The sequence below is a fragment of the Bubalus bubalis genome, chromosome 13 (assembly GCF_019923935.1).
Source record: "Bubalus bubalis isolate 160015118507 breed Murrah chromosome 13, NDDB_SH_1, whole genome shotgun sequence".
In the NCBI taxonomy this organism is placed as follows: Eukaryota; Metazoa; Chordata; class Mammalia; order Artiodactyla; family Bovidae; genus Bubalus; species Bubalus bubalis.
In genome coordinates this window covers 81,091,572-81,163,660 of record NC_059169.1, presented here as the reverse complement: position 1 = coordinate 81,163,660, position 72,089 = coordinate 81,091,572, and positions in this window count along the sequence as shown.

Below are 72,089 nucleotides of genomic sequence, written 5' to 3'. Positions count from 1 at the left end.
CAAATTTATAGAATCTTTTGTATTCTTACTAGTGCCTTAAATTGAGTAAATCCACTGAGGGAACCACCCTGATCCAAATTGATCTCAGTACCCTGAAGAGAGTCCACATGAAATGGAGTCCCCTAAGAGTTCACTCACAGTGGAAACACTTGAGAAATCCCAGTCCTTCTATTATCCACAGTCCGGGTTAAGATTTGTGTCCTGCTGTTGGTCCCCAAACTGGAGTGTTCAAGGTTGAAATTTGAAATTGGCCCCCGTATGTGGAAGGCAAGTAAAGACTGGATACAGAATCCAATCACTCCAGATTGACAGGCAACAGGTTTAAGAAGCAAAGGAACTTATACACAGGATGTGTCATGGGCACCACAAGATGAGTAGGTCTTCACACTGCCTGTGAAAATTTTAAAAGATTATACAGAGGACTAGATTTTGTCACATACGCAATTCAAATGGCTTCAACCTTCAGCTTTATCTTCTCCAATCTATGTCCCTGGAACAGCTCCTGGAGTGGGAATGGCGGGCAGAGTGCACTTTCCAAGGATGGGGGAGGGGCAAGGAACCTCCAACTGCCTGAGTCCAGTTCTTGGGTCAATCCAAGGTCACAGCCTTTTGATGACCTTCTCCAACACCTGCCAACCAATACTAAGATCAAGATCAAAGACCTCCGGGGTAACTTTTGAGGTCCTATGTATCCCTGGAGTAACAGAACACCCAAAATGTCAGTGTGATTTGCTCTTTCAGATTTTTCTCTCTACCTGATCTCTAGTCCATGGACTGACTGTCAACTTGCCTCATCTCAGTCTCTGTTCATGATTGCAGCTTCTTCCTGAATCTTCAATCCACACACACACACACATAAATAGATACTTTAGGACAGGATAGCTTTAATTATAACTTTTAAGAAGGGCTAGATCTGCTGTCCTTATTTTTCTCCCCATTCTACCCTACACATACTACTTGGGTTTCTAACATAAAATAACTGTTTTCTCAGAACCCCATTTCAGATCATTATGTCCCTGCCCTCTTCCCTTGTACTGTATATCTTTATATAGTTATACAGCACCTCTTTATATAGTTATACAGTACCAGGGCTTCCCTGGTGGCTCAGAGGTTAAAGCATCTGCCTGCAATGCGGGAGACCTGGGTTCAATCCCTGAGTCAGGAAGATCCCCTGCAGAAGGAAATGGCAACCCACTCCAGTATTCTTGCCTGGAGAATCCCACGGACAGAGGAGCCTGCTGGGCTATAGTCCACAGGGTCGCAAAGAGTCGGACACAACTGAACGACTTCACTTCACTTCACAGCACCTCTGGAGAGGCCTTTCTTACATTTGATTTTTGTTATTTGCACAATCATATTTAACATGATTTACTGAATGCTTTCTATATGCCAGGAATTTCTAAATACTTTATATTCATCATGTTTTTCCTCTAGTATATAGATAGAAAATAGGATAATATCTAACATATAGGTCCTATTAATATTTGTTGAATGATATTATGACATTATCCTAATTTACAGTAGTAAGGTTGACTTATAGAAACAGCAATTTGACCAAAATGCAGAATTCTAGTTCTTAGTTTTCTTTTCACAATTAGTTTTAAGCTGCAATTATTACCCTGGCTTTTTGTCAACTACCTTTGGGTTGTTTTTTTTACTGTTTCTTGTGTTTAAGTTCCCATCATGACAATAACTTTTCTTCTTCTCATATTTTGCAATTAAAACTAACAAGAACATAATAATTTAACTTCACAGAGTTCTTCTTTGTTCCTTATAATCCAAGATATTGTTTTAAAATATTATTTGGCATATTTTCCATCTCAGTAATTTTAGTTTAACTTCCATCATTAAAGCTAATCTAATTTATCCAACTGTAAACAAAAAAATTTATCAGAAATTCACTGTATAGAAATTATATGTCAATTAAAAAAAAAAAAAAAAAAACAGGCTGAGGGCCATTGCCCTGGAGAAGAGAGTATAAAATGAAGTCACAGCGAACTTTTGGCTTTGAGTTTCAAAAGAAGTTTCTAGAAGCTGATTAAAGAATAAAATATAAAAAAAAAATGATAAATGGAAGTATAACTTTTAAAATAAATGATTATCAAGCTCTTTCATATAGTTATTTACTATTTATTATAGATTTTTACTTATCACTACATAGAATATTATTATTTGAGCTCTTCAAGGATATGTATGTATGTGTGTATACACATTTCATTACATTTGCAACATTTTGTGCATACCTTGAGAGAAAACTTATTGACCCAAAATGAATTTTAATTACAAGATAAAGAGAAGTTTACCAATGAATTCTAGAAAAATCAATTGCTTATGTATTAATTGTTTCATTTATATAAATTACAATTTCACATAATTCTAATAGCCCAGGCACTTCATTTTCACTGTATTAATTATTCAGTGGTTGTATAGATTTCAAGTATACATAAGGACCTGAAAAAGTCTTATCAAAATGCATATTGCTAAGCCTCATTATCCAAATTCAAAGTCAGCATATCATTGAGGGCCTAGAAATCTGAAATCAACAAGCACCAAAGGTGTTTTGATGTATAAAATACAAGCATCACATCAGTGAAATAAGGACTAGTCAGAATGGCCTGGACAAGGAAAAAGAAAGCCAGACTTCTAAATCTCACTCTAACTTGATCAATCTTGTGATCATTAGAAAATAATTTAGCTATTTAATTTTGCTGTATTGTCCTTATCTCTAATATGAGCAAATTGAATTTGTATTTTCAACAAGGAAAATTTTATGTAACCCTTAAAATTTTCACAATTTTTAATCTATAATATATCAATTGTATTAAATCCAAAGTTAAAATGCAAGTTTTTCCTCTCTAATAATCTCATTTATGGTCAAGAATGAAAATTCAAATTGTATCCAATTTATAAGAAATAAGTTTCTGTATTTGAGCCTGAGACTATGAGATCTCTGCATTTATGGTTTTGTGATTTGAGGATATGCAAAGTAATTTAGAACCTTTTGGTACTATTAAATAGATATCTTCATTTTAAAAGTTCTAATTCATATACTACAGAAAATAATTTCTATATAACCCTAATTCCACTTAGCTAAAATGCAATTATATAACCCTCTCCCTCTCCCTGTTTTTTGTTTGTTTGTTTGTTTGTTTTTTAGTTTTTCAAGAAGGATAGCAAGCATAAGCAAACAAAAAAGCGATGTCTAAGCTAAAACACAAAGAAGCTCTTTAATTTCAAGGCCAGCTTGTCTTTGGCCACTATAACTTATAATATAAGGGAAGCACATTGATATTTGTAAAACATATCCAAGACACAAAAGCAAAAACAAAACATGGGCATGTCAACATTTAGTTTACCTGAAAAAAATCTGTGAACAGAATCTGGTAGCATAAATAATACTAGTAATATCAAACCTTTATTATGTGTTCTACAATATCAAAATATGTTTTAATATGTCAGTTTTACAATTAGAGAAGATATCAATTGGTATGACAGTTTTTATCTTCTTGCAGAGATATCCCAAAACTAATAAATATCAGATTCATCACTGGAATCCAGGGACTTCTTTCACTAAATCATGCTCTCAGATTACATCTCTCAGAGTAAATAAGGAATTTTTCATCACTCATGTAATGTAGCCTTCCCTTAACTACATCTGCTCCAATCACCTTCATTTCTACCATGTTACATGTCATCATCAACAATGGTTTTTGCTGATTTTTCTTTATGTATAACAAGAAAGTATACTCCATAAACATGGTACCATATCTACTCTGTTCTCTATGGTATTATCTTGAAGAATGCTTAGAATGGAATAGATGCTTGTTTACTGATTAAATAATAAATGAAAAGTATTTTTTTCTTTTACTTCCATTAATTTTCTTTTATTTCTTTTCTTCCCTTCATTTAAAAAAATGAACAGCACATTTCTATTTATAGCCTAGTTTTGCTTCTGAAAAAAGTCATGTATACCTGTGGCGGATTCATTTTGATATTTGGCAAAACTAATACAATTATGTAAAGTTTAAAAATAAAATTAAAAAAAAAGTCATGGCAAGATTTATTTTTGGTGCAGTAAAGGAGGTTCTTGAAACATATCCATTTATAGTTGTTGGGAACCGTGAAGGGTCTGAGACTTTACTCTACTCAGAAGCTAACAATTTAGCTGGCCAGTGTTTTATAGATATTGACAGAAACCACAAGACTTCTGAAGCAGAGACAAAGCAATGTATTACTCAAGGCACAGCAGGAAGCATAAGTTTCAGGTTCACATCAGTTTCCCTCACTACCCAAGACCTGTGGTCTAAGTACAGAGGTCTAAATGATTCTGTACACACAGCAGTTTGTGTAACAACAGAGGAAGCTTAACCTTAGGAAAACCCCAATCTTATAAGGGAGGCTATTGACAAACTTTGTAGACATTAGCTTTAGTTTCTTCTTCAGGAAGTAAATCCATTCTCTTCCCTGGAGGGACTAGCCATTTTCATTATCCAAGGCTGTTTATAATACAAATATCCTTGGGAACATAGTCTAGAACGTGGTTAACAAAACCATTCAGAAACCCAAAAGATACAAGGAAAATTATCTCCCCCAAATAGCCTGAATCAGATAAAATATAACAGATGTATATGCCTTTTATTTTGCTTGAGGTTCTTTTCCTTTCAATTATCATGAATTGGTCTGCATGTAAATTACAACAAAATGCTTCAGTTTGATAAAGATGCTCCTATAATGATGGGACTGCAAGGAGATACAACCAGCCCATCCTAAAGGAAATCAGTCCTGAATATTCATTGGAAGGACTGATGTTGAAGCTGAAACTCCAATACTTTGGCCACCTAATGTGAAGAAATGACTCATTGGAAAAGACCCTGATTCTGTGAAAGATTGAAGGCAGGAGAAGAAGGGGAAAACAGAGGATGAGATGGTTGGATGGCATCACCAACTTGATGGACATGAGTTTGAGTAAGCTCCAGAAGTTGGTGATGGGCAGGGAAGCCTGGCTTGATACAGTCCCTGGAGTCACAAAGAGTCAGACATGACTGAGCTACTGAACTGAACTGATAATGATGTGGTTCAGTTGGTAAAGAATCTACCTGCAATGCAGGGGACCTAGGTTCCATCCCTGGGTTGGGACGATCCCCTGGAGAAGGGAAAGGTTACCCATTACAGTATTTTGGCCTGGAGAATTCCATGGACTGTATAGTCCCTGGGATCGCAAAGAGTTGTGATGACTGAGTGACTTTCACTTTCATAATGATGTTAGACAGTGAAAAATGAACGATGTAATCATTTACATGTTTCAAAAACACTTATGTTTCCCTTATTTATATTTTTCTACCAGATGTGAAGAGTCAACTCTTTAGAAAACACTCTGATGCTGTGAAAGATTGAAGGCAGGAGGAGAAGGGGATGACAGAGGATGAGATGGTTGAATGGCATCACTGACTTAATGGACAGGAGTTTGAGCAAGCTCCAGGAGATGGTGAAGGACAGGGAAACCTGGTGTGCTGTAGTCCATGAGGTCGCAAACGGACATGACTGAGAGACTGAACAGCAACAACAATTTTGCTACTCTGATATTTTTATATTTTCAGACATAGTGTTTGGTCTTTCAGCAATTTTCCAATGTAGATTATGCCAGTTTAAGTTTTATATTTGGATATCGATGAATAAATAATCTTGGTAATACACACTTCCTAAGTCGATGTTGATAAAATGCTTTGTAGATGAAAAGCAATTGATTGTCACTGTGCAAAATGTTTAAAGTGTGCCTGACCCCTGTGGATGAGAAATCAGCTGCAACAAATTTTATTTGATCAAAGTGTGTGAGATTGCAAGTGAAGTTAGGGAATAAACTGACCACTTGTAAGTGAAAAGAATTATTTATAATGGTGGTGCTATACATTCAATAGGTTAAACAATAAAAAAATTATCAGTACCATATTTCTCATACAAACTACAATTAGGCTACAATTAAAGGGGTGACATTCATAATGAGAGGATTGATACAATTTGAGGTTCAGTAGTTATACACATAAATGGCATCAAACAGCATGGCATACACTTTGGAAACACTGTGTCAATGTATGTGCAAATACTTGTAAAAAGATTATACAGTTGAAACAGATGGCAAAGTAAGAGCATGTGGGACACACCTCCTCCAAGAGTGCATCAAAAATGCATGTACACGTGGAAAAAAATCTCACTGAAAATGAACTAGAAACTATTAGAAAAGCTCCTATACAAACAAACCTGTGGGAAAATGAGAAGGAGACTTGAGTAGGATGGGAAGAGAAGGGGTCACATTGGACCCTGTGACTCTGGGTGGGGACTCAGGGAGATCACAGTGGTGGAGGTCTCCCCCACGGAGTGTGTGACTCAAGCCTTTTAATGAGCTCACCAGTCCTGTGAAGACAAATCCCTCTGGCCAGTCAGAGGGCCATTGAGTCTGACAGGAGGGCTCTGGGAAGCCTCGACTCCACCCGCAGGAGTGCAAATGCTCCTAAAGAGGTGGGGAGGGCTGCTGGAGTGACTGCCTGGATCCCGGGACCAGCCTGGAATGTGGCCCAGCCCGAGTCAAGTGACTGCTCCAGCTCTGCTTACTTAACATCACGCCTTCACACTAGACAAAAGGCAGCCTTGACCAGAGAGAGAGAGAGCTCAGCTGGGGGACACAGAGATGACTTAGACCAGGGGTGGCTTCTGTGTGGGCTGGGGTGGCTGTCACTTAGGCAGCATGTCGGCGACAGTCCCAGTCTCTGAGTTTGCCCACCCATATGCATGCTGAGAACCCCCACAGCCCTTGTCCACAGAGGGAGGGCTGGTGGAGACTGGGCACTGCAGGTCGGCGGGGCCGGACGAGGGAGACTCAGGCCTGAGGCTGCGTTTGAGCAGTGTGGGGGCTGCCGTTGCTGCCACTTACATGGACAGAAGGTTGGAGGCAGACCGTACCTCTGTCTGTGGTCAGGCTGGCTCAGCCTGGGCCGTCACAGGATAACAGACCACGCCAGCCCCTCCTGGTTCACCACTGACCCCTGCCGGGTCAAGGGTCCCAGAGCTGGGAGAGGGGAGAGCACATACTTAAAGGGAGCTGACCCAGCTTGGATTCACACCTCAGACCCAGCTCAAGCTCTAGACCCTCTGTCTCAGTCCCCACATCCTACCCAAGAGATAGCTTGCCAGCACATTGAGGAAAAGAGGTTACTGTGTTCACACCGGTCCAGCTCTCCCACCAAGGCAGTGGGCACACACAGCTCATACAGGGACACTCCCTCATAAGGCCACAATTTCAAGACCACAATGGGTAAAAATAAAAAATCATCTATGTTCACAGAGACAGAGAAAGTTAAGCAAAAGACGACAGAGAACTAGTCAAATCCTGAAAAATATAATGACAGAAATAAACACTTTACCAGATAAAGAATTCAAAGCATTAGTAATAAGAATGGTAACTGAATTATGGAAATGAATAGATTAACACAGTGAGAATTTTAATAAGAAAGAAAAAAATATTTTTAAAAAGATGCAGGAAGAACTGGAGAATATAATATCTAAAGTGAAAAAAAAAAAAAAAACTAGAAGGACTAAATAGACAACATAAATTATCTGGAAGATAGAATAATGGAAATCACCCAATCAGACCAGCAAAGAGAAAAACAAAAGAAAAAAGTTAGAACAGTTTAAGAGATCTCTGAAATATCATAAAGCATATCAACATCCACATTATAGGGGGTCCTAGAAGGAGAAGAAAGAGAAAAGTGTGTAAAGAATGTATTTGATAAAACGATGGCAGAAAATTTTCCAAACCTGATGAAAGAAACAAATACCCAGGTACAGAAAGCACAGCGAGTCCCAAACAAGATGAACACAAAAAGATCCACACCAAGATACATCGTTATTAAGATGGTAAAAGTTAAAGACAGAATTCTAGAGGCTGCAAGAAGGAATTCCCTGGTGGTTCAGTGGTTGGGAGTCCACCTTTCCATGCAGGGGTTGTGGATTCAACCCCTGGTCCAGGATCTGGACCCTGCATGCCACAAGGTGGGTAGGCCTGTGTATCACAACTCCTGAGCTCCTGCTCTAGAGCTCACATGCCACAACTACTGAGCCCACACGCCCTAGAGCCTGTGTCTGCAACAAGAGAAGCTACCACAGTGAGAAGGTTGTGCACCACAACTAAAGAGCAGCCCCTGCTTGCCACAACTAGAGAAGAGACCACAAGCATCAGTGAAGACCCAGCACAGCCAAAAATAAATGTAATTAAATACATTAATTTAAAATATCAGTGACTCTGTAAAGGCTACACGATAAAAAGAGAGATATGCAAGGGAACAACCATAAGTGTATTGGCTGATTTTTCTGCAGAAACTTTGCAGACCAGAGCAAGTGGCATGATATATTCAAAGTGTTGAAAGGAAAAAAAAAAAAAAAAATACAGCCTAGGATACTCTGCTCAACAAGATTGCTATTTAGAATTGAAGGAGAAATAAATACCTTTCCTGAGAAGCAAAACTAAAAGAGCTTACCAATACTAAACCTATACTAAATTAAAAAAAAGTTAAATTAGTTTTATCTAAGTGGAAAAGAAAAGGCTATGACAAGAAGTAATAATCTTGTAGATCTTTTAAAATGTGTTTGAATCTAATGATTACAAGGTTTAAACTAGTAGATTTAACTGTAGGTCAACATATATGAACCTCAATTTAATAAAAAAATCAAAAACCTTCAATAGATACACAAATACTAAAAAGAAAGGAATACAACCATAGTACTGAATAAAATCATCAAAACACTAGGGAAGAGAAAAAAAGAAATGTACAGAGAAGAACTACAAAAATGTAAAAAGAGAAACAAGCAATGAAATGGCAATAAATACATAACTATCAGTAGTCAATTAAAAGGCTTCCCAGGTGGCACTAGAGGTAAAGAACCCACCTGCCACTGCTCCAGACATAAGAGGCGTGGGTTTGATCTCTGGGTCAGGAAGACCCCCTGGAGAAGGGAATGGTAACCCACTCCAGTCTTCTTGCCTGGAGAATCCCAAGAACAGAGGAGCCTGGTGAGCTACTGTCAATGGGGTTGCAAAGAGTCAGACATGACTGAGCAACTAAACGCACATACATACATGAGTTTATATTATATAATAACCTACTGTGGATCATATCATTGGAAATATTTTCCCCCTTTCAGTAACTTGTCTTTTCATTTTGTGAATTGTTTCCTTTACTGAGCAAGACCCTTTAAGCTTAACTAGGTCCCATTTGTTTATTTTTCATTTTTGTTTTTATTTCTTTTGCTTGAAGAGTTAGAAAAAATATATATATTTCTACAATTTATGTCAAAGAGTGTTCTCCCTATGCTCTCTTCCAGAAATTATATATATATATATACACACACACACACACACACACGTGTGTGTGTGTGTGTGTGTGTGTGTGTGTGTGTTCAGAGAAGGCAATGGCAACCCACTCCAGTGTTCCTGCCTGGAAAATCCCATGGACGGAGGAGCCTGGTAGGCTGCAGTCCATGGGGTCTCGAAGAGGCAGACAGGACTGAGCAACTTCACTTTCACTTTTCACTTTCATGCATTGGAGAAGGAAAGGCAACCGACTCCAGTGTTCTTGCTTGGAGAATCCCAGGGATGGGAGAGCCTGGTGGGCTACCATCTGTGGGGTCACACAGAGTCGGATACTACTGAAGCAAATTAGCAGCAGCAGCAGCAGCAGTATGTGTGTTTCTCACATAAATGAGAAAGGGCCTGTCTTACTTTATGTATTATTTTGTTAAGTAAAGTTTGTATATTGCATTAAAAAATCTATATATAGACAGCTCATGCAACTCAATAACAAAAAAACTAATAACCTGATTTTTTAAATGAGTGAAAGACCAGAATAGACATTCCCTCCCCTCCCAAAGGAAACATACAAATGACAAACAGGCACATGAAAAGATAGTCAACAGTGCTAATTATTAGAAAAATGCAAATCAAACTGAGATATCACCTTACACCCATCACAATAACTATCCTCCAAAAGATCACAAATGTTGGAAAGGATATTGGGAAAAGGGAACCCTTGTGCACTGTTGGAATATCAGATCAGATCAGATCAGATCAGCCGCTCAGTCCTGTCTGACTCTTTGCGACCCCATGAATCGCAGCACGCCAGGCCTCCCTGTCAATCACCAACTCCCGGAGTTCACTCAGACTCACAACCATCGAGTCAGTGATGCCATCCAGCCATCTCATCCTCTGTGCTCCCCTTCTCCTCCTGCCTCCAATCCCTCCCAGCATCAGAGACTTTTCCAATGAGTCAACTCATCGCATAAGGTAGCCAAAGTACTGGAGTTTCAGCTTTAGCATCATTCCTTCCAAAGAAATCCCAGGGCTGATCTTCAGAATGGACTGGTTGGATCTCCTTGCAGTCCAAGGGACTCTCAAGAGTCTTTTCCAACACCACGGTTCAAAAGCATCAATTCTTTGGCGCTCAGCCTTCTTCACAGTCCATACATGACCACATCCATACATGACCACAGGAAAAACCATAGCCTTGACTAGATGAACCTTTGTTGGCAAAGCAGTGTCTCTGCTTTTCAATATGCTATCTAGGTTGGTCATAACCTTCCTTCCAAGGAGTAAGCATCTTTTTTTTTCATGGCTGCAATCACCATCTGTGGTGATTTTGGAGCCCAGAAAAATAAAGGCTGACACTGTTTCCACTGTTTCCCCATCTATTTCCCATGAAGTGGTGGGACCAGATGCCATGATCTTCGTTTTCTGAATGTTGAGCTTTAAGCCAACTTTTTCACTCTCCACTTTCACTTTCATCAAGAGGCTTTTGAGTTCCTCTTCACTTTCTGCCATAAGGGTGGTGTCATCTGCATATCTGAGGTTATTGATATTTCTCTCGGCAGTCTTGATTCCAGCTTGTGTTTCTTCCGGTCCAGCGTTTCTCATGATGTACTCTGCATAGAAGTTAAATAAACAGGGTGACAATATACAGCCTTGATGTACTCCTTTTCCTATTTGGAACCAGTGTGTAGTTCCATGTCCAGTTCTAACTGTTGCTTCCTGACCTGCATACAAATTTCTCAAGAGGCAGGTCAGGTTATCTGGTATTCCCATCTCTTTCAGAATTTTCCACAGTTTATTGTGATCCACACAGTCAAAGGCTTTGGCATAGTCAATAAAGCAGAAATAGATGTTTTTCTGGAACTCTCTTGCTTTTTCTATGATCCAGCAGATGTTGGCAATTTGATCTCTGGGTTCTCTGCCTTTTCTAAAACCAGCTTGAACATTAGGAAGTTCATGGTTCACATATTGCTGAAGCTTGGCTTGGAGAATTTTAAGCATTACTTTACTAGAGTGTGAGACGAGTGCAATTGTGCGGTAGTTTGAGCATTCTTTGGCATTGCCTTTTTTTTGCGATTGGAATGAAAACTGACCTTTTGCAGTCCTGTGGCCACTGCTGTTTTCCAAATTTGCTGGCATATTGAGTGCAGCACTTTCACAGCATCATCTTTCAGGATTTGGAACGGCTCAACTGGAATTCCATCACCTCCACTAGCTTTGTTCATAGCGATGCTTTCTAAGGCCCACTTGACTTCACATTCCAGGATGTCTGGCTCTAGGTCAGTGATCACACCATCGTGATTACTGGGTCATGAAGATCTTTTTTGTACAGTTCTTCTGTGTATTCTTGCCATCTCTTCTTAATATCTTCTGCTTCTGTTAGGTCCATACCATTTCTGTCCTTTATCGAGGTCATCTTTGCATGAAATGTTCCTTTGGTATCTCTGATTTTCTTGAAGAGATCCCTTGTCTTTCCCATTCTGTTCTTTTCCTCTGTTTCTTTGCATTGATCACTGAAGAAGCCTTTCTTATCTCTTCTTGCTATTCTTTGGAACTCTGCATTCAGATGTTTATATCTTTCCTTTTCTCCTTTGTTTTCGCTTCTCTTCTTTTCACAGCTATTTGTAAGGCCTCCCCAGACAGCCATTTTGTTTTTTTGCATTTCTTTTCCATGGGAATGGTCTTGATCTCTGTCTCCTGTACAATGTCACAAACTTCATTCCATAGTTCATCAGGCACTCTATCTATCAGATCTAGGCCCATAAATCTATTTCTCACTTCCACTGTATAATCATAAGCAATTTGATTTAGGTCATACCTGAATGGTCTAGTTGTTTTCCCTATTTTCTTCCATTTAAGTCTGAATTTGGCAATAAGGAGTTCATGATCTGAGCCACAGTCAGCTCCTGGTCTTGTTTTTGCTGACTGTATAGAGCTTCTCCATCTTTGGCTGCAAAGAATATAATCAATCTGATTTCGGTGTTGACCATCTGGTGATGTCCATGTATAGAGTCTTCTCTTGTGTTGTTGGAAGAGGGTGTTTGTTATGACCAGTGCAGTTTCTTGGAAAAACTCTTCATTCCGTATTCCAAGGCCAAATTTGCCTGTTACTCCAGGTGTTTCTTGATTTCCTACTTTTGCATTCCAGTCCCCTATAATGAAAAGGACATCTTTTTTGGGTGTTAGTTCTAAAAGGTCTTGTAGGTCTTTATAGAACTGTTCAAGTTCAGCTTCTTCAGCGTTACTGGTTGGGGCATAGACTTGGATTACTGTGATATTGAATGGTTTGCCTTGGAAATGAACAGAGATCATTCTGTCATTCTTGAGATTGCATCCAAGTACTGCATTTCATACTCTTTTGTTGACCATGATGGCCACTCCATTTCTTCTGAGGGATTCCTTCCCGCAGTAGTAGATATAATGGTCATCTGAGTTAAATTCACCCATTCCAGTCCATTTCAGTTCGCTGATTCCTAGAATGTTGACATTCAGTCTTGCCATCTCTTGTTTGACCACTTCCAATTTGCCTTGATTCATGGACCTGACATTCCAGGTTCCTATGCAATTTTGCTCTTTACAGCACCAGACCTTGCTTCTATCACCAGTCACATCCACAGCGGGGTATTCTTTTTGCTTTGGCTTCATCCCTTCATTCTTTCTGGAGTTATTTCTCCACTGATCTCCAGTAGCATATTGGGCACCTACTGACCTGGGGAGTTCCTCTTTCAGTATCCTATCATTTTGCCTTTTCATACTGTTCATGGGGTTCTCAAGGCAAGAATACTGAAGTGGTTTGCCATTCCCTTCTCCAGTGGACCACATTCTGTCAAATCTCTCCTCCATGACCCTCCCATCTTGGGTTGCCCCACAGGCATGGCTTAGTTTCAATGAGTTAGACAAGGCTGTGGTCCTAGTGTGATTAGATTGACTAGTTTTCTGTGAGTATAGTTTCAATGTGTTTGCCCTCTGATGCCTTCTTGCAACACCTACCATCTTACTTGGGTTTCTCTTACCTTGGGCGTGGGGTATCTCTTCACAGCTGCTCCAGCAAAGTGGTGCAACTACTATGGAAAAGTTTATATAGGTCCCTCAAAATACTAAAAATAGAGCTAACATATTATCCATTAATTCTACTGCTGTGTATATGGCTGAAGAAAGCAAAACACTAACTCGAAAAGATACATGCACCCTAATATTTGTAACAGCATTATTCACAATAGGTAAAATATAGAAGTGACTGCAATGTCCATCAACAGATGAATTCCAAAAGAACATATGTATACGTTTATAATGGGTTATTACTCAAATGTAAAAAGAGTTAAATTTGCCATTCACAACAACATGGATGGACCTAGAGGTTATTATGCTTAGTGAAATAAGACAGAGAAAGACAAATGCTATATGTTATCACTTATATGTGAAATCTGGAAAAAAAAAATAGAAAACAAAAGAAAAAACTCCAAACAACATGAATGTTCATAAAATACAGGTAAATAATCACAGATACAGAAAACAAACAAATGGATACCAATGGGGAGAGAGAGGTGGGAGTAGTAGGATAAGGGCATTGGATTCAGGGATACAGACTACTATTTATAAAATAGATGAACAACAGTGATATATTATACAGCACAGGGAAATATAGACATTATTCCTTATAACTTTAGAGTATAATCTACAAAAAACACTGAACCATTATGCAGCATACTGCAAACTAACATAATATTGTATATCAACTGTATTTCAATAAAAAAGAAAGATTATGGCTTCCCTATATTGGAGAACATAATTAATGAAAAGAGAAAGTACCATAATTGACTTAAAAAAGGAACATACGATTATTGATGAATTAAACAAAAAAGCTTTAAACATAAGCAATGCAGCGTTAGGCACTTCTAACATAAATGAAATTAAAATAAAGAATGCATTTAAAGAATGTTCATGTGAAGCTCTTAAAATTAAACTGGAATAGCAAGCAACAAAGAAACAGAGGGTCTTAATGTATATTAAGATCCCAATTAGTCACAATATTAGGAAGGAAATCTTTGTTTAAAAAAGAGGAAATATCTTGACAAATGGAAGTGATTATATTTTGTATATTAATAAGAAATAAATAAAACAGCACAATTTATAGTTAGACCAGTAGTGGTAATTGATAGCAAGAGGTGAACAAGATATGGTAATACTTCAGAGAAAGAGCAGCATATATTTTATGGTTAGAAAATTAGACAAAAGTTTTTATATGCAGTACCCTCTAATTCTCCTTTTATAGGAGAATTTCAGGAAAATTGGAAATATCAAGGGAATATTTCACCCAAAGATGGGCACAATAAAGGACAGAAACAGTAGAGACCTAGTAGAAGCAGAAGAGATCAAGAAGAGTTGGAAAGAATACATAGAAGAACAGTACGGAAAAGATCTTGAACCAGATAACCACATGATGTGATCACTCACCCAGAGCCAGACCTTCTGTAGTGTGAGGTCAAGTGAGCCTTAGAAAGCATTGCTGTCGGTAAAGCTAGTGGATGAGATGGAACTCCAGTAGAGCTATTTATAACCCTAAAAGATGATGTATCAAAGCACTACACTCAATATGTCAGCAAATTTGGAAAACACAAGAGTGGCCGCAGGACTGATAAAGGTCAACCTCATTCCAATTCTGAAGAAGGGCAGTATGAAAGAATATTCAAACCATGGGAAAATTGAACTCCTGTCCCATGCTAGTACATGAAGTGAAGTTGCTCAATCATGTCCAACTCTTTGCGACCCCATGAACTGTAGCCTACTATGCTCCTCTGTCCATGGGATTTTCCAGGCAAGAATACTGGAGTAAGTTGCCATTAGTAAGGTCATGCTCAAAATCTTGCATGCTAGGCTTCAGTATTATATGAACCAAGAACTTCCAAATATCCAGACTGGGTTTATAAAAGGCAGAAGAACCAGAGATCAAATTGAAAACTTTTGCTGGATAATGGAGAAAGCAAGAAAATTCCAGAAAAATAGCTCCCTCTGTTTCATCGACTACACCAAAGTCTTTGACTGTATGGATCATAACAGACTGTGGAAAACTCTTAAAGAGATGAGAATACCAAACCATTTTGCCTGTCTCCTGAGAAACCTGCATGCAGGTCAAGAAACAACATTTAGAACCCCATACAGAACACCTGCCTGGTTCAGGATTGAGAAAGGAGTACAGCAAAGCTGTTAATTGTCACCCTGTTTATTTAACCTATATGCTGAGCACATCATGAGGAATGTCAGGCTGGATGAGTTACAAGCTTGTATCAAGATAGGTGGGACAAACATCAACAACCTCAGATACGTGGGTGATACACTCTAACGGAAGAAAGTGAAGAGGAACTAAAGCATCTTTTGATGAGGGTAAAGGAGAAGAGTGAAAAAGCCAGCTTAAAACTAAATATTAAAAAATCTAAAATTATGGCCTCTGGTCCCATCATTTCATGGCAAATAGAAGGGGAAAAGGTGGAAACAGTAACTAATTTCCTCTTCTTGGGCTCTAAAATCACTGGGATGGTGACTACAGGCATGGAATCAGAAGATGATTGCTTCTTGGCAGGAAAGCTATGACAAATATAGACAGTGTGTTGAAAAGCAAAGACATCACTTTGCGACAAAAGTCTGGATCGTCAAGAGTATGGTCTTTCCAGTGGTCACATACAGTTGTGAGAGCTCAATCTATATATATATATATATATATATATATATATATATATCAAAAAGAAGGCAGGACACCAAAGAATTGATGCTTTTGAATTGTGATGCTGTAGAAGACTCATGAGAGTCTGTTGGACTGAAAGGAAATTAAACCAGTCCATCCTAAAGGAAATCAACCCTGAATATTTATTGAAAGGACTGATGCTGAAGCTGAAGCTCCAGTATTTTGGCCATTTGGTGGGAAGAGCTGACTCACTGGAAAAGACCCTGATCCTGGGAAGACTGAGGGCAGAAGAAAAAGAGAGTGTCAGAGGATGAGGTGGCTGGATGGCATCACCCATGCAATGGACACGAACTTCGGCAAATTTCATGAGATGGTGAGGGACAGAGAGGCCTGGTGTGCTGCAGTCCATGGGGTAGAGAAGAGTCTGACACCACTGGGCAACTGAGAAACAAGAGAGTACATTGCTGCTGTTACTGCTAAGTCACTTCAGTCGTGTCCGACTCTGTGCGACCCCATAGACGGCAGCCCACCAGGCTCTCCCGTCCCTGGGATTCTCCAGGCAAGAACACTGGAGTGGGTTGCCATTTCCTTCTCCAATGCATGAAAGTGAAAAGTGAAAAGTGAAAGTGAAGTCGCTTAGTCGTGCCTGACTCTTAGCGACCCCATGGACTGCAGCCTACCAGGCTCCTCCGTTCATGGGATTTTCCAGGCAAGAGTGGGTTGCCATTGCCTTCTCCGAGAGGGAGTACATTACACATATAATAATGATCAACTTGCCATTTGGTCCATGTTTCAGTAACAGGAATGGACACAACTTCAGCACACAAATAAGAATCAGTTACTGCAGTACCGTGAGCTGTTTTCCTGGTTGTTCTTGTATCTTGTTTTCCTCTGATCAAGGACAGAAACACAGTCCTTGATCTAGGCTAGTAACTTGGAATTGTTGTTCATTATGTAATTAGCAATTGTTACAACTGACTATTGTAAGTGACTTCTTTTCAAGAATAAATTTACATTAAAATATTTCAATTGTCAAGGAAATTACTATGATTATGCTTTCAGAATGTGAATGAAAATAGTCATTATTTATCCTACTCACACATCACAGCATGGGTGAATGTACCCTAGAACCCCAGCAGAGTCCAGAACCATACTTTTTTTTATTTTTCTAAATTTTAAAATAGAAGGTTAGGTTAGGTAATCTCTAACTTTCATTCCAAGTAAAGGATGATGTACTATCCTGGGTAAGATCCTGGAACAAAGATATTAAGGAAAAAAACTAAGAAGATATAAAATGAGTATGAACTTAATTATAAGCTATTGATATTGGTTCATTTATTCTAGCAAATTTATCATAGTAAGATGTTAATAATGAGAGAAACTAGGTATAGTGTATATGGGAACTCTTTGGCCTATTGTTGCAATTATTCTGTGAAGTTCTCTTTACTGAGTCAAGTTTACTTAAAATTAGTTATTTCACAGAATATTTTAAATGGTTTTAATCAAGGTAATGAGCTTCTCCATTACCCCTCAAATTTTTGGTGTGTCCATTTTTGATTCCCTGAAGCCCCTTCCATTTTCAGGTAATCACTAATATGCTTTCTGCTTAAGTGGAATAAATTTTGAATTTTCTAGAGTTTTATATAAAAAAAAAAATCTTTCAAATGCACTGTTTTTGGTCTTTATTCAACCAGCATAATTAATTTGGACTTCTTCCACGAAGCATCATTACTTTGGTATCCAGTCATTTAGTTATGCATTTCAGTGCTTCAATTCATTCCTTAGTGCTTCTGGATAATATTATTCATATGAAAGTTTCAATACCACAATTTTCCTCTCCATGGATCTATGAATGGATCTCTGAAGTTTTGGGGTATTATATATAAAGCTATAAGAAACATCACTGTATATGTTTTTATATGCATTTATAATTTCATTTCCCATTGGAAAATACTTAGAACCAGCATGGCTACACTGCATGTTAATTGCAATTTTAAATCTTTAAAGAAAGTTCCAAGCAAAAAATTTGTAGTAATATTTTGCATTCCAACTAACAGTGTATGAGATTTCCAGTCACTCTATAACCGCTCCAGTACTTAGATTGGCAGTCTTTTTTTTAAATTATTATTTTGGCAATATAATAGATGTATAATACTATCTCATTATTGTGCTAATTTACATTTTGCAAGTGACTAATGATATTGGACATTTATGTGTTATTTGACCTCATGCATCCTCGAGCCAAATATTTGTTCAGATGTTTTGCCTATTTTTTAACTGGGTTGTTTTCTTATTTTTCAGTTTTGAATGCTTTTCTAATCTAGAAGTATAAATCCATTATCACATGTGCCTCTGCATAATTACTAAGTAGGAGTCTTTATGGTGACTATTCTCAGAAGACAAATATCTCTAAATTTTTGGCCTAAGAAGAGGTCTATTTATTTATACACTCATTTCTTTGTCACAAGTCCTTCCAAATTCTTTACCTCCTGGCCATTTGTCAGCTATAGTCCATGAATCAATGTACATTTTTACTTTGGATCATGTTTCCTGAATGAAGCATATATCATGAGAATTTCATCCAGTAAGAGGATTTTCTCTATCATTCTTCAGGATTACTCCTGGCTTGTGCCAGAATATTGTGCAGAACCCTTTGAAAAATAAATTCAGAATTATTAATCTAGAGAAAATGTAATATTAAGAATATAACAAACGACAAGTGATTTAGGTGGCAGTATAGCTGAAATCAACATACAGGAAGTATAAAACAACTTCTTGTGTTAATTGTGCATTAGAGATTTCCTAGCTAATCTAACATATGCCACTATCACTGAATAATGCAATGTTATTGGACTCTCCCAAATTTATAAATAACTAGAAGGCCAAAGGTCAAGTGGTTCTCCATTGTATTCAATAGTGATCCAAGAGATGTTTTTCAAAAGGTAACTATTTTCTAATGGCATTGAAACATGTAAAATATCATGTATGAAATGAGTTGCCAGTCCAGGTTCGATGCATGATACTGGATGCTTGGGGCTGGTGCACTGGGACGACCCAGAGGGATGGAATGGGGAGGGAGAAGGGAGGAGGGTTCAGGATGGGGAACACATGTATACCTGTGGCGGATTCATTTTGATATTTGGCAAAACTAATACAATTATGTAAAGTTTAAAAATAAAATAAAATTAAAAAAAATAAAACCATAAAAAAAAAATAAATAAAAAATAAAAAAGAAGGTAGGGATTGTTGTAAACCTTCAATTATTGATATAATCCTCTTAACTCAGCTTCCCACTATTCCACATATTTCAGACATGACTTTTAGAGTCTGGTGAAATATTTAAGTCTGTGTAACTATGACATAAAATACAACAGCTGGCCTAACTTCGCTACTTAGGTCTTCTTCACTGAATTGTAAAGTTCAGTAAGGCTATAACAAAAATTGCCACTCTCGCATTCACAGCTTTGATAGCAACAGCTCTCTGTAATTCTCCTGAGGCAGCTTTTGGGGCAGAGATAGAACATTCTAAAAGTTTCCCCCTTGCTTCTTGCACATGGGCTCAAATTCCCTTCATAGATCATGGACAAATTACAAGGATCGTGGCATTTGTGAAGCATAGCTAGTCAAAGAATATACACAGAAACTAAAGAAATAAATACATTTTGGAAACCCTATTGTATCTTACCTTGGGTAGAACTTACACTACAAATCCATTTATTATCTGCTGCCCATCAAACACTGCTCTGTTTGGTGAACTGTATTGGCACTGAAGATGCAAAGGAAGCAGTTTACAAAAACCTTCCTAAGGTCTGACTCTTTTTTTCTTTCCCTGTATTCAGACTTTCTCAGGAAAAGTAGTAGATGATTCAGTGCTTATGATCATAAGCTATGTTTATAGTGCTTAAGATCAATTTAGATGTCTTCCTCAAGGGTACTTGTCCTCCCATTTATTGAAAGGACTCTGAGTCTATGATCTGAAGTCTGGAAGTTGGCAAAGGACTGTGAATCTATTGTAGTGTGTCAAAAGTAAATTCAGCTTGCCAGACTTAGAATTATTAAATTTATGTAAATTAAGCTAGCTTTTTGTGAAATATGCAAATATTTCATTCTTCATATTCCATAAGTATTTTTGCTTCTAAAGGAGATATTTAAGAATCAAGCTATTTTGCCACTCTTGTTGCAGAAAATCCACCATTCTTCTTTATAGAATATTGATTACAATCATCTTTTTCTTTATTATTAATTCACAAGTGAAAATTCATGGTGGGTGTATTTGATTGATGGAGCCATCACTCTACCTGTAAGGAGGGTAGAAAACTAATGTTTTAATAAGAATGGAGAATAGCACTTGAGAACTGGTATTGAAATTCTTTACCACCCATAAGCTCTGTGAGTTGAGGGAGTCAGTTGCATACTGTACTTCATTTTCTTTATCCACAAACTAGGAATAATAGCAACTACCTATGAGGGCCACAGATAAGATTCAATTATTTAATTAATACAAAATTCTCTTAACATATGTTCAGTACATAAGACTCAATTAGTATTAGCTTCTTTCCAACAATATCATTTCTATTATCATTATTTGACATGTTCAACTTATTCATAGGATAAAATCCTCTGCTTTCTCCAATATTCATAAGCTCAGAAAGTTCCCACGTTTAGAAGTGCTATTGTGGTATCTTGAGTCAAAAAGAATAAGAGTGCTATATAAATTAAGCATTCAATTCACAATCTGTCAATCAAAGCTTTCTTTCATTCATTTCTTTCATTCATTTCATCCTACCTATCTAAAACATTTTGCCCATGTTATAATTTACAGCCATCTAAGTCAAGATTTTTGTATCTGGAGCTGTTGACCATCACCTGTCACTCACTGTGCCAATATAATTAAAAGTTTTAGGCACTGTCACTATATCATGTAAAACAAGCCTCATTAATTATGTTGCTTTATAATACCATCCTTGATTTTGTGAATATCACTACCCACATTGCAGTAGTGGTTTATAAAAGTAGTGTTAAAATCACTGAGGCACACATTGATTATCTACATCATAGCTTATAGAATTATGTTTTTGCAGCCTAGAAATAGATAAGATAACGGTGGGGGTGGAGGGGAATGAACCACAGCAGAACTAAGGAACTAACGTCTTTTATAAATTAGTCTGCTAATTGTATATAAAGTATTTGTATAACAGTGTTTCAGAGTAGGCATGACTTTGGAGAAGCAAGCTGATGAGAGTCTGGATTTATTATTGGCAGAAAAATATGAATAATAGCTTTGATTTTACAAAGAAAAATAATCAGTAGTGCTTTGTGATGGGATTGGGATGGGATTTAAATAGGATTGCAGCTTGATTAGGACTGTATCCAAGTGATTATTGATATAAATGGTTAAATAATAATAAAAAATCAACTTTGGATTACAGATGATAGGTTCATTATAGGAGTCATTGAGTTTGAGTTAGCATGAGTATATTCACAGGCTGCGATTGCACCTAGGTATGCAGTTTTGAAAGTTGTCAAAGATGCTGGATGAGGAGTTCACAAAAAATGTTTACGAGTCATCAATATTGCAATGATTGTTAAGGTCATGAAAGTGGTTGAAACTGTTAAGGTTGCAAGCAAATAAAAATAAAAATAATTTAGTAAAATGTCTTCAGAAACACCCTCATCTGGATGTGAGTTTAAGCAAAAGAGAAAATATGAGCCTTAGAGAGGTGATGAGAAAATGGCCACAGGGTATAATACAGCCCCAGACGGAAGACAGCATGAAACTTTAGTATTGTGTGATGCAGAAAAGTTATGGAAGCCACGAAAAATGACAATGTCCCTCCTTAGAAAAAAAAACTGCTATGAAATGCAGAAAATCAGTATTTTGAAGTTGAGTATAAATGTTTTCCAAAGCTAATGTCCATATGATTAATAGTTTATAAAAAAAAAAAAAAAAAGAGTTGAGAGAAGAAGGCAGTCATGGAAATACAATAACTACTCTGTACACAGAAGAAAACCTATACAAGACAAAATAAAGAAATGAAGCAAGAAAATTTGTTCATTCAAATACCTTTAACATACAAATAAGAATAGTCACCAAAATCAAAAGAAAAATATTCTCCCAGAGACCCTTGGTCAAATTTCCTAGTTAGAATCCTGACATCCTTTAGTATTCACCATTTAATTAGTATTATTGCTCCTCTTTCTAGATAATGAAAGATGAAAGTATCTAATTATCAACTCATTTTCAAATAAATTCCACTAATAAAAATACCTGAACCAAAAGGTAATTTTCTCATTATAATACTGAAAATGATAATAATTAATAATTTATTTTGCTAAATATCCTTTATAATTTATAGCTTCTATTGGAGCTTTCCCAATAAATCTCTTGTATGAAACAATAGATATAATTGGAAGTCATCAATCATAATTTTTATTTGAAAAATGTCATAAGCAGAGTAAGCCCTGTCAGCCCCATTTACCTACATTTTACTCATTGTTCAGTGGTGGTGAAAGTCACTCAGTTATGTCTGATGCTTTGTGATCCCAGGGACTACACAGTCCATGGGATTCTCCAGGCCAGAATACTGGAGTGGGTAGCCTTTCCCTTCTCCAGGGGATCTTCCCAACCAGGGATCAAACCCAGGTCTCCCACGTTGCAGGAGGATTCTTTGCCAGGTGAGCCACCGGGGAAGCCCTGAGTGCATAACTTATGACCATTGGCAAGAACTCATTGTTAATAGACTTTGATAATCAGAAAATATACTTTAAAATATATTGGGTATTATATGAAATCATAGATAAATGGGCCAATAAATAAGCATATTTTACATTATGAATGAATGAATACAGCATTTGAGGCCATGTGTATCCTCCAAATCAGAAATTTCTTTGATGACCCAACCAAGTCTTTCTTATAGAGACACAGGAGATAAAGACTGCATTTTATTAAGACAAAGGGTATGGATTTGAGTACACTGGAATCCACCCCCCCAACAAAATTGGTTGACTAATCTTCAATGTAATGATTATGCCAAAAACAATAATCAGTTTTATGTTTACCTGTTACACTGGTGTGGAGACTTATGATTATATATTAATTATATTTGAAATTCAAAGATATCATGTATTGATTATTAATTGATGGCTTCCCTGTGGTTCAGATGGTACAGAATCTGCCTGCAGTGTAGGAGTCCTGGGTTAGATTTCTGGATTGGAAAGATCTTCTGGAGAAGGAAACGACCCCCCACTCCAGTATTGCTGCCTGGAGAATCCCAGGGACAGAGGAGCCTGGAGGGCTACAATCCATGGGGCTGCAAAGAGTTGGACACAACTGAGTGACTAACGCTATTGATTATTAACACAAAGCCACAAAGGCATTGAGAAAAAAAAAATTACTTTGCTTTTTTGAAATTATTAAAAGCTAACTAGCTCAAAGCACTTTTATTAAAAAAAGATCTCAGATCATTCAGAACATTATTCATTTTTTATTTTAAATTAGATACACCACATGTACTCACACTTGAATGTAGTAACATAGCAAGTAACTTTTGTTTGTAATTAAACATTTGTGCTTTTTTAACGTTAGTAGGAATGCTACATTTTGCCCTCCCTTCAAACTTCTTCCTCCCATTCTTTAGCAGCAGGCAAGGTGTCTGCCTGTCTCTGTAATATGAATGGTTGAACATTTCTTGTAAAGAATGGAATACAGTATGCTGTAGGAATTGCATAAAAAAATCCTCCGTGAATGGAAAAAAAAAGGCTCTGGGACCTTGGATGTCACTTCCAGGAGAGACAAATTTATAAGCATAACAATCTGTCTTTTATAACTGACATCTAAGGTCCCAGAGGCCCTTTCCCTATCACTAAGGATATTTCATGCATTTCCTACAATATGAAAAACCTGTGAGTGTAACATTTAGCCATTTTTGCTGCACATAAAAGGAATTTTTTTTATTTTGTTGTAGATCCATACCCAAAATCAATTTTAATATTAAAGTTTCATCTTCAAAAGAAATGAGACTTCTACACCATTGCAATAAAGAAATGCTAAAAGATTAAGCTTACTCAGCAATTTACTATTTCACCAGGAACTAATAATAAAGAGGCCATCTACCCTTGTCGTATAACAGTCACCAAGTGAGGTATATTCTCTTTGGGACTCAAAGAGGTGTGGCTGTCACTCACAGAACAGTGGCAGAAACACAAATGACTGCTTTAGTGGCCTGAAGAGCTAAGTGAGCTTTTCAAAGTGACATTTGCCATGGAGTATCTAAGGCATTAAGAAAAACAATAACTGTGGCTCAAGGAAGTTAAATGATACAACACCACAAGGCTGCGGAAATTATCCTAAAACTGTTGGAAATCATGGAAATGTCTTGACCAATCAGTGGGGTCATGCAGACACAAAGGCTGATTCCACCTTCAGGGCAAAAATTTTTTTTCAAAGATTCATTTCTACTTATGACCAAAATTGCACTACTTGGTCAGAGTTAAGCAAGGAATATAGCAATATGGATTCCACTGACCTACGAGAATGGAAAAATCACTTCACTTAAGCTTACTTTTGCTTCTCTAAGCAATGTTTTGTAGTTTTCAGTACACAGGTCTTATACACATTTAACTATATTAGTCAACAAAATATTGCATATTTTGGGTGCTATTTAATCACATTTTTATTGCTAGTAAATAGAAGTTATAGGTTAACAGCTGTATTTGTTGCTCATTTATTCATGCTTTTAATAACATGGAGCTATCCATTTTAAAAGGGTGAGTTTTATGGTATGTGCTGCTGCTAAGTCACTTCAGTTGTGTCTGACTCTGCATGACCCCAGAGATGGCAGCCCACAAGGCTCCCCCATTCCTGGGATTCTCCAGGCAAGAACACTGGAGTGGGTTGCCATTTCCTTTTCCAATGTAAGAAAGTGAAAAGTGAAAGTGAAGTCGCTCAGACGTGTCCGACTCCTAGCAACCCCATGGACTGAAGCCTACCAAGCTCCTCAGTCCCTGGGATTTGCCAGGCAAGAGTACTGGAGTGGGTTGCCATTGCTTTATGGTATGCAAATTAGGTGAATAAAGTTGACTCAAGAAGAAATATGCAGTGTCCTTGCTGTATAAGTGTTAGTCACTCATTTGTGTCCGACTCTTTGCAACCCCATGGACTGTAGCCCTCCAGGCTCCTCTGTCCATAAGATTCTCCCAGCAAGAATACTGGAGTGGGTTGCCATTTTCTTCTCCAGGGGATCTTCCTGACCCAGGGATCACACCTGGGTCTCCTGTATTGCAGGCAGATTCTTTACGATCTTGAGCCACCAGGGGACCTCCATACTGTATAAGATTTTGTAGACAGAAAAATGAGATATTTCCTGTAACATGTTTATCACAGTCCTTAAAAAAAAAAAAAAAAAACAAAAACTGAGGCTTCCCTGATAGCTCAGTTGTAATTTTTGGTAAAGAATACACCTGCATTTCAGGAGACCCCGGTTCGATTCCTGGATCAGGAAAATCTGCTGGAGAAGGGATAGGCTACCTGCTCCAGTATTCTTGGGCTTCCCTTGTGGGTCAGCTGGTAAAGAATCTGCCTAATGCTTGACAAAAATTATTATAGCTCTTATCAATATTTTAATTCTGTATAGTTACATATTTTCTTTACTATATACCAAACATCCATTGCCACATATATACTTGAGAATTCATGTAGAATATTATCTACATATATAAACAGGATATATTACTGGAGATTTTCAAATATTTTAATATTATTTGCAAATATCCTTATGAATACAAAAATTATCATTGGTTTCAGTCTCCAAATGGAGTCCTTTGAAGTTATTCTCAGTTGCCTGCTTTTAATACTCCCACTCATACACTTGTCTTGCTTACCCAGAATTTCACTGTTTCACTTTGTTGACAGTTATGCTCAGAAAACTTTCATGTGAGTGCTTTGCTCACATTTTTCCTCAAAGTTATTTGTTGACACTGTTTGTCTTAATCTTTGAGAAGGATGCTGCTGCTGCTGCTGCTGCTGCTAAGTCGCTTCAGTTGTGTCCGACTCTGTGTGACCCCATAGACAGCAGCCCACCAGGCTCCCCCATCCCTGGGATTCTCCAGGCAAGAACACTGGAGTGGGTTGCCATTTCCTTCTCCAATGCATAAAAGTGAAAAGTGAAAGTGAAATCGCCGAGTCTTGTCCGACTCAGCGACCCCATGGACTGCGGCCCACCAGGCTCCTCTGTCCATGGGATTTTCCAGGCAAGAGTGCTGGAGTAGGGTGCCATTGCCTTCAGCGTAAGAAGGATGACTGTCTCTTATTGAACACTTTTGTTGTGCTCCTGTGCTTCACAGTTTATTATTGCAGGTATTGTCTCTTCACCTTCCAGCCACATTATTCTTGGCAATAGAAATTTGAATTCCTCTAGAGATGAATTTATTTATATGCAATATTAAATTAAAAAATAAACTAAGAGTAATAGTAATAATTATACATACATGTAGGGCTTCCCAGGTAGCTCAAACAGTAAAGAATCTGCCTGCAATGCATGAGACCTGGGTTCAATCCCTGAGTTGGGAAGATCCCCTGGAGAAGTGCATGGCAATCCACTCCACTATTCTTCCCTGGAGAAGTCCATGGACAGAGGAGCACGGTGGGCTTCAGTCCATGGGGTCACAAAGAGTTGGACACATCTGAGCAACACACACATATATATATATATATACACTTATATACAAAGTACCACATGACAGGGAGTCCAGTGGTACACATATATACAAGTATACAGTTCTATATACACATGCATATAGTTGAATCCACAAAACAAGTAGGGACTGGGTGCTAATTATACTTCTATACTGGGTGCTAATTATACTTCTATTTACAACTAAATTTGTAGAACAGAGTAATTAAATGGCTTCTCTAAATTATGACCATGTTTAAGCAGCCTCATACTGAGGCAGTCTGCATTCTTGTAACTAGAATCTCAAACATTATATTCTCTTACAATTCAAAATTCTCTTTTTTGATAAGATGAGTAATATTAAATTAGTTACAATGAATTACAGAACTTAAATGATCCATGGTTAAATCAATTCATTTTATATCCTTGAGCAAAAATATAATGATAGGCATAGACTTCATATTTTTAACATTTAAGTTCAAGGTGACTATATTCAGAATGCACATTCAAACTTATATAATGTAGCTTCACATTCCACCTTTAAAATGTTAGTCCTTCTTGGACAATTAACTTGGATTCCAAGTAAGATTGCATGACATTATGTTTCCATAAAACAGATATGTCCCTGTGCTTTAATTAACTTGTATCTAAAGCTATGCATCAAATGTTGGCTTTTAGATGCCTTAGAGAAGTTTTTGGGTACATACATTTTGAAGGTGTTTCTGAATCAATTGTCTAAATATAATGAAAAGCTAATGACATTATTTTGCTATATTATTCACAGTTCTTTCAAAAATAGCTCTTGATACTGTATTTAGCTAGCCTTGACTCAGTCATAGACTATCTATCTAAACATCTGCTGCTGCTAAGTCGCTTCAGTCGTGTCTGACTCTGTGTGACCCTATAGATGGCAGGCCACCAGGCTCCCCCATCCCTGGGATTCTCCAGGCAAGAATACTGGAGTGGGTTGCCATTTCCTTCTCCAATGCATGAAAGTGAAAAGTAAAAGTGAAGTCTCTCAGTCGTGTCCAACTCCTAGAGACCCCATGGATTGCAGCCTACCAGGCTCCTCCATCCAATGGGATTTTCCAGGCAAGAGTACTGGAGTCGAGTGCCATTGCCTTCTTATCACACACACACACACACACACACATATATATATATTATATATATATGTATATACATATTATATATATATGTATATACACATATATTTGCACATGCTGCTGCTGCTAAGTCACTTCAGTCGTGTTCAACTCTGTGCGACCCCATAGACAGCAGCCCACCAGGCTCTGTGCGCTGGAGACCTGGAATTCTCCAGGCAAGAACACCAGAGGGGGTTGCCATTTCCTTCTCCAATGCATGAGAGTGAAAAATGAAAGTGAAATCGCTCAGCCATGTCCGACTCTTTGCGACCCCATGGACTACAGCCCATCAGGCTCCTCTGTCCATGGGATTTTTCAGGCAAGAGTACCAGAGTGGGGTGCCATTGCCTTCTCCGATATTTATACATATATATATTTGACTCTGTGGATGACAATAAACTGTGGAAAATTCTGAAAGAGATGGGAATACCAGACCACCTGATCTGCCTCTTGAGAAATTTGTATACAGGTCAGGAAGCAACAGTTAGAACTGGACATGGAACAACAGACTGGCTCCAAATAGGAAAAGGAGTACATCAAGGCTGTATATTGTCACCCTGCTTATTTAACTTCTATGCAGAGTGCATCATGAGAAATGCTGGACTGGAAGAAACACAAGCTGGAATCAAGATTGCTGGGAGAAATATCAATAACCTCAGGTATGCAGATGACACCACCCTTATGGCAGAAAATGAAGAGGAACTAAAAAGCCTCTTGATGAAAGTGAAAGTGGAGAGTGAAAAAGTTGGCTTAAAGCTCAACATTCAGAAAATGAAGATCATGGCATCGGGTCCCATCACTTCATGGGAAATAGATGGGGAAACAGTGGAAACAGTGTCAGACTGTATTTTTCTGGGCTCCAAAATCACTGCAGATGGTGACTGCAGCCATGAAAAAAAAGGATGCTTACTCCTTGGAAGGAAAGTTATGACCAACCTAGATAGCATATTGAAAAGCAGAGACATTACTTTGCCAACAAAGGTTCGTCTAGTCAAGGCTATGGTTTTTCCTGTGGTCATGTATGGATGTGAGAGTTGGACTGTGAAGAAGACTGAGCGCCGAAGAATTGATGCTTTTGAACTGTGGTGTTGGAGAAGACTCTTGAGAGTCCCTTGGACTGCAAGGAGATCCAACCAGTCCATTCTGAAGGAGATCAGCCCTGGGATTTCTTTGGAAGGAATGATGCTGAAGCTGAAACTCCAGTACTTTGGCCACCTCATGTGAAGAGTTGTCTCATTGGAAAAGTCTCTGATGCTTGGAGGGATTGGGGGCAAGAGGAGAAGGGGACAACAGGGGATGAGATGGCTGGATGGCATCACTGACTCGATGGACGTGAGTCTGAGTGAACTGCGGGAGTTGGTGATGGACAGGGAGGCCTGGCGTGCTGGGATTCATGGGGTCGCAAATTGTCGGACACGACTGAGCAACTGATCTGATTATATATATATATATATATATATATGTATTCCCAGGTGCTAAGTCTCTTCTGTCTTGTCTGACTTTTTGTGACTTCATTAACTGAAGCGCTTCAGGCTCCTCTGTCCATGGGATTCTCCAGGCAAGAATACCAGCATGGGTTGCTATGCCCTTATCCAGGGAATCTCCCCTACCCAGGGATAGAACCTTCATCTCTTATTTCTCCTACATTGCCATGCAGGTTCTTTACCACTAGTGCCACCTGAGAAGCCATTATAAGCACATACATACATATAAACCTTATATTTACATATGCTATGAACCTTAGTGTGAAAAACTGTAACCTGTCTATGCAGAAGAGGCACACAGATCACAGTCACTCAGATCAGTCTTCACTTCGAATGAACACTTCAGTGTGATCCAAGTAAACTCCTTTTAAGAAATTCATATGTGATTTCTACTTATGGTGATGAAAGAAATCCAGTTTGGTTCAACATATTACATTTAAATTATTTAGAAAGACATAGGTATATTTCTCATTTCTATAATATATTTTATTATTTGACTATTTGTGCTCAGTTTTGTGACATTCTTTGTTCCCAAAATGAGTTTTCATACAGCTTTTGCAAATGATCTGTCCCCATCATCATGTAATGTATCTTCTATAGTTTCATGATGCTTTATTTCAGGTGTTTATGGAGATAAGGCCACTGAAAATAGCTTCCGGCAAATAGGGTGGTATAATAAACACATATTTTATATCCTTTTGCCATTTTAATTTGATTGCTGAGGACTACTAAAAATTGGCAAATAAATAAATTTTCTTTTTGCTCAGTATTTTTAAAAAATTCAATAGCTCTTGTTACCTAGCACATAATACAAAGCTTATGTAATGCTTGGAGTAAATTTACAGAGTAAAATTGAGATAGATGGAGTCTGTTTGGAATTCTAGTATTCTCAGGATATTTAAAAGGGGTGATAATGATGAGCTAATAAAAGTATAACTCAAGAAAATCAGACCATGTATAAAGAGATCTGAATATACCACTATCAGAAATTAAAGTCAGAAAATATTAACTTAAATATTTCCAAGTAACAAAACAAGGCACAGGAAATAGTTACTTTTTAAAAAAAACCTATGCCTTTCATTAATGAATGAAGGGACCATCATTAATATTAGACCGTCATGTCCCTACTTGAATTACTGGCACATTTGTTCAGATTCTTCATTATTTGTAACCTGAAGGAAGGCCTTCAGGTCTTAGCAACCACTTTAAGAAGTGGCTTTAAGAAGCCAAACCCTGTCTCATTTTCAATTCAAAAGTTGGAAACCAGCCAGTCTTAGCCTTTAATTGGGACCTTAATTGGGTTTTTGATGCCCTAATTATAAATAAGATAATCGTAGTAATTATAGATGAATTAGAGTAATAATAATTTTAAAATAAATTTTAAGTACTTACAAAATAGATGTTTAATATGACGGCACCACCTCAAACATTGTGATGCTTTCTACTTACCTACATGCATGCGTGTTCAGTTACTTCAGTCGTGTCCGAGTCTTTGCAACCTATGGACAGTGGCCCACCAGGCTCCTCTGTCCATGGGATTCTCCAGGCAAGAATACTGAAGTGAGTTGCTAAACCCTCCTCCAGGTGATCATCCCAACCCAGGAATCAAACCAGTATCTCCTGCATCTCCTGTATTGCGGGCAGGTACTTTACCCACTGAGCCACATGGGAAACCCCACTACATGCATATCTCTCATTAAATCTGGCTTAGATTTCAGGAAATTGAAATTATATAATTATACATATATCTTTGTGATGAATCGAATTCTTATCCTATCCCCCAAGATTTTTTTTAAAAAGCAGTATAATATTTAAATAAAAAGACTAACATTACAAAGTTAAAACAATGCATGTGCGCAGGCGTGCATGTTTGTGTGTGTTCTGTTGCTCAGTCGAGTCCAGCTCTTTGTTGTACCATGTAATGCAGCCTGCCGGACTCCTAGGCCCATGGGACTTTGCAGGGAAGAATACTGGAATAGGATACCGTTTCCTGCTCCAGGGTATCTTCCTGACCCTGGGATGGAACCCTCGTCACTTGCATCTCATGCATTGACAGGCGGATTCCTTACCACTAGCAAAACAACATAGATTCAATTCCAAAATCCACAATCTATTTAAAATGCCATTTCATCATTTCTGTAGGTGAATTCTTAACCAGATAAATGAATGCCTATTCTTATCAGCTTGAACTTCTAAATATTAAAAATGTTAATGCCTTATTTGAAATAATAAATCATATTTTAATGTACCTTTAAATAAGTATTTCTATTGTTTGAATCCCATCCTATTTAAGGGGTGGCTCACTTATTTTCTAACTTTGTAACCACCAAATATCTGTTGCACACTTTAAAAAAAACATCTGTGCTAATCACCTTTCAGCAATTATATGTCCTTGTCTAATGAAGCAGAATACAATCAGCTCAGATTTTAATTTTAATGACATCTATGTCTGCTTTTTAAACAAACCCGCATAACCAACACACAGCCCTTTCATTTGTTACAATGGTCTTGACTAGAACTTCGACCAAAAGAGCGATTAAATTAACATATAGGGCATCACTGAGACTACGTTCATTTTGTTTTTGTCTTGACAGAAATGTTTGGGAAATAGTTGTCAAAGTCTCAGATAACTATCCAATCCTGGCCCAGCTACTTGCACCTGTGTGATATTGTGCTACAATCTGCTGCTTCTGAAAATGAAGAAATAAAACCTATTGATTATATTTGTTGAGAGTTAAAATATAATACCTACCCAACTCTGCCAGGCAGATAGTTGAAATGGAGAGTAATAAATTGTATCTATAATTATAAAATGACCACAATATCTTGATGATGATACAGCCTAATGATTATTTATACCCATGGAACCCACTACCTGTCAAGTTCAACTGCATATTTCTCTGTACGCCACCAAACTTGACAATACTGCTGATTGAATTGAGTTCCTTCAAACCTGTTTCCAGCTCATATCCAGGAGGAAATAGTACTTCATTTAAAACAATAAAATATACTAACAAGAAAATACATTTGTGGTTTCCTATTAGAATAACTAATGACAATATGATTGAAAATATCAAAAAGATGTGAAAATGCCAGAGATTTATTTCAACTTCTTTTTTTTAATTTTATTTTTAAACTTTACAAAATTGTTTTAGTTTTGCCAAATATCAAAATGAATCCGCCACAGGTATACATGTGCTCCCCATCCTGAACCCTCCTCCCTCCTCCCTCCCTATACCATCTCTCTGGGTGGTCCCAGTGCACCAGCCCCAAGCATCCAGTATCGTGCATTGAACCTGGACTGGCGACTCGTTTCATACATGATATTATACATGTTTCAATGCCATTCTCCCAAATCTTCCCACCCTCTCCCTCTCCCATCTATACATCAGTGTCTCTTTTGCTGTCTCGTACACAGGGTTATTGTTACCATCTTTCTAAATTCCATATTCTCAAAATTTTAAATGTACATCCTAAGCTTTTAATTTTCTGTTGATCTATCTTCATACTCACTGATAATTTTCTCAGTTTTCCAGGGTACGAGATGAACATCTCAAAGGCATTATTTACTTCTCCTCTGTTTTTCTGATTTCTATAATTTTTAAGTTTTTCTCTTAGTTTCCATCTCCATGTTGAAATTATCTAATCATACATTTTTTCCATTAGAAAAATCTAACATATTACACATATCTATTTCACATTTCTCATCTGATCTTTCTGACATCTGTGTTATATCTCATTCTGCTTCTAAAGTTTTCTTTGCCTTTTTGGACTGTGTTTTTTCCTCCTATTTCTGTGCACCTTGTAATTTTTGGCTGAGTGGGAAAAATGTTTTTAGGATACATGATAAGGGTTGGTTGGCTGACTGGCTGTTTTTTTTATTTAAATGCTTGTCTGGTTGTAGTATGGACTCAGTAACACTAATTAATTGACTTGAAATCTGTTAAGCTGAATTTTTTTTAAATTTTTTAAAATATAAATTTATTTATTTTAATTGGAGGTTAATTACTTTACAATATTGTATTGGTTTTTCCATACATCAACATGAATCATACTGTAACATGTAGATCAACTTTTATAAATGTCCTGCATGCACTTGAAAATGTATGCTCCAGTGGACACGTGTCCAGAGATCAATTATTAATGAAACTCCTTAAATATGTTATATATACCTTATATTTTCTGTTGTTTTGTTTTAAACATTTATCAATACCTTAATGAGGTATTTTAAAAACCTCTCATCATGTTGGTATATTTATCAATTTCTCATGTCAAAAAACTGAAATTTGCTTTATATTTTTGAAATTGTTATTCTTATATATACACCTAACTTTTATATCCCCTTTGTATGATATCATTTTATTTGCTAGTATTTGCAGAATAATTTTAATTTATATTTTATAATTTCAAACTAAACAAGTCTTTTGAATTTAGGCATGTGCCTTGGAAACACAATGTCACTATTATAAAACAAGCATTTTAAAATTGAAAAATTTATATTAGAGTTACTCTTAAATGAGTGAGTTTACTAGAGGAGTTCATACTAACTTCAAAGTACAAATCAGTCTAGAAATTTACTTGTTAAGTGAGTAAAAAATTCAACTGTCACCTTCTTATTTACACCCTATTTTTTAAAACCTCATCATCTGGTGAAAAAACTTGAAAATATGAGTGTTTTCTACTTTTAATAGCTTTAATTGCTGAGGGTAATGACTCTGAAAAGAGATTATATTTTTATTGCCTGGGATGGTCTTCCAATGCAGAATTTTTCAGCTTAGCAGTGCAAGTCCTGGGAGATTATGCTAATGGACTGTGTTGCCACCAATAAACACCTTGTTGAATTGGTAGTTATTTCACGGGAAAAAAAAGAAGTCACTCTTTAGGCTGAGTCTTTTAAATACACTGTGAAATGAAGGGCATGTAAGCTTAAGAGCAATTATTCCCATTATGCACACTTTTATGACTCAAGATATTGAGATAACAAGGAAAATATGTAAAATAGGCATGTACAGAAAGCTCAGCAAAGATGAGATTCTCACTGAGTATAATAGATCAAAAATGCAAATAGGTATATAACACATTTGTAAAATTTTTAAAAATGATCATTTTATACAATACAGAAATGTTGTATTAATTGATACTTAATTTCATCAAGTGACTAAATTGCTTCTAATGGCAGATTATGCATTATTAGGGAGGGGAGATCATTTCTATTTTATATCAAGTTTGTAGGTTATGTTATTCAGAATTCATCAAAAAATCAGAATTTTAACATTAATAATAAATCTCTACTAGGTAAGGGAAAAATAGCAAGTTATCAACAGGACACTAAAGTCTCATGAAAGTCACTTTATGGATCATCTGATTATCTTCCATTATGTCATCTCTCTAGCACTTTTTAATTAAAAAATGATAAAGATTGCCCCATGTTCTGTTAAATGGAATGTTTTGGAGCACATGAAGTTGAGAATTTTCATGCGCTTCAATCATACACTTATAAAGGGACTGTAAATTGAAATCTGGTTAGGGGAGATTTTTCAATATACAATTATTTAATATTGGAATGAAGTGTTTATTTAAGCAAAGTTCATCAACAACCTAAATATTTCAAAATTATTCATCAACTTAAAAATTGTGATAACATATATTTGAGAATTTATAAAAGAAAATCATTCAGCTTACTGAAGACTGTAAAAATGTCAAAATTTATTTATTTATTTACTCTTGACATAGTACTCATACTAGTATTTTGTGCAGCAAGTTGCCAGAAATGTAGTGGCTTAAAACACCTATTTATTATCTAGCAGTTTCCATAGGTTAGGAGTCCAAGCACAGCTTGTTCAAGTACTCTGTTCAGAACTCACAAAGATGCAAAATGGTATCAGTTGCTTTCTCACGTGGAGGATGGATCCTGGAAGTATTTTCTTCCAAGCTCATTCACATGGTTAGCAGAATGTACTTCCTTATGATTATGGAACCAAGGCCCCAGTTTTCACTGGTTGTGGCTGTCGGTCATCCCCATGTCCAAGAAACTGCCTGCACTCCCCTGCCAGGAGGGAATTTCCATCAGCATTTTCACATCTCTGTTTAGTTCTCTGAGGTCAGCAGGAGAATAACCCTTAGACAATCTGGCAAGATGGAGTTTCATATGTGCATGGTAATCTAATTATGGGAATGACATCCCATTCCCTTTGTTATACTCTACTTGTTAGAAGGAAGTCAAAATTTCCATCCACACTCAAGGGGATGAACTTATACAAGAATTTGACACATTGGAGTTACCTTAGGGTGAGTCCACTCAGAGTTCAGCTTCACTCATAATCTTTGTACATATTATATTATATATATTAAGAACATATATGATAAACTTATTATAATCTTTGTATAATTTATATTACATAGAATATATATATATATAAATAATATATAAATAGAAATTATAAATAAAGTTTTGTATAGTAAAATTTAAACTGGAGCCTATTATACAGAGTGAAGTAAGCCAGAAAGAAAAACACCAATACAGTACACTAACGCATATATATGGAATTTAGAAAGATGGTAACAATAACCCTGTGTACGAGACAGCAAAAGAGACACTGATGTATAGAACAGTCTTATGGACTCTGTGGGAGAGGGAGAGGGTGGGAAGATTTGGGAGAATGGCATTGAAACATGTATAATATCATGTATGAAATGAGTTGCCAGTCCAGGTTCGATGCACAATACTGGATGCTTGGGGCTGGTGCACTGGGACGACCCAGAGGGATGGTATGGGGAGGGAGGAGGGAGGAGGGTTCAGGATGGGGAACACATGTAGACCTGTGGCAGATTCATTTTGATATTTGGCAAAACTAACACAATATTGTAAAGTTTAAAAATAAAGTAAAATTCAAAAAAAAAACTTTATAAAAAAAAAAAAAAAGAACCATCATCAGCCCTTACTTAACAAGACTCTTCAAAAGTCTTTTGAGTAAGTTACCAATAACCACTTTGAACCTCAAATCATATGGGTTAAAAGAAATGCTTAGAATAGTGTTTTGAACATGGTAAATATGCAATAAATGTAGTTTATCAATATTATTATTGTTTTAATTATATGAAATATTATTGGCATCTGGTCCCATCACTTCATGCAAATAGATGGAGAAACAATGGAAACAGTGACAGACTTCATTTACTTAGGCTCCAAAATCACTGCAGATGGTGCCTGTGACCATGGAATTAAAAGATGCTTGCTCCTTGGAAGAAAAGTTATGACCAACCTAGACAGCATATTAGAAAGCAGAGACATTACCTTGCCAACAAAGATCCATCTAGTCAAAGCTAACAAAGGTCCATGTAGTCAAAGCTATGGTTTTTCTAGGAGTCATGTATGGGTGTGAGACTGAGTAAAAAGACCATATAAAGACTGAGTGCCAAAGAATTGATGTTTTCAAACTGTGGTGCTGGAGAAGACTCTTGAGAGTCCTTTGGCCTGCAAGGAGATCAAACCAGTGAATCCTACTATGACAGGAAAAATAATGGTGAGGTTAGGGTGACAGAAAAATTAGAAACCAAAAACAGGACAAAGTCTGAACTTCTACTTGACTGGAAAAAAGAGTGCAGGATAACATACCAGACATGCCTTATATTCTGTGGGGATTCACACAGGGCTGGTTTTCTTAATTAACACAGACTTGAAAGGCAAAGAAAAAATATTTAGTCAGAATGATTAAAAGATGGAGTTTCACAAAGATGTGTAGGTAGTACTGGATTTGTCTTTGGAATATGTTCATAGTGAGTGGAACTTATCATCTGTTCTCAAGGTGAGACGTGAGAGAAGATAATTTTCCTGGACTCACCAATGTCAGTTTACTATTAATGGGTGGGGGGTGGGGAGTACAAAGGTACTACTCAAAGGCAGGTAAGGGGAAGAATGATACTCCATTCCTTATGTCCTTGTAAGGGTTAGTGGCTCAGTCATGTCCAACTCATCGTGACCCTGTGGACTGTACAGGTCCTCTGTCCATGGGATTCTCCAGACAAGAATACTGGAGTGGGTAGCCATTCCCTTTTCTCCAGGGAATCCTTCCAACCCAGAGATTGAACCTAGGTCTTCCATATTGCAGGCAGACTCTTTATCATCTGAGCCACCAGGGAAGCCCCTCATTATTCCTAGGCAGTTACAATCACCTCTAGTTAAAATCTATCTCCCAACATTGTTCTTGTCAAAGAAATTGTAAACAGGCAGTGAAAATAAAGTACCCAAATAAACAACTCAAGCAATAAAATTTGAAACCTTTCTTAATTTTCAGCAATTCTTGTCAGTTTTCAGAGGTTTTCTCCCAGGTAGCTCCCAACACTGAAGAAATGTGTCCTGTATTGTGAGTTCTCGTATGCACTACTGAGCTTTCAGTTAAGACTATACTTATTTGTTGATTTACTATATATCACTGGGGTAATGACTGGACGTAATGCAAAGAGAGTTCACTAACAGGATTTCTTGTAGAACCAGGGACATTTACAGGTAAAAATGAGCTTAGTCTTTAAAAAAAAAAAAAAAAAAAAAAAAAGGAAAGAAAGAAAGAAAAGAATTGGAGAAATATAAGTAAAATTGTGTGGAAGAAAGCATCCTGAAAGGGGAAATAAAAACAAAGCATTAGAATGTGCAAAGTCATGGAGACATAGAAATAAAGGTGATTTTTAAGAAGACAATTTTAGTGGACTGATATGTCTGGAAATAATCTGATAGCTGGTTAATGTTTCAGGAGCATGAGGCTAGAGAGAGAATCTTGGGACAAAATATTGATGGCTTTAAAGAGATGAATGCTTGAAACACAGAAATAACAAACTAAGATCTACATTTTATAAACATCTTATGTGTCCTTTGGGTCAGGTGCAATGCATGGGTTCCCATGAAAAGATGGTGCAGCAAAACAGGTTAAAAATTGAAAGGAAACCATCAGTATAAAAAAGAAAAAGCTCAGTTGGAACATATTTGAGACATTATTTTAACATATATTGGTGGCTAATTTATATATCTAAGAAAGGAAACAAAACTTGTCTCAAACTGCACAGCCCAATATTTCCTAAGCCACATGTGGCTTTTTACATTTAAATACACATTAATTAATATTAAATCAATTTAAAACTTAAAAGTTCCTCAGTAGCAGTAGCCACATGTAGAGTGTTCAATAGGCATATTTGGCCAGTGGTTACCATTTTGGAAAGAATAGATATTATACAACACTGTTATATAAATCCCAGATAATGTGTTTGATAGAAGAAGCACATAAAAAAATTAAATATGAGAGATAACATAATGAAATGAATGATTATAGACATGTGTGTTTGAGATGAAATTTTCTATCTCTTTTATCAATAATATTTCAAGATTTTTATTCATATATCTTCCTATTTAGAAGCAAATTTATAGGCTAAATTCCTCAGTGAATATTTGTTGCTGCAAGAGTATTTACATTTATAATTAATAATAGCTGGAAAGCTGTCCTCTAATTTATATTATCTAGTTAAATAAGATAAATCTCATTTTTTTACAAATTTAAACTATGTAAGACAAAAAATTAGTTTTTTTCTCCAAAGTAAAAAATGTTATCTTATTTTAAACTTACATTTATCTAATTATTAGTGAATCTAAGCAATTTTTCATATTTTAACATTTATAATCAATCTGTGTGTATTTTTAGGACTGATGTTTTCATATTTTAAGCTTTTTTTTTGTATTTTTCTTAGTGATTTGTAAGGTATTTTTATATATTAGAATAGAATATTAGTCATGGTGTTGTCTTGTAAGTTAAAAGTCTTTTTTTTTCTGTTTATTTATTCCTTCAAGGATCTTGTCTATGATCAGTTTATATCACCTTTTAAAAGCTGTTAAATGTATCGATATTTCTTTAATGATTTCTGGAATACAATTATGTTTGACTTATAAGAACACTGATTTTGCTTTGATATTTCTATGGTTTTATTTTAAAATGATTGATCCATGTGGAATTTATTTTAAGCAATAATGCTTTTAAAAATTTAGCTATATACACATATGGGAAAAAAGAATTAAGATTTTTCCTCAGTTTTATTGGATATATTGTTGTTGTTGATTTAAGCAACAAGAACAACAATACAGTTTTCATACATTCATATGAAAAATAAAAACAATAGAAATTGTATACCTGTAAGCAAAACAATATACTAATTCCCAATCAATATAGGGAAAAATCAATAACACCATTTTTCTCAAAACTATACTGATTGAAATAAATGATTCAGGTATTATAATAAGTCAAAAACAATTAATGAAAATTCATTATGTTCTAAAAAATAACAAAATTTTCACATGTATATCTATATGTATAATGTGACTAAACTTGAAATAAATTAATCTGAGAGAATTAACTGGCATAGCATTCATGATCAGATTACTTTAATTGAAAATTAGTCACAGATAAATTGGGAAATAAAGTGGGGTCTTGACTATTGGAGAAACAGCTTATATAATAGAATTGATAATAATATGTTTAATTGTTAATTTAAGATTTTTTATATAATCTGTTCCTTAAGAATAAGTATAATGAGCAATAAGTAAGGAGACAATAATTGCACCAGTAATTTAAAAAACTGAATTTAAAGAATTACTTCCTTATAAAACATTGTCAGGAGCTTCCCTGGTGTCTTTGCGGTTAAGAATCCACCTGTCAATGCAAGATATGTGGGTTCGATCCCTGGATCAGAAGGATCTCCTAGAGAAAGAAATGGCACCCTACTCAAGTATTCTTGACTGGAAAATCCCAAAGACAGAGGAGACTGCTGGGTTATAGTACATGGGGTCACAAAGAGTCAGACATAACTTAGTGACTAAACAACTAACACAAATTGTTGTCATCCACAAAAAGAAAGCCTAATAAAGCAAATAAAAGACCTCTAAGGAATACAGGAATAGCCTATATACAAAGTTTCTACTTCCTCTAGGACTAAGAATCAAAAACATGGATGTAGATCATATTTTAGGGTGTGATTAAACCTCTGTAAAGTACAGAACTCCAGGACAGAAATGTAAGAGCAGGTCAAAAGGAAGAATTGCTGGAGTGCTAGGGAAACTCAATAAGGATCTCAGACTTTTGTTGGTGGATATGACATAGGAGGGAAAAGCAATACACAGGACCAGGAATGGTGTGATGACTCACCTAGAGCCAGACATCCTGGAATAATAAGGCCAGGTGGGCCTTAGAAAGCATCACTACAAACAAACCTAGTGGAGGTGATGGAATTCCAGTTGAGCTATTACAAATCCTGAAAGATGATGCAGTGAAAGTGCTGCACTCAATATGCCAGTAAATTTGGAAAACTCAGCAGTGGCCACAGGACTGGAAATGGTCAGTTTTCATTCCAATCCCAAAGAAAGGCAATGCCAAAGAATGCTCAAACTACTGCACAATTGCACTCATCTCACATTCTAGCAAAGGAATGCTCAAAATTTTCCAAGCCAGGTTTCAACAGTACATGAACCACTAATTGCCAGATGTTCAAGCTGGATTTAGAAAAAGCAGAGGAACTAAAAACCAAAGTGTCAAAATCTGTTGGATCATCAAAAAAACAAGAGAGTTCCAGAAAAACATCTATTTATGCTTTGTTGACTATGGTAAAGCCTTTGACTTTGTGTATCACAATGAACTGTGAAAAATTCTGAAAAAGATGAGAATACCAGACCACCTGACCTGCCTTGAAAAGTCTGTATGCAGGTCAGGAAGCAGCAGTTAGAACTGGACATGGAACAACAGACTGGTTCCAAATAGGAAAAGGAGTATGTCAAGGCTGTATATTGTCACCCTGCTTATTTAACTTATATGCAGAGTCCATCATGAGAAACGATGGGCTGGAAGAAGCACAAGCTAGAATAAAGATTGCTGAGAGAAATATCAATAACCTCAGATATGCAGATGACACCACCCTTATGGCAGAAAGTGAAGAGGAACTCAAAAGCCTCTTGATGAAAGTAAAAGAGGAGAGTGAAAAAGTTGGCTTCAACTCAACATTCAGAAAATGAAGATCATGGCATCTGGTCCATCACGGGAAGTAGATGGGGAAACAGTGTCGGACTTTGTTTTGGGGGGCTCTAAAATCACTGCAGATGGTGACTAAAGCCATGAAATTAAAAGATGCTTGCTCCTTGGAAGAAAAGCTATGACCAACCTGCTGCTGCTGCTAAGTCGCTTCAGTAGTGTCTGACTCTGTGTGACCCCATGGATGGCAGCACAACAGGCTCCCCCGTCCCTGGGATGCTCCAGGCAAGAACACTGGAGTGAATTGCCTTTTCCTTCTCCAATGCATGAAAGTGAAAAGTTAAAGTGAAGTTGCTCGGTCGTGTCCAAGTCTTCACGACCCCATGGACTGCGGCCTACCAGGCTCCTCTGCCCATGGGATTTTCCAGGCAAGAATACTGGAGTGGGTTGCTATTGCCTTCTCTGATGACCAATCTAGACAGCATAATAAAAAGCAGACACATTACTTTGCCAACAAAGGTCCATCTAGTCAATGTTACAGTTTTTCCAGTGGTCATGTATGGATGTGAGAGTTAAGACTATAAAGAAAGCTGAGTGCCAATGAATTGATGCTTTTGAACTGTGGTGTGGAGAAGACTCTTGAGAATCCCTTAGACTGCAAGGAGATCAAACCAGTCCATCCTAAAGGAGATCAGTCCTGAATATTCATTGGAAGAACTGATGCTGAAGCTGAAACTCCAGTACTTTGGCCACCTGATGTGAAGAGCTGACTCATTTGATAAGGCCCTGATGCTGGGAAAGATTGAAGGTGGGAGGAGAAGGGGAAGGCAGAGAATGAGATGGTTGGATGGTATCATCGACTCAATGGACATGAGTTTGAGTAAACTCCAGGAGTTGGTGATGGGCAGGGAGGCCAGACGTGTTGCAGTCCATGGGGTCACAAAGACGGGAACATAACTGAGCAACTGTACTGAACTGAACTGACTGAAGACAAGAAGAATACTTCCTACTGCTCTTTATTCTCCAGTTTCCTCCATGGACAACATATAACATCACATTTTTTACAGGTGTTGGGCTGCACCTTGCAGACCTATAGGCCCCTTTGCTTGACCAGCTTCAAGAACTGAAGGAAAAAGCCCAGAGTCAGCAAAAAAGACACCAATGGACAGGGGGATCTGGCATGTCTGAAGCAAGGTCTTGGAACAATACCCTACCTTGTACAATGAATAGCAGGGCATGGTGGCAGTCTCCACTCCTGGGAGGAGGGGAGATTGCAAGTTTTAGGAGGATTTTATGTCAGTTGGTTCATTGGTTATCAGGGAAACTAACAGAGGGTCACGCTTCTCACTGCCCTGTTGAGAACAATCATTAGCTGGAGCCTGGAGCAAGTGTGTAGGGAAGTCAGTCAAGTGAGTAGGGTGTAGATAAAGCAGGCAGTGGTCAAGCAGGGAGTGAAGAGAGAGCAAGAGTACAGCCATCTTGAATGGCCTGACTATACACAGGGTACAACTTAATTATCAAATAACAGGTCAAAGGAAAGTGAATGTGGAACACAGAGGTAATAATTTGATAACTGGTATAGTCCACCGTGTTTGCTATTTAACTTCTTTATGTACACTTATATTCATATTTGAATGTCAACATAATAAAAATCACTCTTGTTCCCACTAAGCAAAACATATCATTTGCTATCATTTATACAAATGGAGTTCTTATCTCTTCCCCAAAATGAGAAGACTGAATATTCTCTTCTTTTCTTAATATCCAGTTGTATGTATGTAAAATAATAAAGGAAGGAGATAAATGAAGAACATAAATAATATAGAACAATATATTTACATACATTGTTGTTGTTGTTCAGTTCCAAGTCATGTTCCACTCTTTGTGACCCCATGGACTGTAGCACATCAGGTCTTGCTGTTCCGCACCATCTCCTGGAGTTTTCCCAAGTTCGTGTCCATTGAATCGACGATGCCATCCAACCATCTCATCCTCTGTCCCCCTTTTCTCCTTCTGCCTTCAGTCTTTCCCAGCATCAGGGTCTTTTCTAATGAGTTGGACCTTCACATCAGGTGGCCAAAGCATTGAAGCTTCAGCTTCAGCATCAGTCTATCCAATGAGTATTCAGAGTTGGTTTCCTTTAGGACTGACTGGTTTTATTTTGCTGTTCAAGGGACTCTCAAGCATCTTCTCCAGCACCACAGCTCAAATACATCAATTCTTGGCACTCAGTCTTCTTTATGGTCCATACAGTAGTAATGAAAAGACCATAGCCCTGACTATATGGACTAGCTTGGCAAATTGATGTATTTGCTTTTTAACATGCTATATAGGATTGCTATAGCATCCCTGCCAAGAAGCAGTCATCTAATTTCATGGCTGAAGTCACAATCCACACTGATTTCAGAGTCCAGGAAGAGGAATTCTGTCACACTTTCCACCTTTTCTCTTTCTATTTGCCATGAAGTGATGGGACCAAATGCCATGATCTTAGTTGTTGTTGTTTTTTTTAACTTAAATTTTAATCTGGCTTTTTAAGTTCTTCAAGAAGTTCTTTAGTTCTCTTTGCTTTCTGCCATTAAAGTGATTTTGTCTGCATATCTGAGGTTGTTGATATTTCTCCTGGCAATCTTGACTTCACCTTGAAACTCATCTGCCTTGGCATTTCACATGATTTTCTGCATATAAGTTAACAGGGTAATAATGAATAGCTTTGTTGTACTTCTTTCTCAATTTTAAACCAGTCAGTTGTTCCATATAAGGTTCTAACAGGTTTCCCAGGAGACAGGTAAGATAGTCTGGTATTCCCATCTCTTTAAGAGTTTTCCACAGTTCATTATAATTCACACAGCCAAAGGCTTTAGTGTAGTTAATGCAACAAAGGCAGATGTTTTTCTGGAATTCCCTTGCTTCCTCTATGATCCAGAATCTGTTGGCAATTATGTCTTGGTTCCTCTGATTTTTCTAAACCCAGCTTGAACATCTGGAAGTTCTCAGTTCATGTAAGGCTGATTCCTGGCTTGAAGGATTTTGAGCATAACCTGACTAGTGTGGGAGATGAGTGCAATTGCTTAGTACTTTGAATATTCTTTAGTACTTCCCTTCTTGGGAAGTGGGATAAAGATTGACATTTTCTAGTCCTGTGGGCACTGCTGGGTTTTCCAAATTTGCTGACATATTGAGTGAAACACTTTAATAGCATCATCTTTTAGGATTTTAAATAGCTCTGCTGGAATTCCATCACCTCCACTAGCTTTACTGACAGAAGTTCTTCCTAAGGCCCATATGATTTCACACTCCAGAATGTCTGGCTCTGGGTAACTGGCCACACCATTGTGGTTATCCAGGTCATTAAGATATATATATTACAGTGTACAATTCTGTGTATTCTTGCCATCTCCTCTTGATCTCCTCTGCTTCTATTAAGTCTTTACCATAGCTGTCCTTTATTGTGCCCATCTTCAGGTCAAATGTTCCTTTGATATTTCCAACTTTCTTAAAGAGATCTCTAGTTTTTCCCTTTCTATTGTTTCCCTCTATTTCTTTGCACTGCTCATTGAAGAAGGCCTTCTTTCTCTTTGTTATTCTATGGAAGTCTGAATTCATTGGGTATACCTTTCCCTTTCTCCCTTCCTTTTCACTTCTCTTCTTTTCTCAGTTATTTATAAAACCTACTCAGAAAGCCACTTTGCCTTCTTGCATTTCTTTTTCTTTGGGATGACTTTGTTCATTGTGTCCTGTACAATATCTCTGTCCATAATTCTTCAATCACTCTGTTTACTAGATCCAGTCCCTTGAATTTGTCACTTCTGCTGTATATTCATAGGGGATTTGATTTAGGTTGTAACTGACTGGTCTAGTGTTTTTCCCTGCTTTCTTTAGTTGAAGCCTGAATTTTGCTATGAAGAGCTGATGATTTAAGCCATACATATATACACAGGCAATTATACAAAGTTATTAATCTTTAATGTAATTGAGCATAAAGTCATAGTTGGTATCATAACTGTCTTCCTTTTACTGATTTTTCCTATTTAACTTGTTCTCAGCAATAATCTAAGCTGGTGTGCTTTGCCTGGTGAAATGCCTCCAAATTTTCCTTCTGAAGAGCTGAGTCCTGAAATATCCTGCATTTTGTGGTTGCTTTTTATGATTAGGCATGGGAGTATTAACAAATATCCCAGAAAAATTCCTAGGTAACTCATACACTCATTTGCCCATTTCTCTTTGCAATATCTGAATTTCTTATCAGTAAGGGGAATCACTCATCTCATTGAGTAAAATAACTCCTTCCTGTCTGTTCATTTAGTGACTGATGTAAGAAAACCACAAAGACCAGTGATAGTCTTATCTTCAAATTCAGTGAAACATCGTCAGTTTGTGGAAACTTCCTTGGAAGCTTGGAAACTAAACTTCTCTTGGAAACTAAATTTTTCAAACCAACAGAGAAAAAAAGCTGCCAAATAAGGATCAAAATTTCTGTGAATGGATTATTAGGTATAGTAATGAAAAAAGCCACTCCCACTTCCATCCTTTGATTCCAGAACCAAGATATACTAGTTATGGATGGAAACACTATATATTTATAAAACTTTCTGCTGAAAAGCATGTATTACAAACTATAAGACAGAAAACCATCTTTTCAGGGTATCATCTCCTGTGTGTGTGTGTGTGTGTGTGTGTGTGTGTATGTGTGTGTATGCTAGTCTGTCAGTCATGTCCAACTCTTTGTAACCCTATGGACTGTAGCCACCAGGCTCCCTTGTCCATGGCATTCTCCAGGCAAGAACACTGGAGAGGATTGCCATTTTCTCCTCCAGGGGATCTTCCCAACCCAGGGATCAAACCTGTGACTCTTGTGTCTCCTGCTTGCAGGTTCTTCACTGCTAGTGCCACCTGGGAAGCCCTGTCATCTCCTAAACTGGGCTATAACCGAGTCTTCATCAAGCCATCCCAACTATCTATTAGGGCAAATTTATCTGGATATGGGTTTTATGGTAAAACCAGTTAATTCCATTTCCTTAAGCCATTGCTATACTTCTGTGAAATAATTCCCTTGGCTAGAAGCAAAGTTGTGTAGAATACCACGTTAGAGCCTTACATGTGTCCACAGATGGCAGTGGCAAAAGTATTTCAGCCAAGAAAGATAGTACAGCAAGTATACAGCTGCATGAATACACCTAGCTTGGGAGGTGATGATTAATTAGGTACAATGGGGCAAAATTGTAACCAGTTACCAGTGTGTCCTTGCTGTTCTTTGTAATAAATTGTTGGACAGTATTTTCCATGAATATTTGCATGTTTCTACATGGCCCTCCTTTCTAAGTGAGGAGCATTTCTGAATAGTGAAGGCAATGGAAGTTAGAGATAATGTATCACTCTGAAGAGGTTTAAAGAATTCTCCCTGGAGCTATTTCCTTTCATTCATGTTGATATCTGACTGTTTATGGGTCAAGAAGAAATAAGGAGTGATTTATTGGGGTCTTAAGAAGAATTTCTACTCTCTTGCAAGTGTTTGCATCAGGAGAGATTATCACAGTGTTTTCAAGCAAAGAAAGGCTAATTTCCTCCAACAAAGGTGGTCAGTCTATCTAAATGGAACAAGAAAGCTTAAAGTTAGTAATAGGTTAATATTGTCAGTTTCTTCTTAGTGCAATCTGTTCATAGGATTAAGCTCCCATTTAATAAGATAAGAAATGAGCTGAGTGCAGTCAGTTATAACTGTCACAGAATCAGTTCAGTTCAGTCGCTCAGTCGTGTTCAACTCTTTGTGACCCCATGAACCAGGCCTCCCTGTCCATCACCAACTCCCGGAATTTACCCAAACTCATGTCCATTGAGTTGGTGATGCCATCCAACCATCTCATCCTCTGTCGTCCCCTTCTCCTCCTGCCTTCAATCTTTTCCAACTTCAGGGTCTTTTCAAATGAGTCACAGAATAGGACTAATTAAAAAAAAAAGAATAAATGCAAACAGCTATCACATAAGCTGTCAATCACATAAGCTATCACAATTGCCCACATGTTTGGGCTTCCTTGGTGGCTCACTGGTAAAGAATCTGCCTGCAAGGCAGGAGACAACACGTTTGATCCCTGAGTCGGGAAGATCCTCTGGAGAAGGAAATTGCAACTTACTTCAGTATTCTTGCCTGGAAATTCCATGGACAGAGGAGACTGGCAGGCTACAGCCCATGGAGTCAAAAAAGTCAGACACAACTGAATGACTAACACACATCACATAAGATTGTGCCAGGAAAATAAGTTAGTTATTTGATTATTTGGCTCAGAAACAGCTGATATTTCACTCTACCCCCATTGCTCATGAAAGGCAATTTATTAATACATTCTCTGTCCTTGAAACCCTATTGGGATGCACATATAATCTTTTTCAACAACACACTATAGGTACAATTGCAATTTCATGCCTATAATAAAAATTATATTGTGAGTTGATATAAGAAAATATGTTTTAATATAGATTGATGAAATTTAATAAAAACAATCATTAACCCATAATAGGATATGAAGAAGAATATTATACTTAACACAATTTACCTTTTATGGAAATTGAAGAACACAGGAAATTAAGTCACTGACCCAAAATCACTAAATTATTTAAGAATTCTCATATGTTGACTCATTGCTGACTATCATTTATTACATTTTTATGATAATAGCTATTTTTCAAGGAGGGTATGGCAACCCACTCCAGTATTCTTGCTCAGAGAATCCCCATGGACAGGGAGCCTGGCAGGCTGCAATTCATAGGGTCACAAAGAGTCAGATACAACTGAGTGACTAAGCACAGCACAGCACAGCTATTTTTCATGCATTAATTTCATTTTTCTCCTGAAGGACAATGGATAATAATGATCATATTACTGTGTTATATATAATATCATGATAATCTCTGTCATAAAGTCCATGGGGAAAAAGATATATTCCAGTGTGGGGGAAATATACATGTTTTGTAGATAATTGGGCTTACCAAATGAATAATTTTATCTTGTCAATTGAAAATAAAAGGCAAAATATTTCCACCTCATCCTTTAGCCCATCTGCCTTTTTCATGCTTTATTGAATCAACTGTTCCAGTCTTTCTCAGTCATTTTTTACTTACAAAAAAATTTCCCATATTCTTCTGTGTTAACCTAAGAATCTCTGACATTTATATTGCTTCAGTGCTTATCTTACTAGGTTAAAAATTGACAGCAAATATTGTCTGAATACTGTCCTTCTGCCATCCCACTCATGTGTGACACCCATTTGTTATCCTGCTGGATACTGGCGCAGCTTCCTGCTGTGAGTATTCAAAGACTTGTCCACCTTGAGGTTATGATGCAAAGTAACCTAGTCATTTTGTATCCATCCATGTTCCTTTGGTCTCTATCACTTCTTAAGTATTCTGCTAACATCGGAGCTCGAGTTAAAATGAGATTATATTATTTGTGACCTGTATGCTGTTTTTTTATGATATTGTTGATGGACTACTTCTAAACCAATATGACTAGTAATCATAGTCATGACAATAATTTGTGACCAGAATAAAAAAAGAAGGAATCGGATGATTTTCTTACCATTAGAGCATCTTTTACTCTTTGCTGTTAATTGTGATCACATGCTCATCCTAGTAGGTATTTCCCCGAGAGAAATACAGATAAATGAGGGGAACTGTAGCCCCTGGTGGGGCTTTATTTGTGCAGTTGTCTTTCTATCTATACAGTTGTCTGTACAAATACAGTTGTCTATCTTTTGGGGTTCAGGGTAAGAGAAACATGAGCCAGATTATATAAAGGTTCTTCACTTCAAGCTTTTATTAATGATCTGGCAACCAATAACTTTTTAACCCAAATTGACTTAAAATGTAATTTTTCACATTAACCTACCATTACAAGGCCAATTTTCCAATTTCAGTTGAACTTTAATATAAGAAAGCAATTATAGTGACAATAATAATAATTATAATTGTAAACAAGCAATGAACCAAGCTCTACGCCAAATGCTTTCCATGGATTATTTCACTGATGCCCACTAGCCTACTGTTACTTATCAAGAAACTGAGAATAAGCTGTGTTGAATAATTTATTCAAAATGATCATTTATCAGGAAAAATATTATACTTGGCTAAATCCATGAACAATTCCACAAACAGAGAGTGTTCTGATAGTTTCTCAAGACAGGGAAGATGAAGCTTGGGAATAGCAGGTGTAATCTGTAAAAGTAGTCGGGTCATTTTACACATAAGAAAAGTAGACATTAGGAAAGCAAAGATTCTAACTATGTATCAAGATAACCAAAGTGAGTCATTACATAAACAGAAGCTTGAACAGACCTTGAATACTGTCTTTATAGAGGGAACAAATCAAACTAGTTTCTCTGACTTGCTAAATTGGGTTAAGCAATTATATATCAGGACAAAAATTAACAGAAAAAACTGCTGTCCTCCCCCACTATATTTATATGCTATAGCTTTTATGTACAGGCATTTAGTCAACTTGAACTGCTACAAGCCTCCTAGAGTGTGGATCATGACTGTCTCAGAACCGATTAGTAATGAGTCTTATGTCTTTCAGTCACTTCTTTAATAACCATGTGTCATCCATTAGACTAAGAGCTTTACACATATTTTCATATTCAGTTCTCAGAACAGCCAGAAAAGGTAAATTTCCTTAGCATCAGCTGAAAATAAGAAAACTTATGTTCCATGAAGTTAAATAACTCATTCAAGAGCATCTTGCAGCTGGTATGTACCAACCCTGGATTTGAGTGGAATTATTTCTGTGACAGTCTTGGATCTTAGTAACCAATGTATAACATTTCCTCTTTAACTGCTTTGAAACAAATCATTGTTATTGTGATAAACATATATTTTTGTCAAAACTATATACCATATTCTTCATATAAAAAGTCACGTGCATAAATAAATTTGATAACATATATTACTATAGAAATTTAGTTCCTTTTAGAAGGAAGAGTTATAATGATAGTCCATGAAGTTTCTAGATTATCAGACTCTCAATAAATATTGTTGTTGTTTAGTTGCTCAGTTGTGTCCCCTCTATGCAACCCCATGGACTGTAGCCCACCAGGCTCCTCTGTCAATGGGATTTCCCAGGAAAGAATACTGGAATGGGTTGCCATTTCCTTTGCCACAATAAATATTGCATTATAATAACAGATCCTTTAACAACAAAATGTTTATTATCAGGCAGTTAAAAACCAAAACAGCAGAATTCACATTAATGCTGCTTTACGCTAACAAGTTCTCTTTCTCATTTGGTTTTGATCCACACATATTGTTGCTGTTCAAACAGAAAGACAGATGTTACAGGATAATTTACATTCATAGGTAAATTTAATTTACACTATGCTAGGGTAAAAATATTTGACAAATTCCTTTAATTTTTTGAGTATATGGAAATGTATTAATCAGAAAAAAAAATTCTATCTAGAGTGACAAGTCTTTGCATAGATTAATCTGGAATACCTGCAGGGGGTGGGGGTAGGATTGGGGATGATCTGACCTGCTTTTTAATATTATAGTGATGTGTGATGCAATTAAATAAAACTTAAATGTGAAGTTCCCCGGTCAGCTAAGGCAGAAGTTTTTTTTTGTTTTTTTGTTTTTTTGTTTTTTTTTTTTTAGATATAAAAACACTTGGTCTCCGTGTCAAGAGAAAGAGCTCCACATTGCTTTGAAGCACCCCTGGCAGTTGATAATGGAGAGCTGTTGGCAATGATTATGGAGGCAGATGCTTACCTGTACTCCTACAGTGTACAATCTTGGCTTGATGACAAGGTGAGGAGAAGGAGAAGCTGTCACAGAATGGGGGCAACTGGCAGCTGAAACCCTAGCAGGGAAGGGTAAACTGGTCGCCCAGGGCTGCTTGCTTGACTGTGGCGGTTCTCATCAATCACGCCAACATATGCAGCTGCCTGAAAATAAACAGGCTTCTCAGACAGGAGACAAAATGTGGCAAATTAAAAGCCCAATAATTTAAACAAATCCATTTCCAGTTTCACAGCAAAGATGGATGGAGGAATTGTGCTGAGAGACCCAGACTCCTGATGAATTGATAACAGTCAGTGATACATACAAATGTACTCAGTTTAAACATGCCAATTGTGAAATAAGATCTCTGTATCAATTCTTTTAAAAGGTTGCTTTCTAAAAAATACAGGCATGGCATATTTTTTAAAAAATCTATCAATTATTACCTCCTAGATTTTTGTACATTTATCCCTTAAATAAACTTTGCAATTCTAGGTACCCTACTGAAGCATATGTCTTCTAGTTCTCTCCAAAGCCCCCACTGAAACCAGTGGGAATTTGGCTGCAACAATGACTGTATAATTATTCTTGTAGTGTTAAGATAACACTTTTTATTTTCCTTTCCTTCCCCCTATTAATCTTTCTATTAGCTAATCTTGAAAATGTTTATTACAATATTGCTTCCATGTATTATTTCATCATCACAAACTCATTTAACTTTCTTGACTCTCTTTTAAGTTAATATTAGCCTATGTTGACTCCTTCCTGTATTTGTATATATATTATTCTTGTTCCAAATATTCTATTCTAATCCTTAAAGTCCTGCAGCAATCTCCTATTTCACATCAAGAAAACAAATTACTTGTTGTCCTTCCTTTGTTGGCTTAAAACAGACTTTTCCCAGGAACTCCTGACTAATGATCACAGATTCCCTAAGGTTAAATGATGATGAACTCCACCATTAGAGACTTAGTCACTTTCATTCCTTGTTAGCACCTCTCTTCTTGAGTCTATTCTGTATCCTTCGTCTAATTTAAATTTATCTAAAAATACCAAAGAGCTCATGTCCTTCTCACTGATGTGCTGCTTGGTATTCATATGCTTCTGATTGCTACCCAGTGCCCTCCAGAGCACTGAGGGGTCTGATGAGACAATATCATAAGGTGGTGATTTTCTTTTTCAAATCTGACAGTGGTGCAGAAATTAGAGAAAGACAAAACTAGCCTGAGGTCAGTGTAATTCTCTCGACTCTCAGACTCATCTCCTTACACAGGTGGCATTACAGCTGCTGCTATGTCTGCAGGGGAATCAGATTTGCTGGCAGTCCCTTTCACAGCTGGCGGCCGGATGCAGGGCCATGACAATCAGGTTCGACACAGCTAAATGGGGAGCATCCACCTTGCCTTCCAAATGTCGGCTTCTCTGCAACCCGCAGTACAAGATGGTTTATTTTTGTTTTTGCTGCTGTTACTGTTGTCTTTTTAATCATAGCTGAGAGTTCAAATTTCTCCTCACCTAGTAAATTGCTTAATGATCTGTTATCCCATTTCACCAACTCTCTCCACCTAAAGGACAAATAGGCATCTTTTAGAAATGAATTTAGCTCAAGATTTTTAATGATTTTGAAGTGAATAGTTCTTTTTAAGCTTTCTTCAGAATTTGTAATAGCTTGGGGATAATAATATATCCCCAAGATAAAGAACTTGGATTTTAGTACATTGGCATTTCACCATAGCAATTACCGTAAGAAGCTTTGGAAAAATGCTGTATTTTGGGCAAGGGAAAGAAGAGATGAATTCAGTAACTAAGACAATGACAATGACATTTTTGCAACATCCAAAGGTAATACACATACATGTGGGTACTCTAGTTTTATTTACTGTCTTGGACATCTTCCTAGTACGTATATATCACAGATTCTTTATTGCTTACATTGGATTTCATCTCACTGTCAGATGGTTGCTATAGTCATTTTAGAATCCCTGGGAATAATTGTCATAAGCACATTGACAGACATGACTTTTTTCAGCCCTCTAATTCAGTACTAGTGGTAATCCAGGTTTCACAAATCTGTCCTTTATCACAATTTTCCTTTGACTTCAAAGAATGTCCACGGTCCACGTACAGTCTAAGCTTCATTAACTCTGATGGCCCTGCCATATGCTTACAACCAAAAGGATATTATGCACATAACTTAGCCCAGGCATAGGTTAAAGCAGTTACTAAGTGGTGACTTGCATATCACCTTCTATCTCTAGACACGTCAGCATAAGCATTTTTGCCACATTTTGCGTGACATATAATAAAAAACTCATGAACTGGCTCTAAGCTACAATGCGTAAAAGACTACTATAATTAATTAGTGTTGTTATAGCAACACCTTTGATAGTATTGCTTAACACCCAAAGGATGCACTGGCGTGGGGTAAAGCATCTAAAAAATAATTTTGTCAATTTAATCTTCAACCATTCTCATCCTTTATTTCCTTTTATTTTAATCAGCCCCCCCTTTATGTAGATCTCTCCATTTCTGCAGAAATTGACTAGTCAAATCTCAACAAAGCAGCAGGTCTCAATATCAGTTTGTTTGAATATTGAGAAGCTAGCACTAGTTTTTTTTTTTTTTTTTGTCATTAAAAAAAACAAACAAACAGTATTTACTCAAGTTAAAATTAACTTTTTAATTTATCATGATTGCAATATAGCAGGAAACAGCATGCCACCTTTGATTACCAGTAGTCGTTTACCTGTATCCATGGTGCACCATTAGAAGAAAAATAGCATTTTTTAATAACAAAATCTATGGGACTACCTATACGTGTTATTGTATTTATAGAAAGAAAAAATCTGAGTTGGAAAGGAACTTACAGGCTATTTAGTATAGCCCTTCTAGTTTATATGTCGAGAGACAAGGAGAAAGAAATATCCAGAGGTCTCATAGGTAGTTAACCCCAGAACTGGGATGTGAACCAAGGTCTCTGTCTTCCCTAATCAGTATATTTACTGTATAATCAGTATACACCAGATTACAAATGGCCTTCTATTACACAGTTCTAACACACACAACATCATTTTTAAAGATATAAATTTAAGGAAAGCTGTATGGTAATGCTAGCTTAAGTGCATGATAATCTTGCTTACTGGTGGTACAAAAACTATGCTAGTGAGTCAATGCACAAGATATCTGTCTATATACTAAAGTGGGATGAATTTCAAGTGAAATTGAGTATGAGAGAGAAAAAAAAAAAAACATCTGGAACAGGCAGGAACACTTCAGCATTGGGAGAGTTTGAGAATACATGAAAGTAGAAGTCTTGCCATATTAGAAGAATCCTGTAACTCTAGACAATGGTCACAGGTGGATGTTGGCAGAGCTCCAAGTCTAGGAATCTGGAAAGATGCAACATACTGTGAGAGCCAAGAGTCAGGATCCTGGAGCTGACATCACAATAGAATTAATAGAGGTGGGAGAGATGGAGTTAGAGATTAGCAGGCATAAACTAGGGGATATAGGATGGATAAACAAGGTCATACTGTATCACATTGGGAACTATATTCAATATCCTATGATAAACCACAATGGAAAATAATATGAAAAAGAATATATATACACACATATATAACATATATATATACATATATATAACATATATATATATATATAAAACACTTTGCTGTACATCAGAAATTAACACAACAGCATCACTATGAACAAAGCTAGTGGACGTGACGGAATCCCAGTTGAGCTATTTCAAATCCTGAAAGATGATTCTGTGAAAGTGCTGCACTCAATATGCCAGTAAATTTGGAAAACTCAGCAGTGGCCACAGGACTGGAAATGGTCAGTTTTCATTCCAATCCCAAAGAAAGGCAATGCCAAAGAATGCTCAAACTACCACACAATTGCACTCATCTCACACACTGGTAAAGTAATGCTCAAAATTCTCCAAGCCAGGCCTCAGCAATACGTGAACCATGAACTTCCAGATGTTCAAGCTGGTTTTAGAAAAGGCAGAGGAATCAGAGATCAAATTTCCAACATTTGCTGGATCATGGAAAAAGCAAGAGAGTTCCAGAAAAACATCTATTTCTGCTTTATTTACTATGCCAAAGCCTTTGGCTGTGTGGATCACAGTAAACTGTGAAAAATTCTGAAAGAGATGGGAATACCAGACCACCTGACCTGCCTCTTGAGAAATTTGTATGCAGGTCAGGAAGCAACAGTTAGAACTGGACATGGAACAACAGACTGGTTCCAAATAGAAAAAGAAGTACATCAAAGCTGTATATTGTCAACCTGCTTGTTTAACTTATATGCTGAGTACATCATGAGAAACCTTGGGCTGGAAGAAGCACAATATGGAATGAAGATTCATGGGAGAAATATCAATAACCTCAGATATGCAGATGACACCACCCTTATGGCAGAAAGTGAAGAGGAACTAAAAAGCCTCTTGATGAAAGTGAAAGAGGAGAGTGGAAAAGTTGGCTTAAAGCTCAACATTCAGAAAATGAAGATCATGGCATCTTGTCAGATCACTTCATGGGAAATAGATGGTGAAACAGTGGAAACAATGTCAGACTTTATTTTTGGGGGCTCCAAAATCACTGCAGATGGTGACTGCAGCCATGAAATTAAAAGACGCTTACTCCTTGGAAGGAAAGTTATGAACAACTTAGATAGCCTATTGAAAAGCAGAGACATTACTTTGCCAACAAAGGTCCGTCTAGTCAAGGCTATGGTTTTTCAGTGGTCATGTATGGATGTGAGAGTTGGACTGTGAAGAAAGCTGAGCACCGAAGAATTGATACTTTTGAACTGTGGTGTTGGAGAAGACTCTTGAGAGTCCCTTGGACTGCAAGGAGATCCAACCAGTCCATTCTGAAGGAGATCAGCCCTGGGATTTCTTTGGAGGGAATGATGCTGAAGCTGAAACTCCAGTACTTTGGCCACCTCATAGGAAGAGTTAACTCATTGGAAAAGCCTCTGATGCTGGGAGGGATTGGGGGCAGGAGGAGAAGCGGACGACAGAGGATGAGATGGCTGGATGGCATCACTGACTCGATGGACATGAGTCTGAGTGAACTCCGGGAGTTGGTGATAGACAGGGAGGCCTGGCGTGCTGCGATTCATGGGGTGGCAAAGAGTCAGACACGACTGAGTGACTGAACTGAACTGAAATCAATTACGCTTCAGTAAAAATGAAAATTAAACACAACAATAAAATAATAGAATCCTTGGAATTGGGATTGAAAGAGGCAAACAGTAAATAAAGGTCCTAACCAATTTCCTTGCAATAGCAGGTCCTGGCAACATGTCAGAGCACTATACAGGGTTGGCAGAATCCACCACATAACTTGAGGGGCCCAATGCAAAATTGTTCAGTCATTATTAGGAATTTCAAGATGGTAACAGCAGAGCTTTAAAGCCAATGCGAACCTCTTCTAATATTAGGAATCTGAAATATATAATTTATAAAATTTGTTGTAGCTAGAATTCTGCATATGACTTTGTTTTGCCAAATAGACGTATTCATAATCAATTAAAAAGCCAGAGGTAAGGCCAAGACTTTTGCCTATGCTTTCATCACTCTAGTATCCTTGCCTGGAGAATCCCATGGATTCAGAAGCCTGGTGGGCTGTAGTACATGGGGTCTCAAAGAGTTGGACATGACTCAAGTGACTTTTAGCATGCATGCTTGCACCTTAAATCAAAACCATTGGTTCTGCTCTCCAGCTGCCTTGCTATCGAGAAGCAAGTGTTATAGCAGTGAAGCTTTCACTTCAATCGTAATCCAAGAGGCTGCTTCAGAGTATTTGCTCTGCTAGCAGATTATTGTTCAGCTGTATTAGGAGTTAGTCAATGAGTTTCAGACTAGAATCTGCTGCCTCAACACTCCTAAAAATTTTGTGAGCATCTAACGCCATAGATCTCTTCTGTAGAAAGTACCTATAATGGTTTTTGTTTTTCACTGAACTGCACATAGGTCAATCAAATTTAGTTGATTCTAAAGTTGAGGGTAAAGGTTTCCTACCAATAACTTTGCAACAGAGATTCTGGTAAGTTTTTTTTAATGTATAAGCATACAATGTATGCACATACAATGTATAAGTGTACAATGTCAATTTGCATTCTCAAAAATGTATTGATGGCCAATGGCGGAAGGACAGGGGAGGTTTTTAAAAGAAGCACATCTCTCATACCAGCTATATAATTTTCTAGGGCTCCTGTCATGAACTGTGACAAATTTGGGAGCTTAAAATAATAGACATACACTCTCTCAAAATCAAGGTGTCAGTAGGGTTGCTTTTTCTCAGAGGCTCTGAAGGAGAATCAGTTTCATGTCTCTCTTATATGAGTGAGTGCAGGCAACCCTTGGCCGTCCTGAATATGGAGATGCATCACTCCAGTCTCTCCCACCATTTTCATATGGTCATCTTCCTTTCGTGTCTGTGTCTTCTACAGAAGCTCCAGGAGTTGGTGATGGACAGGGAAGCCTGGCATGCTGCAGTCCATGGGGTCGCAAACAGTCAGATATGACTGAGCAACTGAACTGAACTGAACAGAGTCCATATAATTTATGTTGATTTGAGTACTAAAGAAAAACATTAGGCTATATGAATCATTATGGTATCTCCATCTCTAATGATACATTATTTTATTACTGTTTTATCTTAAAAGTGTTTTGTGTGTAATGTTTTGTTTTTATTTTTACTACAATCTTATGAAACAAATAGACACTAAAGTCCCCCACCCTGGTAAAAATTTTAGTGAATTTGAGAAAATTGTGTAGGAAAAAGTATGTGGATGAAGGGAAGATACCATGATACACTACATACCATGGTGAGAGAATGCATATCGTCTTCTCTTTTATTAGGCCTAATAGCCAGAGAGAACAAGATGATATTTCCATGCCTCTTCTCTTATTGACTTAACAAATTATAATTAATATCTTCAATTAAATACACTATTACTTGAAAATAAAATGAAGTAATTAATAAATTAATGTTTTTGAAACATAAAAATATCCACCTAATTGCCTTTGATTATATTATCCTTCCAATGCTGACAAACACCACTTCCAGTACTAAGTAATCAGAAAGCATAACTTATTTATCACACCAAATGTAGAAAAATAATCTAAACTAGAGGCAGCAAAGGAGTGAAATGAATAAAGACAGAGATAGGGCCTTACCTGAAATGTACTAGGAATCCCCTTCACAAGCTTTCACTCACTTATAGCTTTCTCTGCTATAAGTTGTCAACGATTCCAAAGTATCCTTAAAGCACCTGGTATGTATCCTTCTTGAAATCTATAAATTTACATTTATTGGCAATCTGTCTCTTCTCCTTGACTATGACTGAATTGAGAGTAGAAATCTAATTGTTATCTATCCATCTAGCCATCTATCTTTCACTCTTTATTCCTTCTCTCCCTTTCTCCCATCTTTCCTTTCTACTTGGGTACACTTGATAACTAATATAATGCTTAGCTTTGTGATGGTAATTCTGAAACTGTAATATTTATTGGAACCATCTAGAGGTGATTTTAATAATCCCACCAGCATTTAGTAGGACTAGAGTTGCACATCTGTGAGTTACCAGTTCTAATAAGTTTATAGGTGATTTCAGTGCTGCCTTAATGGGGACTACACATTGAGAACAATGTTCTAGCTTATAGACAGTTGACAATAAATGTTTACTTAATAAAAAAATTAGACTCCTATACTAGTGTGCCCCACACTGCAATTTCTTCCATTGCTGATGGAGGCTTTGGTCAATTTGATGATCAACTCTACTAACTGCTTTTAATGATTTCTGTGAGAAGGCATTGAATTAAAAATATCTGTCTTTCATGTAGATTTTATGTACATATCTGTCTTTTTTGTAGATTTCACAGTACTTAGTAAGATAATATCAGACCTAAATTAGATAAATAGATTTATAAGATCAAGGGCAAATTATAAAAATTATCCTCAAAGGTCTATGAGTTTCTTTAAAAATAGCTACAAAAGGTAATAAATCTAAACATATAATTTTCACATTCTTGCTTCCATTAATGTGTTTCTGATTTGTTTCCCTATGAAACTTGAATATCAGGCTAGCAACACCTGCTGTAAGTTTGTTGGTTCTTGTTTACTAAGCAAAGCTCTTGATCTTTGCCTTTTAAAAGCTTATTCAGTAAGCAGAGAGAGAAAATTCAAGTTTTATTAGAGCAGGGCTAATATATTCAATGCTAACAAAGCCAAGAAAACAAATCTTATTTCAAAATTTTCATTGAGGAGCCAATTGCCAAATATTCATTTCCACAATTTTTTAAATTTGTGTATTTACATATGAATAGTAAAACTGGCCAACAATAATTATGCATAACCTGATCCAATGATTGAAGTCATGATATTCAACAAACATAGACTACCATGTGAGGTCCAAAATTCAAATTCTCACCATGAATTTCATTACAATTATTTGTTCATAGGGACTAGAGAAAACTAAACATGTTTGGAATTTCTAAAGGACTTTTTGTGAAAAATGAAAATAAACTCAACCTTTTCCCCTCTGATTTTATTTATTATTTTTCTTCAAGCTATTTTACATTCTAAATGAAATCTCTGTTGATTCTTACATACTCTTTGAGAATAGCTTACTTTCTCATTAAGAGCTGACTTATTAAGACTTTGGTTCTCAATTTGTCCTGCATAAGAATCACCTGCAGGACTTGTTAAATCAGAGTGTTGGGACCCAATAACAGATTTCAATTCACTAGGTCTGGGGTGGGGCTAAGATGTTTTGCATTTCTAACCAGTTCCCAGAAGATCTTGATGATGCTGGGAGATGAATTCTGAAAAATATTCACAGCTTATTTTATAAATGAGAGCACTTTGCTTTTTTTTTTTTCTTTTAAATAGTATATTATTTTCTTTTTTTTAATTTTATTTTATTTTTAAACTTTACAATATTGTATTAGTTTTGCCAAATATCGAAATGAATCTGCCACAGGTATACATGTGCTCCCCATTCTGAACCCTCCTCCCTCCTCCCTCCCCGTACCATCCCTCTGGGTCGTCCCAGTGCACCAGCCCCAAGCATCCAGTATCATGCATCGAACCTGGACTGGCGACTCGTTTCATACATGATAGTATACATGTGTCAATGCCATTCTCCCAAATCTTCCCACCCTCTCCCTCTCCCACAGAGTCCATAAGACTGATCTATACATCAGTGTCTCTTTTGCTGTCTCATACACAGGGTTATTGTTACCATCTTTCTAAATTCCATATATATGCGTTAGCATACTGTATTGGTGTTTTTCTTTCTGGCTTACTTCACTGTGTATAATAGGCTCCAGTTTCATCCACCGCATTAGAACTGATTCAAATGTATTCTTTTTAATGGCTGAGTAATACTCCATTGTGTATATATACCACAGCTTTCTTATCCATTCATCCGCTGAAGCACTTTGCTTCTTAATTATCATGTTTGTACAAATCTTTGCACAAATTTTGCTCTTTTACTATTTAATTTTAAATTATTTTATTGGATACAGATGATTTTCAATGGTGTGTTAGTTTCTGCTGTACAGCAAGGTGAATTAGCTGTTCCACAAGGTGAATCAGTTGTCAGATCAGTTCATTCAATCAGTCATGTCCAACTCTTTGAGATCCCATGGACTGCAGCAAACCAGGCTTCCCTGTCCAACTCCCAGAGTTTACTCAAACTCATGACTGTCGAGTCAGTAATTCCATCCAACTATATATCCTCTGTTATCCCCTTCTCTTCCTGTCTTCAATCTTTCCCAGCATCAGCATATTTTCCAGTGAGTCAGTTCTTCACATCATGTGGTCAAAGTATTGGAGATTCAGTTTCAGCCTCAGTCCTTCCAATGAATATTCAGGCAGGACTGATTTCCTTTAGGATGGACTGGTTGGATCTCCTTGCAATCCAGGGGAATCTCAAGCATCTTCAACACCACAGTTCAAAAGCATGGGGAATGGGGAATACGTGTACACCTATGGCTGATTCATGTGAGTGTATGGCAAAAAACACCACAATATTGTAAAGTAGTTAGCCTCCAATTAAAAAAATAAAATAACAATACAATCTACATGCAAAAAAAAAAAAAAAGCATCAATTCTTTGGCACTCGGCTTTCTTTACAGTTCAACTCTCACATCCATACATGACTACTGGAAAAACCATAGCTTTGACTAGATGCACCTTTGTTGGCAAAGTAATGTCTGTGTTTTCTCATATGATGTCTGTATTGGTCATAGCTTTTCTTCCAAGGAGCAAGCATCTTTTAATTTCATGGCTACAGTCACCATCTGCAGTGATTTTGGAGTCCAAAAAAATTAAGTCTCTCACTGTTTCCATTGTTTCCCCCATCTATTTGCCATGAAGTGATGGGACCAGATGCCGTGATCTTAGTTTTTTGAATGTTGAGTTTTAAGTTAACTTTTTCACTCTCCTCTTTAACTTTCATTAAAAGGCTCTTTAGTTCATTGCTTTCTTCCATAAGGGTGGTGTCATCTGAGTATCTGTGGTTATTGATATTTCTTCTGGCAATCTTGATTCCAGCTTGTGCTTCATACAGCCTGGCATTTCTCATGATGTACTCTGCATGTAAGTTAAATAAGCAGGGTGACAATATATAGCCTTAATGTACTCCTTTCCTGATTTGGAACCCATCTGTTGTTATCAGTTATAATTTGAATCAGTTATATGTATACATATATTCACTTTTTTTTTGATTCAATTCCCATATAGGTCATTATAAAATGTTGAGTAGTGTTCCCTGGGTTCACTATATAGTGGGTTCTTATTAGTGCTATATAGTGGGTTCTTATTAGTTATTGACTTTATGTATGATAGTATGTCTATGTCATTCTCATTCTCTCAATTTATCCCTTCCCCCCCCTTTCCCCACTGATAACTATAAGTTTGTTTTCTACATTGATGACTATATTTCTGTTTTGTAAATAGGATCATTTGTATATATATTTTTTACATTCCACATATAGCAATGTCATATGACTTTGAAATTAGTCTGACTTATTTCACTTGGCATGACAATTTCCGTGTCCCTCTATGTTAGTGCAAGTCACATTATTTCATTTTTATGGCTAAGTAAAATTCCATTGTATATATGTACCACATCTTCTTTATCCATGGCTCTGTAAGTAGACATGTAGGTTGCTTCTATGTCCTGGCTATTGCAAATAGTGCTTCAGTGAACACTGAGTACATATATCTTTTCAAATATGGCTATATCTGGATATGTGCCCAGGAATGGGCCTGTTGGATCACGTCGTAGCTTTATTTTTAATTTTTTAAGGAACCTTCATATGGTCCTCCAGAGTGGCCATGCCAATTTGAATTCCCACCAGAAGTGTAGGTGCATTCTCTTTGCTCCACAGCCTTTCCAGCATTCATTGTTTGTAGATTTTTTGATGATGGCGATTACTGGAAGTATGAATTGACATCACTTTATAGTTTTGATTTGGATTTCTCTAATAATTATTGATGTTGGGCATATTTTCATGTGCTTTTTAGCCATCTGTATGTCTTTGGAGAAGTGACTATTTAGACTTTCCACTAATTTTTATAGGGTTGGTGTTTCTATTTTTTTTTTTTTTAATATTGAACTGTTTGAGTCATTTGTATATTTTGGAGATTAATTCCTTGTTGATCACTTGGCTTGCAAATATTTTCTCCCACTCTGTTAGGTTTTTTGTTTGTTTTTTTTTTGTTTTGTTTTGTTAATGATTTCCTTTTCTGTGCAATAGCTTTTAAATTTAATTAGGAGCCATTTATATACTTTTGTTTTCATTTTCATTACTCTAGGAGATGGATCAAATTATCTTCCTGAAAAGTATGTCAAAGAATGTTCTGCCTATGTTTTCATCTGTTTTATAACGTCTGACCTTACATTCAGGTCTTCAGTCCATTTTGAGTTTATTTTTGCTTATGGTGTTAGAGAATGTTTTAATTTCATTATTTTATATGTATCTGTCTATTTTTCCCAGCACACTTATTGAAGACACTGTTTATTATCCATTGTATATTATTTTCTCTCTGTAATATATTATGTGACCATAGGTGTGTGGATTTATCTCTGGACTTTCTCTCCTATTCCATTTATCTGTACTTCTGTTTTTGTGCCAGTGCCATGCTGTTCTGATGGCTACAGCTTTGTAGTATAGTCTGAAGTCAGGGAGACTGATTCCTCCAGCTCTGTTTTCTTTCTTAAGTTTGCTTTGGCTATTCTGGATCTTTTATGTTTCCACACAAATTGTAAACTTTTTGTTCTAATTCTGTGATAAATGCTACTGGTAATTTGATAGGGATTGAACTGAATCTATAGATTACTTTGAGTTGTATAGCTATTTTGACAATATTGATTCTTCCAATCCAAGAACATTGTATATGTCTCCATCTGCTTGTATCATCTTTAATTTCTTTTATTATTATCTTATAGTTTTCTAAGTGCAGGTCTTTTGCTTCCTTAGGTAGGTTTATTCCTAGTTATTTTATTCTTAATGATTGGTGGTAAATGGTATTGCTTTCTTAATTTCTCTTTTTGATCTTTCATTTTTAGTGTTTAGGAATGCAAGTAATTTCTGTGTATAAATTTTGTTTACTTGCAACTTTACCAAATTCATTTATGAGCTCTAGTAGCTTTCTGGTAGCATCTTAAGGATTTTCTATGTATAATATCATGTCATCTGCAAGCAGTGACAGTTTTACTTCTTTTTTCTTTTTCCAATTTGCATTCCTTTTATCTGTTTTTATTCTCTGATTGCCATAACTAGTACTTCAAAAATTATGCTGAATAAATGTGGAGACAGAGGACATCCTTCTCTTATTCCTGATCTTAGAGGAAATGCTTTCCATCTTTCACTGTTGAGAAAGACTTTTGCTATGCATTTTATGTATTTGCTCTATATGGCCTTTATTATGTTGAAGTATATTCCTTCTATGTGCACTCTATGGAGAAATTTTACCACAAATGGGTGTTGAATTATATCAAAAGCTTTTCCTACATCTATTTAGGTGACCATGTATTTTTTTTTTTTCATTTTGTTAATATATTCTTCATTTTGTCTATAATTGATTGATTTGCATAAGTTGAAGGATCTTTGCATCCCTGGGATAAATCCCACTCGATCATGATGCATGATGTTTTAAATGTGTTGTTGGATTATGATCGTTTCTTAAGGATTTTTGCATCTATGATCATCTGTGTTACTGTACTCTAATTTTCTTTCTTTGTGTGTGTGTGTGTTATCTTTATCTGATTTTGGTATCAGGGTGATGATCACCTCATAGAATGAGCTTGGGAATGCTCCTTCTTCTGCATTTTTTTTTTCTTTCAGAATACTTGAAGGAGGCTAGGTGTTTTTTCCCCAAATGTTTGATAGAATTCACCTGTGATGCCTCTGGTCCTGAACTTTTGTTTGTTGGAAGATTTTTTAATTACACTTTCAATTTCATTATTTCTAACTGGTCTGTTCATATTTTCTCTTTTCTCCTGGTTCAGTCTTGGGAGATTGTAGCTTTCTAAGAATTAGTCCATTTTTCTAGGTTCCATTTTATTGGCATACAGTTGCTTATGGTAGTTTCTTGTGATTATTTATATTTCTATGCTGTCAATTGTAACTCCTCTTTCATTTCTAATTTTATTGATTTGAGTTCTCTCCCTTTTTTCTTGGTAAATCTGGCTAAAAGTTTACCATTTGTTTATCTTCTCAAAGAACTAGCTTTCAGTTTCATTGATCGTTGCTATTTTTTTTTTCAGTTCTCTTTTTATTTCTGCTCTGACCTTTATGATTTTTTTCTTTCTACTAAGTTTAGTTCTGTTTGTTCCTCTTTCTCTACCTGCTTTATGTCTAAGGCTAGGTTATTTATTTGAAATTTTTCTTGCTTCCTGATATAAGATTGTATTACTATAAACTTCATTTTTAGAACTGTTCTTGCTGCATCTCATAGATTTTTGGATTGTCGTGTACTTGTTGTCATTTGTATCTGGATATTTTTGCAATTTCCTCCTCGATTTCTTCAGTGATCCATTGGTGATTTAGTAATACATTGTTTTGCCTCCAGGTGATTTTTTAAAATTATTTTATTTATTTTAATTGAGGTTAATTACTTTACAGTATTGTGGTGGGTATTGCCATACATCAACATGAATCAGCTATGGGTGTGCATGTGTCCCAAAATCCTGAACACCCTTCCCAACTCCCTCTGCACCGCATCCCTTGGTTTGCCCCAGAGCACCAGCTTTAAGTGCCCTGCTTCATGCATTGAACTTGCACTAGTCATTTGTTTTACTTATGGTAATATACGTGTTTCAATGCTATCCTTTCATATAGTCCCACCCTTGCCTTCTCCCCCCATAATCCAAAACTCTGTTCTTTACATCTGTGACTGTGCCTTTTATAGGTTTTTTTTTTCCTTTCCTGTCATCAATTTCTATTCCTTTTTCTTTTTTACCAATGCTTGATTTGTGACCCAAGATGTGATCTATCCTGGAGAATGTTCCATGTGCACTTGAGAAGAAAATGTGTTCTGCTGCTTTGGAATGGAATGGAATGTTTATAGATATAAATCAGCCATGAATAGATACTCCACATCTAAGGTAAGAGAAACCCAAGTAAGACAGTAGGCACAGAGAGAGAGCCAAAAAGGGCAGACCGACTGAAACCATAACCACAGACAACAGTCCACTCTGACCACATGGACCACTGCCTTGTCTAAATCAATGAAACTAAGCCATGCCATGCATCCAAGATGGATGGCTCATGGTGGAGAGGTCTGACAGAATCTGGTCCACTGGAGAAGGGAAAGGCAAACCACTTCAGTATTCTTGCCTTGAGAACCCGATGAAGAATATGAAAAGGCAAAAAGATACAACACTGAAAGATGAACTCCCCAGGTCAGTAGGGGCCCAATATGCTACTGGAGATCAGTGGAGAAATAACTGCAGAAAGAATGAAGGGATGGAGCCAAAGCAAAAACAACACCCAGTTGTGGGTGGGACTGGTGATAGAAGCAAGGTCTGATGCTGTAAAGAGCAATATTGTATAGGAACATGGAATGTTAGGTCCATGAATCAAGGAAAATTGGAAGTGGTCAAATAGCAGATGGCAAGAGTGAACATCGACATTCTAGGAATCAGCGAACTAAGATGGACTGGAATGGGTGAATTTAACTCAGATGGCTATTATATCTACTACCATGGGCAGGAATCCCTTAGAAGAAATGGAGTAGCGATCATAGTCAACAAAAGAGTCCGAAATGCAGTACTTGGATGCAATCTCAAAAACGACAGAATGATCTGTTCGTTTCCAAGGCAAACCTTTCAATATCATGGTAATCCAAGTCTATACCCCCAAGCAGTAACGCTGAAGAAGCTGAAGTTGAACAATTCTATGAAGACCTAAAAGACCTTCCACAACTAACACCAAAAAAAAATATGCCCTTTTCATTATAGGGGACAGGAATGCAAAAGTAGGAAGTCAAGAAACACCTGGAGTAACAGGCAAATTTGGCCTTGGAATATGGAATGAAGCAGGGCAAAGGCTGATGGAGTTCTGCTGAGAGAACACACTGGTCATAGCAAACATCCTCTTCCAACAACACAAGACTCTACACATGGACATCACCAGATGGTCAACACTGAAATCAGATTGATTTTATTCTTTGCAGCCAAAGAATGGAGAAACTCTATCCATCAGCAACAATAAGACTGGGAACTGACTGTGGCTCAGATCATGAACTCTTTATTGCCAAATTCAGACTTAAATTGAAGAAAACCACTAGACCATTCAGGTATGACCTAAATCAAATCCCTTATGACTATACAGTGGAAGTGAGAAATAGATTTAAGGACCTAGATCTGATAGACAGAGTGCCTGATGAACTATGGGTGGATATTCGTGACACTGTACAGGAGACAGGAATCAAGACTATCCCCAAGAAAAAGAATAGCAAAAAAAGCAAAATGGCTGTCTATGGAGGCATTACAAATAGCTGTGAAAACAAGGGAATTGAAAAGCAAAGGAGAAAGGGAAAGATGTACCCATTTGAATGCAGAGTTCCAAAGAATAGCAAAGAGCAATAAGAAAGCCTTCCTCAGTGATTAATGCAAAGAAATAGAGGAAAACAACAGAATAGGGAAGACTAGAGATCCCTTCAAAAAAAATTAGAGATACCAAGGGAACATTTCATGCAAAAATGGGTTCAATAAAGGACAGAAGTGGTAGGGACCTAACAAAAGCAGAAGATATTAAGAAGAGGTGGCAGGAATACACAGAAGAACTGCATAGAAAAGATCTTCATGACCCAAATAATCACGATGGTGTGATCACTCACCTAGAGCCAGACATCCTGGAATGTGAAGCCAAGTGGGCCATAGGAAGCATCACTACAAACAAACCTAGTGGAGGTGATGGAATTCCAGCTGAGCTATTTTAAATCCTGGAAGATGATGCTGTTAAAGTGCTTCACTCAATATACCAGCAAATTTGGAAAACAGTTAAATATAACTTGTTCTTTTTTAATCATCTAAAAGTGCATAACTGATACAAAATTTTGGGCTTTAACTGACTTTACAATTATGAGTTTCAAATTCAGTAGTCATGATTCTATAACTATTTATACCTGATGAAGGAAAAAGCCTACATCTAAAAAATAATACTATATCCTAATAATTGTAATTAATAAATGCACATATAGTTATGTAAAGATATGCTACTTATAGGAGATTTGACTGAATGGTTCAATATACATTTTCAAACAGACTGAATATTTAAAATTATATTTTATACATTCAATGCTAGGATGGCCATAAAAAAAGAGAATAACTTACAAAAATAACACTTTTGTAAAATACATAATTTAAAATTATGTGGAATGTTTTTATGACAAATTTGTTATTGCTCAATTCCATTTAAGTTCTAAGAGATGAGAGAAATAAAGAGTACTAATATTTTGAATTTGGAAGGAGTTGTTCCAAAAATATATGCTTGTAGGAAGTCTATTCCTGTATAAGACAGTATTTCAGAGCATGGTAAAAATCAACAGCCATGCCACAGTCTTTGTAGAGTTCCACCAGAATGTGTAGATTATAACATTCTTCACAGAGAAATACTTCAAATACAAAGTAGAATGCTGTAATTTTGTAGGTAGATGAAGCAAAAGGATGTGATTTGAAACCTTAACACATTGGCTAGAATGATTCAGAGATTCAGTCCTAGAAACATGGAGAGACAAATAAAAAGAACAGAAAATATTGACAGGGAGATACTTACTCATTTTGAGATACCAATAGGGAATTGCTTTTAGAATATAAGAAAATTTTCTTTAGTAAAACTAGAACTGAAATCAAAGTTTTATAGTATAAATGTACATATTAAGAAATTTCATTTTTTCCTCTTTAAATAAGTATTGGCCTTAGAAATTTTCAAGTAAAATCTAAATAAATCCAACAAGTTGGGGATTTCAGGGTCTGAAAACCACATAGCAGTATTCTAGTGTTTTGAATTGTTTATTCTTTCACTATGAGGAAGTTTCTGGAACTAATTTTTCAAATCAAGGAGCTTGAGATTGAGAGGAGTCTAAGCAATTCAGGGTATCTGTGAAAATGACTATAAAATAAAACATTTGTTCTATGTTAGGAAAATTATCAGTGACTTTTACAGTTTCCAAAGTCGGGAAAAAGCAAGAAAAAATAATTTAGATCACCATGTAAAAATATAAGCTTATGTGTGTGTGTGTGTGCTCAACCTTGTCTGACTCTGTGACCCCATGGACTGTATACTACCAGGCTCCTCTGTCCATGGAATTTTCCAAGCAAGAATACTGGAGTAGGTTGCCATTTATTACTCCAGGGGATCTTCCCAACCCAGGGATCATACTCATGCCTCTTGTGTCTTCTGCACTGGCAAGTGTATTCTTTACCACTGTGCTACCTGGAAAGCCCATAAATATCAGTAACCTATTTTTAATATTGTCTGATATTGAGGTACTATTTGAAAATGAAAGTATAGCTTTCATTGTATCATAGGACTACTGTTAGGAGGATAATACCAAGATCTAAATATTTTTTTCTGTTTAAACAATGACTGTATGGATACAAAAGCTTTAAATACTTATATTATAAAACAGTGGTCAGTTCAGTCACTCAGTCGTGTCCGACTCTTTGTGACCCAATGAATTGCAGCGTGCCAGGCCTCCCTGTCCATCACCAACTCCCGGAGTTCACTCAAACTCACGTCCATCAAGTCAGTGATGCCATCCAGCCATCTCATCCTCTGTTGTCCCCTTTTCCTCCTGCCCCCAATCCCTCCCAGCATCAGAGTCTTTTTAAATGTGTCAACTCTTTACATGAGGTGGCCAAAGTACTGGAGTTTCAGCTTTAGCATCATTCCTTCCAAAGAATACCCAGGACTGATCTCCTTTAGAATGGACTGGTTGGATGTCCTTGCAGTCCAAGGGACTCTCGAGAGTCTTCTCCAACACCACAGTTCAAAAGCATCAATTCTTTGGCGTTCAGCTTTCTTCACAGTCCAACTCTCACATCCAGACATGATTACTGGAAAAACCATAGCCTTGACTAGACGGACCTTTGTTGGCGAAGTAATGTCTCTGCTTTTGAATATGCTATCTAGGTTGGTCATAACTTTCCTTCCAAGGAGTAAGCGTCTTTTAATTTCATGGCCACAATCAATAAATACATGTACTGATATAGTAAACTGAAAAACTTTATAAATCAGGAGTTACAAAACCTGATGTATTTTCTATCTTTTCACAAACTCACTACTCAAACTTACTTCAAATCACTTAACATTTCTGAATATATCCTCATCTTTAAATTATACAGTGATATATTCAAGACTAGTTGAACACTTAAACTCTATGGGCTCCTTTTAAGTATATGAGTTACTAATAAATAGTCCACAAATTAATATAGATAATACTTTCCATATAGTGAAACACAGTTGGAAATGCTGAATTGAAACCTAACATGAATAATAGCACAGTGAAGCAGAGGAATTTTAACTTAATTTCTGATGTGCAGAATGATCAATAATCTGAAGCTCTGAGAGGCCAGCTACTGAAAGGCAGCATGAGAACATGGCAGACTCTGCATGAGTCCTAATAAAAAGAAGTTTAAAGTGAAAGGGAGTTAGTAGCTGAGTGGGTAAACAGAGGTAGTGACTAGCAGAAGAGGGAGTTTAAAAGGAAGGGAAAACAGATCAATGGAAAGTTAGCTTAGCAATCAGAACCAACTATAGAAAAGGAGGTCCTGAAGGAGTTCAAAGGTATTTGTGTAGTTGATGTTGTTGACATTTACAAGATTCTATAAATGAGGCAGCTTACTAAAAAGAAGTTATTGAGAAACTAACGAGTCAGAATCAAAACAACAACAAAAAAGAGATGGGTAAAGTTCTCAAAAGAATCATTCCTGTAGAAAAATAGCATATAAAATGTTCTTTTGTTTTTTTTCTCTAATAAAATACAATTAAGGGGAAAAATAAAACCATGTCCAAATTCTGAAGAACAAAACTGAAGATGAAATTATTTTAAATATCACTAAATTAAGAAGAAACTGTTGGGGAGAAGAAAGGAAGGGTATTTGTAGCATCTTGAAATGGACTATCCTTTGTGATCACTCTATGAGTAGCTCCTCCACATATTAACCCTTTCAACAGTGCTTCCCTTCCTGGAGAATATAGCTCTGATTAGTTTAAGGGCAATGATTTCATTCTTCAGAGCAACTTGTTTTCATGGATTAGACTTCTTAGTGTGTAATCATGTGTTCAGATGATGGATTAGAACGTCTCCTAGAATCCCGTGCCTTAGAGGAGTTTTTATTTACGGGAGATAAGGAATTTTTATTTATGGGAGATAAGGAGTTTTTATTTATGGGAAATATTTGCATACCCCACGTTAAGTATTTCATAGAGGTAGGAATTATTAGGAAACAAGGATCGCACTGTGGTTTGGAAATATGTAGTAAGAGAAAAGGGACTCTTCTAACCTTCAGACACCCATGATTTTGATGAGGATAATGTTTCTGCAGATGAAGAAAGTGACAGTTGTGAGCTCATCACCTGCTCCCCTATTTCAATAATCCCAATTTACTCTTCAAGTATTAACTTATATTTCACTTCTCCCTAAGAGTGTCCCCTGCTCACAGCCTCCCTCAGAGATATCCAAATAAATTTAGATGTTCTTCTGGGTTTCAGTTCAGTTCATTTCAGTCTCTCAGTCGTGTCTGACTATTTGCAACACCATGGACTGTAGCACACCAGGATTGCCTGTCCATCACCAACTCCCAGAGCATGCTCATGTTCATCCAGTCAGTGATGCCATCCAACCATCTCATCCTCTGTTATTCTCTTCTCCTCTTGCTCTTCTGGGTTTACTCTTGGCAACTTATAATGCTTACATTGAACGTGTCCAAAGCTTTGGTTTAGAGCTTAGAACAATCTGTGTAATAAATAATGTGTGTATAATAGAATAAAATTTCACTGAAAGTCTATTTCATTCAAAAATAATTTAATTATGCAGAACTTACACAGAAAGTATATCTATAAATAAAAGCTAAATCCATCAATTTTGCCCAGTCGTTTAAAGATTAGTTCACATTTTTCACAATTATAAGATACAAAGGGGCAGGCAGTACTGACCAAAGGTTCTTAAACATGATCTAATGATATAACATCACATAAGCATATTGCTTTTCTTAAGCTAATCTTTTAAATTCGTGACAAGCAGTGAGACATATTCTCTTCAAAAACAGATATAATTCTTCTAGACCACAAATAAATAAAATGGAATAACAATTGACTACTCTTAGGTATCTAGACCTATATCAGAGAAGAAAAGGAAAATTAAAATAACAATATTTGGGCATAGTCAAGACCTAAGAGGGGGAATCTGATAACTGGGATTTCAAATGGATTGATTCATTGCACCTAGCAGTGATA